At 37.0% G+C, this 72,089-nt stretch overlaps 1 long non-coding RNA gene across 1 annotated transcript; it reads left to right on the top strand.

Annotated features, from left to right (window-relative positions):
- The first annotated feature begins 32,146 nt into the window (after window positions 1-32,146).
- LOC150096388 (uncharacterized) lies at window positions 32,147-66,220 on the top strand. The gene is made up of 3 exons (XR_016549920.1): window positions 32,147-32,238; window positions 44,221-44,340; window positions 64,090-66,220. It is a non-coding gene; the product is annotated as an uncharacterized LOC150096388 (long non-coding RNA).
- Window positions 66,221-72,089: the final 5,869 nt, after the last annotated feature.

The following is a 72,089-nucleotide window of genomic DNA, read 5'->3' as shown; positions in this document are numbered from 1 at the left end:
AACACTGAACTCCTGAACCACATAGAGATCTACCAATTAACCAATGACTAGCAATTCAGATTCTGCCACTCAAGAGCCACAGTCCTTCTAACTTTCGCCATCCAACTCCGTTAAGCAATTGAAAAATTAGAAGAAAGTCACGTAACTACTATCGATATCTCGAAAGCATTTGATCAGATTGGAACAGCGGCCTAATTAGGAAATTTCCGTCCTATTGTCTGTCTTTTACACTGTGCAACTGGATCACTCTCATTGTTCGCTCACTACTTGGCATGGTGGATGCTTTCCTCGTCTCAGATTTCTCCACCAATAGAGTGGTACATCAGGGTACATTCTTTCACCTACTCTCTTCCTCATATATTTATATAAATGACCTGATCTCACGGGCATCCAACCCTATCCATTGCTGTGCCGAAGACAATGCCCTCCATTTCTCCTTTTCATTCGACAAACCATGTAGTGCTCAAGTTTTAGAATCCTTAAGATCCTATATGACCAATGGCTTGAACTCCAGTCTCCTAGCTATAGGGCAAGGACAACCTTGTAGATTTCAATGCAGCCGATACTCAGTCCTCTCTTATTTCTAGCATGAAAGACCCTGCATCCCTCTTCCCTCTCCTTTTTCTTTACTAAAACTCAAGTATCCAAAAAGATCAGATTTTCCTTTTTAGACTGATCTATCTCTCCATCTTTTCCTGGCACAAGCACATTTGAACCATAGCTTTTGCAGCTGCCAAAAAAACTTGGTGTCATTTTTTTTTACATAAGACACTACTTCACACCTGCTAACTCTATACAAATCCCTCCAATCGTGTAATATTGCTCCCATAATTGGGATGGTGCACAAAAATTCAAGATTGCTCAATTCTCTGCAGAAGAGGGCAATCCGTGTAATTAATTATCCCTTTCTCACAAACGTTCGGTTTCTGCCTTTTCTATCGATACTTTCATGGACAGTACTCTGCTGAAATGGCCGATATTATTTCTTTGCTTTCCTCCAAAATCACGAGAACAAGAGCCACTGCTCACCAGAAAACTTTAACAGTCCATCTAGAAACTCATTGAACCGACATCACTGCCACTTCTTTCATTCCATCTGCTACTGTTCTTCGGAAGAACCTCCCCGAAAAAAATAAAAAATAAAGATTCTTCCTTTCTTCTCATCCTCTTTCCAACACATGGCACTGATCTGCACCTATAGTATGCAGGTATATATAAAAGAAAATATTCTGTTGATTTCTCAGTTATCCAACTGTCGTATACGTTCCTCTTCTGTGCGATATCTGATTCGTACTGTACAACCTACCATCTATTGTAAGACCACTTGCGCAACTTATGTTTCTTGCATGCACGCACTTTAGCCAATCCGAAACCTGTAAGAGTGTTACTGTGCGCATGCTCACTTCAAAAATCTAGATTCTAGATTTCTGTTATGAGTGCTGTTTGAACAGCACTCATGAGTTCTCTTGGAATGTGTGAAATTATCTTGTGTTGTGATTCTGTGAATATTTAATAGATGTGCTGAGAGAGTAAGAGTTCAACCTAAAGCTACAGAACTGTATGATGCTAACGAAGAATGGTAAGAACGAAGGAGGTTCGGTTCATAGAATTGAACCAGTTTATGTTCTATGGGTTAATAATTATAATTACTACATTCCTAATTCGTGATGTGGGACTTTTATGGGAAGTGAAAGCATTATTGCCCCGAAATGCTTTTCTTTTTATAAAGCAGATATATGCATACTGCTTCTCCAATGCCCAGGGATATTCTGTCCTCACTACCACAACACATTTTCTTCAGTTCTACAAATTGATTGTATTTGGTGGCATGGTGATAAAACAATGTTTTTTCCTATTTTGTTAATAAATTATCTTTTTGTAATGATTATTAATGCAAATTCAATATTGGTCCCGTTTCATTCAAAGTTTGAGATTACTAAATACGACTGTATATGGCATCATTGTAATCTCCAGATCACCTCTTAACTGCTAAAAAATTTATCCTAACAGCCCAAACTATCGTATTTTATTAGTAATCATTAACAGTTTTCTGTGACTCACCTGGAATGTTTTAATGTCAGTTTGTGTCCAGAATTATAATGAAATCAATTATTTTAATGCAGTCATCTGCTTGTTTTGCGTTAATCCTCATATTTGTTTTTCCGCATACTCCCAACACACCGAGGCGCCAGCGACAAAACCGGTTATGACGTCTATTAATCTCGATACCCGGATGTAAAGGTTACGAGTGCCACTTGTTACATCTTGGGGATGTTCGTTACGTCACTCAGCAGTAACACCGTACCTAAGGCTCTAAATAGAGCCTTAACCGTACCAATACAGTTCTGCGATTCGCTTCTTGCCGTATCTCACGACATGACCATCGATTCAGTAAGAGTTTCGGAGTTTCTTGCTTGCATATCGCGATTTTTTTTTAATTATTATTTATTTGTCTAGCTTGATGACACCTTGTTAAGATACAGTGCTTAGAATTTTATTATTTGATGTTTTTTTTTTTTTTAAGAGCATGTGATCTATACAAGCCTTTCCGGATTTTCTGTTGCGTGCTGTAATACAATAAATATAATCTACAAAGAATTAAAAGGAACTAGATAATACCAACGATTTAATGAACCAGTTAAAATGGAATTATATCACTGAAGTTGCGTACAGAACTTGGTAGAGTATTTCTTTTACGAACAGAATGCATCCTAAAATAACATGGAGAAATTCCAGTAAAGTAATCCTTAATGGACTATATAACAAAGAATGGAGAAATGACATAGCTGCAGAATTAATTGATATTCTAGTACTAACATCAAACAATATTGGAACTGACTATGCTTTACTTATTTGAAAATTAATATTCTGAAAATGAAAAGTTTACTGTTACAAGAGAAAGGAAAAAGAAATTTTGATGAAATCCTGAGTGAAGTATTAAAAAAACTGCGCTTACGAGTAATGGATAGCCAACGGGATGCAAAAAGAATGATCACGTAATTGAAAATCTGAAACCAAATATTAGAAGACCACGAAAACTGATGTAAGTTGGATTGAGAATATACAGGTCGTGACTGAGGCGAATAAAAAAAAAAAAAAAAAGAATTACGAATAGAACAAGGAGAAATTCCTACAATGACAAACACATAAATATAGACCCAGCAAGAGTTACTAAACAAATGCAGAAAGAAGTAGATTAAACATACTGAAAGAAGGGACCAACGGAGACTACTCAAAAAAATTTTACTTCGTATCGGGGGAGGAACGATAAAAGTTTGAGTTGCAGAAATTGCTACTAATTTTAATATTAGTTGCCACCTTCACTGGGGTATAGGTACCAGGATGGATGGAAAGACAGCGTCCTCGCGAGCATATAATTATTAAAGCCTTATCAGTTTCAGATAATGCTATTTTTACATTTCTTTCTTTAATTGGAGCAATCATTACAATGATCGTTCCAAGTTTCTATTTTTAATTCATACTGTTAAAAAAAATAAAAAATTCTAAGCCCACCTACAAACATTTGTAGGTGGCAGAAATACAGGGGCGAATGCTGGTCTTGAAATTCATGGTCGCTCTTGTTATCATTCAGGGAGTGAAAGGTGTGATTGAACTCCGATTAGCGAAATAATGAATTACTGACCATTTAAAACTATATATTTAGAAATTTATGTACATTTAATCATACAAATACGACATTTATTTTACAAATGATGTTCTATCTTTTTCAGCTTAGCTATTTTAATACAAATTCTACCCTACGGTTCTTCTTTATGAACGGGTCAATAACATCGTCATAAAAAGTTGGCTGTAACTTAATTTTCCCAAGTAACACACACACACCTGTTAAGGCTGGCTGAAGCTAACTGGCTAGAGCTACTTTGACTGCGTATGGCATTGTATTTAAGATGAGGTGAAGGGAGCGGAAATGGCTATGCGGGCGCATGAAATCACAGTGCTGCAGCGATGACCTGGAAGCTCCTACAACCGAGCAAGGCATGGTAGCTTTGACTAGACGAGCAAACATCGGCCTTCGATACACAACGCAAAGTTCAATTATTGCCGCGCAAGCTTAAGACGTCTTCTGTCTACAAAAATAAAAGCCGAAATGGAATGCTTATAAATGCATGCATATATTAACAAATAAATATCACTTCTTTCTCAATTAATGAGCTTGCGCAGCAAGCATGAAGAATTCGCCCCTGTAGAATAAATATACATTTCTAGGGATTCCATACTTCCCGGTTTGCCCGGGACAGTCCTGGTTTTATTACTTCTGTCCCGGCGTCCCGATATGTTTAGTTCGGGACGCTAAATGGCCCGGATTTTTTAGAATATAAAAATATTAGCATTTCTAATAAAAATAAGTACAAGTCGTAATATTTTTGGATGCTTTTAAAAATGTATGTTTACAAAATAAAAAGCAGAGACATTTATTTTGTAGTTCGGTGAATTACCAGAATGTTAGAATTTTGGAAAAACGATTTAGTTCCATACATTTCATTCAGCCGGAGAAAAGAATGTCAGAATGAGGGAGACAGTCACCCAACTGTATACTAATCGCAAATTTGGCATCTATTTCGTTCGTTTGGTCGGCCGTAAATTTTTAGCAATCTTTTGTCTCAAGCTTAGTTCGCATAGTGTACAATATCCGACGGTCCGAAATGTTTTTCATTGGTCGACATGTTTTTGAATATTAACGCGCCACGATAGTTCATTTTCTTTCAACCAATGAGAAACATTTCGGACCCGTCAGTTATCGTATGCTATGCAAACTAAGCTTCACGCGTAGAACGCAGAACGATACTGTTTTGATGGGTGAAGTATAAATGCTTTTCATATCCCCCTCCATCTGAAAAGGAAAGTTCTTTGGGTAGAGAATTATTGAGCTTTAAGGTCGCCCTGAAAGGGTAGTGAGATCAACTGTGTTCAGCTGAGCATAGAATTGATTTGGGTTTCTTGTATTTGCAGAAATCTGCTTCATTATAGTCTGAAGCTTGCTTGATCGGTGGGTTCGGATGATCGTCTTGATGAAGAACTTTTCAGGTCATGAAGGAGAGTGTGATGTAGGGAATGTTGACGTCTCTGTGAATTTGGGGGTTTCTGATAAACCACGGAGCATCCAAACTCATTCTCAGACATTTGTTTTGTATTCTCTGCAGCTCTTGAATATTTGTTTTCGAAGTATGACTCCACACAGGAGATGCATAAGTTATGACTGGGCGTATTACCATCTTGTATATGAGCAGTTTGTTCTGAGTATCGAATTTACTTTTTCTGTTGATCACGGGGTAGAGCTGCGCTATCACTTTGGATGTCTTTGAACTTATGTGTTCTATACGGTTGGTGAATTGTAGTTTTTTATCCACAATTACTCCGAGATATTTGACGGTATTCTGCCATGGGATTTTAACACCTAGCAAATGTATATCTTCCTTGATTTGAGGCTTTTTTCTAGTGAACAGTATGACTGAGCTCTTCTGTGGATTGGATTGAATTCTCCAGTCCATCAGTCATCTTTCCAATGTGTGAATGCTGTTTTGGAGTCTCTTGATAGCTAGTTTATGGCTGAGACAGCTTGCTAATAATGCAGTGATTGTCGAGCTTGGGTTTTGAGGGATATCAGCAATATAGATAGAAAACAGCAAGGGGGCCAAGAGTGAGCTCTGTGGCACTCCCGCCAGAACCTTGCGTCTGGTTGATACAGTTTCATTTATTTTGACTTGCATGTATCTGTCTCTGAGTTAAGAGTGAATTATTTTAACTAGATTAGTAGGCATATTGAATGTGATGAGCTTGTAGAGAAGACCCTGATGCCACAACTTTTCAAAAGCCTTTGCAGCATCTAAAGAGACTGCAGCTGTATGAAGGTTCCGGTTGAAGCCGTCGGAGATGCATTCGATCAGACTGTAGATCTGCTGGACGGTGGAGTGGTTTTTTCTGAATTCAAATTGCTCATTTGGGATTATACGCAGTTGGTCCGTTTGTGATTGAAGCCTAGTGTTATATCCCAGTTTTTGTTTTTATCTTTAATAGTCTTTGACTTTACCTTGACTTTAGCATTAGCCTTAAGTTTTGTATCTCTTACTATCAGACTTCGGTTGCCGACAAATTTGTATAGATTTAAGACTGCGCCAGCCGGCAACTAAATTCTGATACACTATCTAAAATACTTAAGGAAAATTGTAGGGATCAAGATATATGCAGTCGTGGTCCCTATTCTCATATCACTATTGGTTTCCCCTTTAAATGCAAGGTACGAAATTTTCCAAACAGTAATTCAAATCCGCAGAAGATATGACAAACTCAATTGATTATGTAAAAAGAAACACATTTATTATTTCACAAAGACAAGTATACGTTATTTAAATTCTTAACCTTAAAAGAGCCTGGGTTCCCCTTACTTAATTAAACACATTTAAACTTCTGCACTATGATCTCTTACTAGACATGAATTCCTCACTTCTGTACATATATCTATCCTCAGACTCTCACAATTAAGTTACCTGATAATATCATACATGAAACATTACATATAAACATTAGACAATTCAAAAAATCTGACATGTAATTCTCTAGGACAATAGTACTTATTTCTACTTAATTCTCTCCCCCAAAATATCTATTAACATTACTTTTCTTAAATCACTTAAACAGTTCGGAGCTCGGCCTCCTGTTCGGCTGGAGCCTAATATGTCTTCTTCTTAACAGTAGACACAAGTATCCAAATTGTAGACTGTTCTTGTGGCACAACACGTAAATAGCATGTGTTCTTAACTTCTGTTTCTTTACTCCACGGATATTTTAATCCTACATTAATATAAGAAAATCTTCGCTTACCATTCTTGCTTTGACTAGGTATTCTGATCTGTTCACTGTACCTCCTCTGATGGCGGGCTTTGTTCCTTTGTTCTACACAAACCGAAAACACTCATGCACAGACCTGTACGCTGACGTGGATTTCATCAGCGGTCTTTCTCCTAATGTGTTTGAACACATTGTAGTTGCAGCTTTGACCGATGTAACATGCATAGCAAGGGGAGATTCTTGCTACACGTGGCGGCAAGCTCTACATAGCTCTCCTACGGGAAACTTGGCGCCGACGAAACTCGGAGACGAGACACAAGCGATCAGAGATAAGAGAGCGATTCTTTGAACTTTGAACTTAATTGGTTGATGGACTGAGTCCTTGACTCTTTATCCCTTCATCTGGATTTTAGATTGTGTGTGATGAGATTATTGTGGGTAATTTACCCACTCATTGTGAGCATTGAGGCTGTATCAGCTTTCTCTTGCGATGGAGGATTTCGGTTTTTTATGTTTGAAACGATCTGAGGGCTTTTAGTCCGCTGCCTGTCGAACTAGCTGATTTGGGTGATTATCCGTGAAGGATGACTGGGGATACCCTTTCTTTAATTACATTATCTGGTTCTATCTCTGCTGTTTTGGGTGTATCTGCCATAGAGGAGATTTTCCTTTTCTTTTTGACTGTTTGGAATTCTGTGTTGGTTTCCAAAAACTGCGGAGTATTATCCAGAGATGCAGCATTCTCTATATTCGTGGAGTGACTTGATTCTGGTTCAGTCAACATACTTCCTTCATTAAAATCATCCATCCTATCTTCTGTGACTGCTGTAGGGGGGAATGTATCTAACAGCTTTACTTTCCCTGGCCAGTTGTCACTCAATAGTTTTCCTAATCTTAGGAATTCTCTGTAAACTTCTTCGAATATGCTTTCATTGAGAGGTTTTGTCATGACTGATAGAAGGCAACAACTCTATTAGAATAAAGTTTGAGAATTGGGTCCTAGAGCCCAATGTAAATATCCCGTAGATCAAATCGATCTTCCAGCATAGGTAGCAAATGTTTCACAAAATGAAGAACACTTACCTCTATATATAAATATCCCGTAGATCAAATCGATCTACTAGCATCAGTAGCAAATATTTTACAAAATAAATTTTTCTTCAGAAAATGAAGAACGCTCATAACAACTATTTAAATCACTGATCACATATATAAACACTTGGCAACCGCCATTACGCACCAGCGCCCAGAGAGCGATTCGAACTCCCGCCGAAACTTTTATACTCCGAAACAGCTCCCTCACTCGGCGGTGTCGTCACGCATACGGCGGCAGCCGATTGGACGCCGTGGCTACGAACTGTCTTCACATGCCTTAAACTTGTACTTAGCTTATACATATTTATTTGTTAATACTACGTGACTTTCTACTTTAATTCATTCACAATTACTATCTTAATAAACTTATGGGCTATCTTAACAAAGTTTGGAATTTACACATCTGGATATTTACATTTTCTCAGGACATTATTACATTATTACTCCCGCGATGAGTCTTCGGACTCCTTGGAGGTATCAGGAATAATAATAATAATAATAATAATAATAATAATAATTATACGGTACACTTCCCATCCGGAGGCATAAGCATGTCCATATCCCTTCCTTCTGAGGTAACGTAACGTTGGGTGGGATGACTCATCACTTTTTCCGACACAACACTAGTAAGGACTACTTTTTTCTGCGATCTTTTCAAGGTTAGGCAGAAGACTGATAGGTCTGTAGCTTTCAGGGAGTTGAGCGTTTTTCCCCATCTTTTTGATTGGTGTGGCATCTTAGCTTCATGCGTCAGGCGCTAAATTGTTTTTATATCGCGACAGGGTATGTGATATAACCTAGTTTTGAACTGTTCATTTCGTATTCTTGCATTGTCGTATTAATTGTGAATATTGTATTTTTTAAATTAATAAAGTTATACCGTTTGTTACAAAATTCCCAAAAGAAAGTGTCATTTCAATGAAAAATTGAAGAATCTTTTTCCTTTCATTTTCATAACAAAAAGCGGTGATTGTGATGATAGGTCAAGAGTGAAATGTAGCGTGAAAGAGGCAGAATAAGAAAGAAAGGAGGTATATATTAAAAATTAATTATATATATTTTTTAATTTTTAAATTAATTAAATTTATTTTTCATATAATTTCAGATATTATGCATCTACACAATACGCATAAGGCTCGTGTTGTTTATATTTTATTGTATTTACATTGTAGTTCCCATTTTATTGACATATTAACATTTTATATCTTTATTCTGTCTTTATATTTCATATACTTATTGTTTGATTTAAGTGTTACGTGTTTAAGTATTGTCTTGTTTAAGTGTTATTAGAAGTCTATTTATTTGATGTATTATTATCTCGGGAAACTCCAAGGAGTCGACAGACTCATCGAGGGAGGCCCTAACATCATGTCAAGAGCAACCATTTGACATTCACACAGTATCTATCATACCTCGCCTTGAACTTATTCACGGTCATAGCACCCACAACAGACTCTGGCAGCTTATTTCACTCATTTACCACTCCCCAAGTAAAAAACCTAGTTCTAACACCCCTGCTAACCACAGTCTTGCCCAGCTTCCATGTATGGCTCCTAGTCCTCCCACCACCAATCCTATTCTCAAAAATATCTTCTGGATTAATCCTATAGAAACCCTTGAGTAATTTGAATGTCTCAATCATACACCCCTTTTCCGCCTATCAACCAATTTTTGCAACACACAAATCTTCAACCTGTTCTCATAAGGTTCATTCCACAGACCTGCTATCATCTTGGTCACTCGTCTCTGGATCCTCTCCACCTCCTCCCCATCGAGAAGAAACCCTGGCTCCCATATCTGGGCACAGAGGAACAATAACTTTTGTCTCTGCTTGTTAAAGTATTTTTCAGCAACTAAGTGATTTGCTGAGTTGTTATGGCCACTTTTGCAATGTGCCCCCTAAACTTCAACTCTCTGTCCACCAACACTCCCAAATCCCTGGCCTCATCAATCTCCTGGAGTAAGGTTCCACCAATGTGATATACTGCTGCTATTCTTTTCACCCCAAAGTGCATAACCTTACACTTTGCCACATTAAACTGACATCCATTTTTCCTAGCCCAGTCCTCCAAACTATCCAAATCATCCTGCAAAATTTTGACATCCTGTGCACTCACAATTGCTGTACCCAACTTTGCATCATCAGCAAACAAGTGAACACTCCCTCTCAGATCCTTTCCTATATCGTTAATGAACAAATTGAAAATTAGTAGTCCAAGACAGAACCCTGCGGCACACCACTAGTCACAAGCCGTCATTTGGACTCCACTCCTGTATGTATAAACATTTATGTTATCTACATTAATAAATCAAATTCAAATAAATATTTATTTATTTTTTATTTTATAATACATAATGTTAACGAATAAAATTTATTTCTCTTAACCCTTAATTCTACAAAATTTATTGTGTCCCGGTTTTTTGTTTTCAAAAAATGGGATCCCTATACATTTCCCACTCAAATAATAACAGCATTCTTTTGTTACAAAATAAAACTTCCCATTGAACTGAACATGAAATGGCAACTTGAAGACGCCTGTAATAATATTCACTTTAGTTGGAATTGTAATAAAAAAAATAAAATAAATAAAAATTTAAATGCATTTATAGAATGCAACGTTGTCACAGCAAGACAAATAATTAAAAAAATTGTCATACGATATGTAAACATAAAGCAAGAAATAATCACGTGACTCTTTAATGGGAGATTCTGGGGGGGGGGGGGGGAACAGAAAATTCTAATCCCACCTACGATATTCTGAAAACACATACATTTGAACGCTTATCAAAAAATAAAAGCATTCCTATGTCTCATACGAAATTCACCTTGAGCAGAAACCGGAAAGTGCTTGTACAAAAAAATTACGTGTCTCGGAATTTAAAAAAAAAAAAAAAAAATTAAGCATGGCAAGACATCGCATCTTGGTTAACTTTAGGAAAAAAAAACAAAAACAAGCGAGAATAAAAAGAAATCATCAAATAACAAAATTCGAAGTACATCTACGTTACTGTGCCTTAAACCGTTACACGACATGCAGACATGAAACAAACTAGAAGGCCTGAAATGCTTGCAGAAATAATCACTTTGACTCCTTTAAAAAAGGGGAGGGAGGGAATTTCTGGGTCTATCGTTTATCACGGCGCTGCGCATGAATGGTTATGCTGAGCGCTCTGTCAGGTATGGCATGACGCAAATTGCAGAATCCGTCGACTGAAACGTCATTAGTGTTGAGTTGTGTCGTGTCAAGCGAGCATTAGGACACGTCATCACTGTCACAGGTTGCACTCATCCACTTGCAGGGTCACAACCTGGTGTCGAGATTAACAAGATATTGCAACCGGTTTTGTTGCTTGTAAAACAAACATGGGGAATTGGCGCTTGACAAGCCAGATAACTACATTAAAAACGATTGATTTCCTTCTAATTCTGGATACAAAATGACATTAAAACAGCACAGGTGAGTCTCGGAAAAGTTCGCTATCGATTTCTAATAAAATTTGGAGATTTGAAAGTGGGATATTTCCTTCCAGACATTATTTTTTCAAGTTTCTCCAGTTGAACTGGAGTAACTTGGAAAAAACCAGGCGCAGTTATGTATTTATTTAAGTTAAGGGATATTACATCCCATATTGTTTCATAGCCGAATAAGAAACTCAAAGAGTTTCATGCCGAATATAGTAAATATATAAATAAAGTTCGGCGAGTCCAAGCGTAAGCAAATACCTGGATAGTGTTACAACTGACCCTTTAGGGGGTGCAACACTGAGGCAACTCATGGTAAGGGTGGAGCTAGCTCCGATCACTATTCTTGATATTTACCCACTCCTAGGAGCTGTATTATTGTTCAACATTATGAGAGAAGGTCACTACCCAGACCGGTTTCAACCTTTATTGAGGTGAGTAGGTAGACCTCTACAGACCGAGGTCTACCTACTCACTGATGAGGCCTCAATAAAGGTTGAAACCGGTCTGGGTAGTGACCTTCTCTCATAATGTTGAACAATAATACAGCTCCTAGGAGTGAAGTTCCCATTATGGGTAAATATCAAGAATAGTGATTGGAGCTTGCTCCACCCTTACCATGAGTTGCCTCAGTGTTGCACTCCCTAAAGGGTCAGTTGTAACACTATCCAGGTATTTGCTTACGCTTGGACTCGCCGAACTTTATTTATATATTTACTATATTCGGCATGAAACTCTTTGAGTTTCTTATTCGGCTATGAAACAATATGGGATGTAATATCCCTTAACTTAAATAAGTTTATGTCGCCGAATTGAAGCCTTTGGCTCTTCATATAATTAATAATTTATTAGGACACCTTCTTGGCAATTCTCATGGTAGGGTATGTAAGTTCTGTTTGCTACAAACTTGGTGTTTCTAGGTCTACCTACTCACTGATGAGATCTCAATAAAGGTTGAAACCGGTCTGGGTAGTTACCTTCTTTCATAATGTTGAACAATAATATATGCTCATAACTGCACCTAAGTAGAATCCCCCGATTGTGTAAGGCATATTTGGTTTTATTTGAAACCGACAGTCAATTGAGCACACACCTGACTTCATGTTGAGCGTATACTCTGAGATCTGATAGCTATACATAAAGACCTATAGCACATTAGTACCATCTGTAGGAAGAGAACTGAGAAACTACAGAATTTGTTCACATAAGATTCTCCCGATTTTATAAAGCATATTTGGTTTTATATGAAACCGACAACTCTGCACACCTGCCTTTATGTTGAGCGTATTCTCTGAGACTTACCTAGAGACCTATAGCACATTAGTACCATCTGTAGGAAGAGAACTGAGAAACGATAGAACTTTTTCACATTGGATTTGAAGGCCTGTGCATTGTATTCCTTAGGAGGGAAAGTTGTTCCACATTACAGAAGTGGGGAGGAGGAGGAAAAGAAACTTGTTATATGAGATAGTTTGATTGTGAAGGGATGTTGGTTGGTAGCTGCACGTGTTTCATTGGATTTGGTAGAAAGAGAGGATGGAATTGATGGTTTTTTTTTTTATGAATATTTACCATGGAAATATTTATAGATCATACATGCAGTAGATACTAGACACCTGTGCGAGAGAGGTTGGAGTGAGTTAAGTGATGAGGTGTCAATCATCCTGACTGCTCTCTTTTGCACTATGTTGAATATTTTTAGGGAGCTCTTAGGGGCACCTCCCCAGATGTGCAAGCAGTACTTGATGGATAAGCAGATTTATACAGGGTTAATAGCTGTTTGGGAGTAAAGTAATGCCTTGAACAAAAGAGGAATCCTAATTTTTTTTGGATGCTGAGAAGGCAATGGTTGTAATGTGTTTATACCAAGAGAGTCTTGATGTCATGGTAATGCCAAGGAGAGAAAGATCTCATAAGACTGGGATAGTTTTTTTTTTTTTTTTCCAGGCTTTGAAATTATTATTATTATTCCTGATACCTCCAAGGAGTCCCAAGACTCACTGCGGGAGGACACCTACAACTGTCTCAACCACTACACAGAACCTCTACTACGAATAGTCTCCATCAACACCATCTACCGCCCATTTCCACCACTACCACCTGAACTGGTATTCTATGTCTGTAAATTGCATGTGTTCTGAAATTGAAAAGGTTATCTCAGCCACATCGAAGAATGGTTTGGAGATCAGAATTTAGGCTTGCAGAGGTTGTTGTTCTGCGAGTTGTGGTCATTTGTTTAGTGCAAGGTTTGTCGAGTGGATTCTGTCACTTGCGATTTGCTAAACTTTTCTATGGTGCTTATCTAGAGGTATGGGACATATTTGAACAGGACTGTTGGTGTTGAATGGTTAAGACATTGACCAAAATCATTTATGCAGGCACTTGGAAAAAAAAAAAAAAAAAAGATCAATAACAGTATATTGGCTTTCTCTGTGGGCAATGATGCAACATTGTCACACTCCTGGGTGCAGGAGTGGTTGCGGCAGTGTTGGACAAAAGTTGTGGCCAAGTGCTTTGGCCAGAGGCTAAAATGCATAGCTGCCATTTGAACACAATCCAAGTGTCTTGCTTTTTGCTGTTTGGAAATTAGTGTTTGATACATTGATGATTGTCTTTCAGCTATTTCAAGTTTTGATGTAAGCAGTGAGAAGGTGGAGTTCTTGGTGATAGCCAGTTGTGGTATGCTTGGTTCTTCATTTGTACAGCTTTGCACATCTTTTTGAAAACTAGGGCTTACTTAGAGGATGGGAATTTAGTGTGGAATGTGTTCCCATTCCAGAGAGCTTGCTTCAATGATGTGTTCGGTGCATATACTTTGGTTGGAAGATCAAAAGCAGTAGTTCAACCAAGGGAATGAGACATCAAAATCTTGGAGATCATCCTGCTTGGTGTTCTTATAATGCCAAACAACTGTTGGTTGAAAATGACTGTGTTGATGTTGCTTGGTGAGGGAAGATATAAGCTTATCTCTTCTCTCACCTGAATTACACAAACTGCACAGTATATTTGGAGGGATCACTAGTATGATCCCTCCAAATATAAACAACAAGGAAATTGTCGTTTATATTTGGAGGGATTGTCTCCAAGTTGGGATTGTGTCTGGTAAGTAATCTGGTTGGCATGTTAACAACTTGTATAAGGCAAATGTCTCGGCATGTCTACTTGAATGTTCTGTGCAGTTTGAGAAGGAAAGCCATTTGATCTTGTGTATGTTGAAATCACCATGGAAGATAACCTCATTGTTAGGAAAGTTTGATTGAGGAACATCAACTTTTAAAGAGAGGAAATCAGAGTTCCGAGTGGGTGGTATTGGGAGAACAATATAGAAAGCATGTGAATTTGATTGAGTGGGGCAGAGATTTTTAGTCAAAGTAGATCGTTGAATGCTCTCTGGCATGGTATGTCAGCAAGCATATGTGCCTTGAGCCGAAAGGAGTCGATGAGCGTTTATTTGAGGAAGATGACTTACAGTTGACTAATGCTTGCAGAGTTGAAATTTGGGTTTCTTTAAGAAACAGGTGATGTTTTGTGGACCTGAGACAGAAGTGGACACTACTGAGGTTGGAGTAGAGGCCACATATGTTTGTAAAAGATCTGGAAGTCTCTATGGGGTTTGTTTTTGACCGAGTGGGTCATGCACATTCCCTATGCAGTACGTGTACTTTGGGTTTCAAGTCAGCTGTTAACACCACTCGTTTTATGCACTAGAATTTCTCTTTTGTAGTCAGTGTAAATTGTTTCCTTGTCGTTTTTTTCTTCCATTTGTTTGTGAAGTCGTCAGCCTTGTTTGCACCTTACTCCATGCATAAGCCTTTTGATAGCGACAAGTAGTTATATAAAATATTAGTACAGTCAGTCCGGAATGATAACAGAATTCCATTTCAACTATCCTAAGTCTTAAATTACCAAATAAACATCTAAGATATGTTAATAGTTCACATGCTTGAATGGTAAAATGTGCAGGCCAGTTTTGTTATATTTTAACTAAGTGTAATCTTTGTTTGAGTGAAATAATACAGAAAATGTCTATCTACAGTACTTAACTGGAATAAATAATGAAGCATGAGTATTTTGTGCACTTACCAGTAAAATAATCAGATGAAAATATATGAAACAAGTCTTAGTATGTACAAGTTTCCTTTTCTTTTCTGCATAAATTTCTCTGTAACAAGTAAATGCAGCTTGTGTCATTCTACTTTGGTAAATTTCTCCATGTTGAGATCCTCTGTTAATTTTTTTACTTCCAACTTTTTTTTTAGGCACTTGGATTCCTCTTGTTCTGCTTTTTTCTCTTCTTATTCTTTGCAGTTTTCTGCTTCTAGCTTCATAAGATCATTGAGATCCCATCTACAAGTTCTAACAAAACTCATCTTCAGCACTATTTTGTCAGCAGCTTCTTTCATACACTATTTATTCAGTGCTATCAATTTTCACTCGTACTGCATCTGTAAGAAAGTTTTTGAGAAGTTTCTCACCTTTAGTAAGAGAAATAGCCTGAACAAGAATATTTCTTAAATAATATGCATTGAAGACAGCAATGCAAGGCAGGGAGAGAGAATACAAGTAGGGGGGAGAGAGAATTTTGGGAGTGTTAGAAGAGGAAAAAAAGGAAACAGTAGAACAGAGGGAATGAGTGAGAGGTATGGGGGTGCTAGCAGACGAGAAGATGGAAACAATAGGAGAGATGGGGGAGAGAGGTATGGGAATGCTAGAAGATGAGAGGATGAAAAAAGTAGGAGAGACAGAATGAGAGAGGGATATGGAAGTGCTAGAAGTGGAGAAAATGGAAACAGTAGGAGAGAGAAGTATGGGAATGCTAGAGGAGAGAGAATGAGAGAGACCTATTGCAATGAAAGAAGAGGAGAGAATGGAAACATTAGGAGAGAGGGTATGGTAAGAAGTATAATGTATGGGGACTCAATGATCTGTGGTGTTCAAGATAGGATGCGTGAGAAGTGTTTGCCAGGTGGAACAATAGAAAGGGTGGCCATGGCAATTAAGATAGGTGAAAGAGTGGATGAGATGATTGTGATGGTAGGAACAAATGACTTGAGTAGTAATGTAAGTCGGGCAGCGAGAGATATGAGATTTTTGCTTGAGGCTGTGTGGAAGAAGACAGAGAGAGGAAAAATAGTGTGCGTGTTGCCTAGGTATGATAATGACGAGCTGAGCAGAAGAGCAGCAATATTGAATGACAATAGCTAGAATGTGTGACAGAGGACAGGTATATGTGGATGCTTGAAGTGCGTTTGAGGAAAGAGAGGAATTGTATGTGAGAGACCGCTTACATTTGAAGGAGGAAGGACGTAGGCATCTGGAGAGATTGCTGCTCTGAACGAGTCAGTGTGTCCCAGTGAGGATGATAGCAGGGGTAGCCTCTTGTGGGAATGGATACTTGGGAGAAGGGAGATGACATCAGGTAACACTGAGCCCAGTGGAGTCTAGAGGGGATAATGCTAGGTAACATGCACACTAATTTTCCTCTCTCTGTCTTCCATACAGCCTCAAGCAAAAATCTCCTATCGCATGTGGTGTGAGGTAGAGGTAGGCAAGACAGGATATTTAGTGGGGTGTTGCTACAGACTCGAGAGCACAGAGGTTGGTGACCAGGAGATGTTTGACAAGTGCAAGAAGAATGATTGTTATGGGAGATTTTAACTACAGCAGTATAAATTGGAGAGAGGAAGATGCATGTAGCAATAGGGGAATGGAATTTCTAGAATTCTTGAGGGACAGATGTCTTAGGCAACATGTAACAGAGGGAACGAGAGTTTTGGATTTGGTTATAGTATCAGAAGAGTTGATAATAACTGAGATGACATCTCTCCCACCAGTTGGAGAGAGTGACCATATGGTTTTGACTTGGAAAATGAATAATGAATAGACATGCAGGAGTATCAAAGAGACGGGAACTTATGTGGAATTATAAAGCAGGTGATTATAAGTCTTAGACATCAACTTCGGGAAGTTTCATTGAGGGAGGAATTGGAAGGCCGGGATATCACCAGTGCGTGGGAAATTGTGAAAGAATATTTGTTAGCAGCAATGGTAAGTTGAATACCACGAGTGAAGATGAGGGCGCAATTTGGAGTAAAGTGGATGACAAACAATATTAAACAGGAATTGCATGCGAAAAAGAGGCTATGGAAGAGATATAAGGAGACAGGTGAAGAGAAGATGCATGAAGAATATAAGACATTGGCCAGGACAGTGACTAGTGTGGTAAGGAAAGCGAAACTGGAATATGAGAGGAGATTGGCCCTAAGATCCAAAGAAAATCCTAGGGAATTTTTTAGCTATGTGGCCAGTAGGAGGAGAAATGACTGTGGAAGAATGATGTGGGATAAAAATGGGAATAGAGTGACTGATGCAGAAGACATAGTGGAATTGTTCAATGAACACTTTATTGGAGTATTTCATTCTAGAGGAGTCAGTTTTAATGCTAGAGGGATAGGGCTGGTTTGAGGTTTAGATGTACAGGAGGAGAGTGTGTGTTTCAGATACCGAGTACTCTGGATGTCAGTAAAGCTTTGGGACCGGATGGTATTTCACCACGAGTTTTGAGAGAATGTGCTAGGGAACTGACAGTGCCTTTAACCTGACTTTTCAATGAAAGTCTGGCTGCGGGAAAGGTGTCCAGGAAACGGAAGGAAGGTAAGATAGTGCCATTGCATAAGGGTGGTAACAGACTGGAAGTGTCTCATTATAGGCCAGTTTGTGTGTCATCAGTAGTTAAGATCGTGGAGAAAGTAGTGAGGGACCGTATTCAGCATTGGGCAGATGAGGGTAATGTTATCTGTGAAAGTCAACATGGATTTGTGAAAGGGTGCTCTTGTTTTAGCAGTATGCTAGCCGTTTATAATAAAGTTACAAGAACTTTAGATGAGGGAAAGGCATATACTGCAATTTTCTTAGACTTAGCGAAGGCATTTGACAGGGTGCCACATGATAAGCTGATATTTAAGTTGCAGCACGTGGGTCTGGATGTCAGATTGGTCAACTGGATTCAGGATTGACTGTCTGATAGGTATCAGAGAGTTGTGTATGGTGGAGCAGTTTCAAGGAGGCAGAGGGTTACAAGTGGGGTCCCACAGGGCTCAGTATTAGGACCTATATTGTTTAACCTTTATATCAATGACATTGCAAGGGGATATTCAGTTGTTTGCGGATGATGCAAAGCTGGGAAGGATTATTAGTAATTGTGCAGATGTGGTAGCCCTGCAAGAGGATTTGAATCAGCTGGATTGATGGGCAAATGAATGGAGGTGTCAGTTTAATGCAGCAAAATGTAAGGTCTTGAGGTTTGGGAAACATCAATGGGATGCTACATACTCTATTGGAGGAGTTATAATGGAGGAAGTATGGGAGACAAGAGATCTGGGGTTGATGATTGATAGAAACCTGAAATTTAGGGGACATATTGCAAAGGTGGTGAAGGTGACACAGAGGGTTGCTGCAATTATGAGAAGGACACTGACCTGCAGAGATAAAAGGGTTATCATTCTGTTGCATAAGTCTCTGATCAGACCACATTTAGACTATTGTTCTCAGATTTGGTCACCAGGATTTGAAGGGAATAAATTAACTGTGGAAAAGGTACAAAGACAGACGACAATGATGGTTTCAGGACTGTACAATTTCGGTTATGAGGATCGGCTGAATGAATGTGGACTGCAGAGTTTGGTGGATACAAGGAGAGGTGATATGATTGAGACTTTTAAACTGTTGAGAGGTGGTTACAGGGTTGACACTAGGGAGTTCTTTTGCTTGGTTGAACAGTGGGAAGGAGTGATGATAAGAGGCCATTCCTGGAAGTTACAAAAGGAAACTGTGAGCAAGAGGGTGAGGAGTGGTTTCTTTGCATGGAGGGTGGTTGAACCGTGGAATGCATTGCCTGATGGAGTGGTGGGAGCAAGAACGGTCAATGAGTTTAAGGAGTGGTGTGATAGACTTTGTGTTTCTTAGGGGGGGATCTTCCCTTGATATGTCTTGACAGACTTTATGTTCTTAGGAAGGACCTCTCACGATGAGTCTTTTGACTCCATGGAAGCCTGAATAATAATAATAATATCTTGTCCATGGTTCACAGGAGTTAAATAGTATTCAGTAAACATTAATGGGATGGTTGTTGTAAGTATGGGTGATCACTCATTTGGTATCTTGTTGGTGATAAACAATCTCACAGTGAAAGTTAAATTTAAGCACTTTAATTAATTTTAGTTTTAAAATTAACCCATAAATTTAGTTAAATTGAACTAAGTTAAATTTAGTTAAATTTATGGGTAGTCAAATTGTGATTACCCATACTTACAGCAGCCATCCCATTAATATGTTCAGTGAATACTACTTAACTCCTGTGAATCATGGACCAGATGTTATTGCTGTCTTTTGCATAAGATAGTTACATTACATTAGGGTGGATTGGATCCAAAGCAGAAGTAGCAAATTATATGCCTGCCAGTATCTCAGGAGTGGTGGTTAAGGTTTTGGGAAAGCTGAGGGCCAAGGTGTTGGCAGCATAGAACAACTACCTACCTCTCATGAGTCAGAAATTGACAAAACCATTTCACATACGGTTTTGTCAAACCATGACTTGCCACTACTGGTAGTATCACCAAACAGCTATGCACATAAGATGTCAAAAAAAAAAAAAAAACCAGTGTAATAACTGCACTAACATGAAGAGGCAAATATTAACACCAGACCTATGCACAAAAACTAAGCAAATAGATTGTTATAAAAGTGCTTACAGAGGCAGGGGGGTGGGATATCAGTATCAATCAGAGCAGCCAGAAAAGGCTAGTATTACAAGCTGCCAAAGAAAATGGCAACCAATAACATTACCTTGAGGATCAAAAATTCACAAAGGACTTTTTCTAACAGTAAAAAAAAAAAAAAAAAAAAAAAGAATTAACATGGTAAGCATAATGCAAACCAAACAGTAGCATCAGTTCTGGTAGCACAATATGTGACATACGTCCTAATTTTGTTTGCATCTGCTGAGGTTGGAGATGAACAGTAGTTGTATACTAAATACCAGGAGGTCTTGTTTTAGAAGTTCATTCTGCTTCTGTAATGGACAATGAAATTGAATAAAGGAAATGGCTACACTCTGACTGAAGCTGTGTAAACTGAAGCAAATGGAAATAGATATGAAGCTAGTGAGATAGATAAGAGGATGTTGACATCAAAGAGTGGTAGAGTAGAAACAGCAGGCAGTGAACTACTGGTATTATGCAAGGCTCTCTTTATTGTTCTACTGCATTTCAAGGAGTAACATCCAGATGTGTGCAGGAATTTACATGATGTTAGGGGAAATTTGAATAATGTCAGTTTATTCTAGGATAACTTTGAATAAACTGGCATTATGAACAAAGGATAATGTGGATGAGATATTGGAGTTATATTGGACAGAGGGCTAAAGTTCAGAATCCATATTGCAAAATAGCTCAGAAGATCACTTGCCTTTTGAAGAATACATTGGCAATTCTTTCTCTTTATAAAGATTTGGTATGTCTTTATTCCTTTGTAGTGCATTGTCTCTATAGCACAATTGGAAGAACAATGGGACATTTCCTCCTCATTGGAAAAGACCAGCTTGATTCTCATCGTGATGAGAGGAATCTTTAAATGAGCTTTTCTTAAATTAAAAGTGAATTAGCCAGTCTCATATAGAGATAGCAGTGTTTTCTCCCTCGAGCATTGTTTTTCATGTTATGTGCAGACAAATCAGCTAAGAGAACACAATTTATAGACAGAAGATATTGGTTAGTGATAGATGGCATAGTGTGTAGATATTTGAGAGATAATGCCATTGTGTTCAGTGGATGCCCTCCCATGATGATACCTTGGAGGTGTCATTTAATAAGAATAATATATGTCCACATCTGGATTATTGTGCTCAGATTTGGTTGCTTGAATTTAGTGGGATGAAGTGCTGTAGAGGATTCTGATGCAAGTGACCAAAGTAGTGCTACGCTTATGCAATACGCCTGTTATTTGTGTATTACAAATAACAGTTGAGACATGCGGGAGAGGGGAGGATATGATAGAAACATAAGTTGCTATAGAATTGATGCAGATGATTCTCAATATATGATGTTAGGGGAAAGAGCAAAGGGAGTTCGGTAAAAGTGTGGTTTAACAAAGATATGAGAACTTGTTGGCCGAGTGGTTAGCGTATCTGCTCTCCAGCCAAAAGGCTGCGTGTTGGAATCCTGCCATGGGCATGGATGTTTATTTGTGAAAATACTAGTGTTGGAGGTATATGGCGTTGGTGTAGATCAGGGTTTCCCAAACTGTGTTCTGCGAGAAGTTCTCCTGGAATTATTTTAGTTTTCTAAGCATTTTTCATGAATAAATATTTTTAGTGGAAATATTCTGAGCAGAATAATATTCATGAATATGTCGAAAAGCTCTCGCCCAGAAAGCCTGTTAACATCTGTGTATCGTTAATTTTCACACATCAAAACCTTTCAACATTTGGGAAAGGGAATGCCTCTGTTTATGACTGGCCATAAAAATTGCCTGCAAGTGGATTATAACAATGGGCAGCATATCCTCTGTTCTCAAAACTGAAGGAAATGACATCTGTGTAGCAAATGTCAGTGACCAAGCGGCATATTTTTAAACATGGAAGTATTCATGAATTATCGTTAATTTTCACACATCAAAATCTTTCAACAATTGGGAAAGAGAATACTGTTGTTTATGACCGATCGTAAAAATTGCCTGCAAGCCGATTACAACAATGGGCGCCGTATCCTCTGTTCTCAAAACTGAAAGAAATAATATCTGTATTGCAAATGTTAGTGACCAATCAACAAGGAAGTATAAAGAAAATTGTTCCACTAAAATTGAAGATCAAGGTAGTCTGTATCTGGTTCTCAAATCTAGTAATACTGAATACTTTCTTCACAAGTTTGTATTGTAGGGTGAAAGTTTCAAAACTGTAGTGCCATGAATTTTTAAAAGTAATAGGCCTGCAGATTTAAATTTTAATATGAACTTTATTATAATTTAGATTTATCTAGACGATTTCAATCGAAGGTGAGTTAGCCGATCTCATACCTCTATATGCAGGGTTTTTTCTCCCAGAAACTAGAGTTTTTCATCCTGCATACAGACAAATCGGCCCTTCAGAACACACGCAATTTACAGACAAAAAATACTAGTTGTGCTGGTGGTGGAGGTGGGTGGTAGATGGCGTTGATGGAGATGATTTGTAGTAGAAATTCAGTGTAATGGTTGAGGCAGTTGTAGGTGTTCTCCTGCGATGAGTCTTCGGACTCCTTGGAGATATCAGGAATAATAATAAGAGACAAGGAACTTTGTTTAATTTTGGTATTAAGAAATCTGTTATTGATGGTTTGCGATGCAACAGATAGTGAGTCATCCACCACCAGCCTACAAAGCGATCTCCAGGCTCTACAAAAGGAAGGGAAAACTACCAGCACACAGGAGAAAAAGTCTGCATTCACTCGTAAGTACTTATAATATTATAAATTTTGGTGATCAGAAATGGATATGTCAATGGAAATCAGCACAAATTAATTTAATGATGTTTGTTTAATCGATGTTTAATTAATTATTAATTAATACATTACAAAATAACCAAGGTGTTCCGTGAAGTGTTTTTCCTTAAAGAAAACGTTTGGAAAATGCTGGTGTAGATGATGAAGGTAGTTGCGGCTGGTGGGGATGGAGAGTTGTAGAGTAGGTACCCTCCCTCGATGAGTCTTTGGACTCCCTGGAGGTGTTATATAATAATAATAAAAACTTCACTTGGAGGATCATTAATGAGTTGAATGAATTGCCAGAAGTGCATGTGAGTGCTTTGTGGGTAAATGAGTTTGAGAGGTATGATTGCTGTTTGAGTTGTGAACTTAAAAATAGAAATTGAATATTGTGAGTCTATTCACTCTACACAGTTAATAATAAACTGGAAACTGTAATATTGTGTGCAACTCATTAATTATGATTTAGCAAAATGAAAGGGCTAAGATTAAGTTTCCATTGCAGTTTTAAGATATATCATTTCTTTTTCAGATTTATCTTTTTGAAAATGTGAATTTACATAAATCTAAGATTTTAAAATTGTATCATTTCTCGTTCTGTTTGTTATTTGTTATATAACAGAAGAAAGAAGGGTGATATGATTGAGACTTACAAACTTCTGAAAGGGTCATACAGCGTTTCAGTAGATGGAATTTTTCCTTTTATAGAGGGTTGGGTAAGGACATGAGGGCATCCATGGAAGTTGAGAATGAATGCTGTCAAGAAGAGGGTTAGGGCTAGATTTTTCTCTTGTAGAGTAGTGCATGTTTAGAATGGATTGCCATTGAATGTGCAAATAGCATGAATGAATTTGCGAACAATGACAACTGGTGTGATTAGTATGGCCTTCCTTGATAAGTTCCTGACTCACTGAAGGTCTGTCTTAATAATAAAAGAAAACATGAATGGTATACATTGCAGGAATATGTTTTAAATACTGAGGGTTTGAATGTCTTTCATTCAGCATTATTTATTCTCAAACTATGCAGGTTTGGTGTTAAGTTAGATCCCCTCCCTTCCCACCATCACCACCAGTCAGAGTGAGTCTTTCTTCTTAAACTCATCTGTCTCTTATGACCAGTAGAGTTCCTTCCCTGATTGGGGAGTCATGACAAATTAATGCAGCCTGCATATCACTCATTTGCTACATCTCATATCTTATGGCTGTAGATCTGCATGTTCATGGGATCAGTTTGCCTGTTCTGAGAGACAAAAAACCTGGACTTTTTTGGAGAAAAATACCCCTCTACCTCAGAATCAAATTAGCTAACTCACCATTTGATTAAAAATAAAAAAAAATAACTTTTTTTTTTTTTTTTGGTTTATAATTCTTGTCAAGTTTTTGTTGAAAGAATTTCAAGGTTGTAGCCCTGCCTATAATACATTTATAGTAATTATAATTGATAATATATATTGAATTATAATATATAATATATAATTCAATTTATTATAATTGATAATAAATTGAAGAGCAAAAAGAAATTGGTTAGCATTGAATTTGAAAACTTGCAGATTATACTTCAGAAATGTGTAAGAGCAGAGACTACTGAAAAGGTGATAGAATTTTTGTTTTTCCTTAAAGATATAAGAAAAGACAATGGTGGTGGATATGGGTGGAAGAATTTTTTAATTAAAATGGACAGGATGCATGGATGGAAAACAAATGGACAAAAAGATCATCCCGTGATTTTATGAAAGATGAATGAATGCCTTCGACTGAGAGAATATGGAAAAGGATAAATTGATTGAGAATGTTGGCACTGAAATACCTTTAACATAGAAAAATAGACAGATTAGCAAGCTTATAATTAAAAAATAGCTGTTTTTAATTATAAGCCATTTTAGACTAACAGGAATGCCATATTGAACGTAGCTAAGAAAAGATGTTTTTTGTAAGGATAAAAGTGTTATATCTTAATTGAGTAAGTAAAGACATACTGATCAACTTGCCAACACTGTTTTCGTATATAAGTAAACAGCACTAACAAACATTGTATATTTAAATACATTTTTTATTTAAATATATTAATTTCAAAACTAAAACAGTATATTTATCATTATATGGAATTGTTTTCGGAAAGTCATCAGTATTTAATACATTCAATAAGTGTATCACAGGACCAGCCTTCTATCTATGCTTTTAAAAGCAGCTAAGAGCCTAATGATTAATGGTTTAATTGAGGTCATAAGCGAACACAGTCATGCTTCTGACTTTGTGCAACAAGGGAATAATTAAATCTTTATTCACCCAGTATTTATCATCTAGTGCTGAACAACAACCAAGTAGAGCAGTATTGCTGCAAGTAAGGAGGGAAAAAACTGGGCACTGTGAAAGATCTCTTGGTAATTTAAGTCACAGTAATGTTCAGAGCCAGTTATTGAGGATCAGATATTCTGTATCACTTGTTCCTCACATGGCAGTTTTTCTATAATAAAGAATAATACATATGGATTGCTTGGTTCTGGTGATCATCAGTTCAATAAGCAGCAGCTTCAGTCACAGGTGCCACTAAAGGGTATCTGGAATGAGTTTGATGTTGGAACAGAGAAGGAAGAATCATCGACACTTGAGCTCAAATCGTTCTTGTGTCTATTCCACTATCCATGTTGAGGAGTTGGGCAACAATTAATTGCTCATCTAGTACTGCTAGAGATGTACTATGCTGATTCTTGATCTTTTATTGAAGATCTGGATTCCTGTAAGAATAGCTTGACACTTTTCCGACCCTATGTCTGAATTTCAAATCCTGTAAATTAAAGATGCTAAAAAATTATATACTTGGTTTAATTCTTTATTCAAGTGTAAGCAAACAACGTTTGCACCTGAAGTATTTTCAGGACTGGGGGAATTCGTATGTAGAAGCTAATGATTTCACAACTAAGGCAAGTGACATGAAGTCACTTGCTTCTATATATGAGTTGCCCCAGTCCCTGAAAATAGTTCGGGCCAAACTTTGTTTGCTTACACTTGGATAAAGAATTAAACCAAGTATATAATTTCTTGGTATCTTTAATTTATACTATAACTAAGTTAATCCTGTAAGGGGAATTGGAGGTACTCAATAATGAGGTGGATGGAATGAAGACTGAATTGAATGCAATCATTAGATATTACTTTAGCTGATTTAACTAGAACAGGATTAGGTGAGAGGGAGAATTTGGCAAACGAGAAAGTATTGAAGAGAATGGAATGTCTCTGGGTGCATTTGTTAAAACTATTTATTTTTTTAATAAGAGAATGTAACTGACAAGAAGTCAAGAGATTGAAAGAACAAGAGGTTAAGAGGAAATGAAAAGATGCTGTTGAGAGTGAGGGAGTAAAAAAAAGAGAGAAAGTCACAAAACCAGGAGTGACGCAGAATAGTATAGAAAAGGAGGAAGTGAGAGATGCAGGTGTGGGTGCGAATGAAGTTATGAGTGATATCAGTATATGGAGATTCAGTATTCAGTGAGTCAGGGTAAGGATAGTAGAATGCCTGAGGAGTGTCTGTCTGTTGGAACTATAGAGAGTGACTTGAGTGATAAAGAAAGGACATGGAGAACAAATGATGTTGGGCACAGTTGATCTGAGAGGTAGTATTAATCAGGTGGCAAAGGATTTAAGAACAAAGTTGGATATCACAAAGCAGAAAATTGTCAAATGGAAGATAGTGAGTGTACTACTTCATTTTGATAACTGAGTTAAGTAGAATAGTGGTAATAATGAATGATATGATTGAAAGAATGTGTAGAAAAAGAGGTCAGAATATGTTGATGTTTGGAGTATCTTTGATGACAAAAGAAAGCTGTATGCAAAAGATGAGTTGCATCTAAACATGGAAGGTCATAAGCATTTGAAGAGGTTGCTGTTCTCTGAACAAGTTGAAGTATTTCGGCAGGAAAACTAGAATTGATAAGGTTGAGAGTAGGAGGAAGAGGCTTATGTAGGGGATGTGTTTCAGGTGATTGTCTGTCATGGAATAATTTGGATAATAGAGCAAATAAAAATTGGTTTGGGCCATTGAGAATACTGAATTTGCTGGAAAGTATAGAAGATATAAAGGTGATATGAGAACTAAAGGGAATCTACATGTTTTTGTATACTACTGCAAGAAGCATTTGAAGAAAAAAAAAAAGGGGGGGGGCATTAAGTTTTTGGCATTAATCAATGCAATCTCACCAAAAGTTATAGGCAATTGTAAAACTTGGCTTACCACAGAAGATGTGGTTACTGGAATTAAATGAGAGGGTATGGTATTTTTAGGGAAGATAGAAAGGGGAGGAATATTTCTCCTGAGGCAATCTGGTATGAAATAGTGGCCAGTGGAACTAAACATACAGTTGGTTACTGTTCTAGCCTATAGGTATAAAGAGTGATGTTGAAGACATGCATCGGCAAATTAGTGCAAGTCTAGTAGTTATTATGGGAGATTTTAACTATGGAGATATCAACTGGAAAGATCATCTGATAAGAGGGAAATGGAATTCACATATCTTCTAAGAGATAATTACTTGAAACAACGTGACTGAAGGGACTAGTGGTGTGAGGGTATTGGATCTGGTCATAGGTATAGAATATCTGAACCTATGAGTAGGTGTGGAACCATTAACTTCAATTGGTGAGAATGACAGGGCCGGTTTTATCATTAGGGGCACTAAGACTTAAGATGTGTAATAATTTTCTTGCTATACACATATTAGGAGTAATCATATATGTACACAAATGTATTAGTTTTGATTAATACATTTTTTAATGTTCATAATGATATTATTTTTTATAAATATCCACATGTAGGGGTGTGTGTGCTTGTGTGAGTATGACAAAAGATATAGAGAGAGACAATGAATAGGGGTGCCTAAATTTTCTTTGCCTAGGGGCATCAGAGACTCTAGGGCCAGCCCTGGAGAGTGATCCTGTGGTATTGACTTGGAAGGTTGCAAAATTTGTGGACTTTTCTTATATGCAGAATTACAGGACAGGTGATAGCTTCAGAGATAGCTTGCAGCCATCCCATAACATAAGAATTTGTGGGCAAAGGATGTTAGCAGTGCGTGGGAGGCAGTCGACAGGTATCTGTAGGAAGCAATATTGGAATGCATTCCTATGGTCAGGAAGATGAATAAGGTAGACTTTTAGATGAATGAGTAACAGTATTAGGTGTTATCTGCAAAAAAAGAAAAAATAAAATAAAATGGAGGATTTATAAGATGGAAGGTGATAAGCAAGCTTGCAAGTAGTACAAAGTTCAGGCTAGAACCTTACCAGCATAGTAAGGAAGGCTTAATCAAATTAAGAGATGATCTTAGGCAAGCAAGTAAAAGGAAGAATAACTTTGGAATGATAACTTTAGTGGGTACTGATGGTAACAAGCTGACTGAGCAGATGTAATGAAAATGTTAATAAGTGACCACTTTTCAAAAGTTTATCACCCAAGTGATGATATTTCTGTATCTTATTTAGCAATAACTGATGCGAGAATTGTCATTAATGAATCAGAGGTACTTAGGATATTGCAGAATTTAAATACAAATACTGCTGTGCATTTCGATTGGGTATCAGCTCAAATATTGTGTGAATGTTTATGGTAATTATCAGTGCCTAAGAGCCTGAGCTCTGGTAAGGTCTCTAGAGAGTGGAAGGTAGGTAAAATAGTTCCTTTGTATAAAGCTGGCTGTAAGGCTGCAGTAGAAAATTACAGGCCAATCACCATCTCACGAGTGGTGCAAAAGAATTGGAAAAATTGGTTAAAGAGAGCATTCAGGAGTGGATAGATAAGAATATGATACTCTATGAAGGTAACATGGTTTTGTTGAAGGTCAGTCCTGCATTAGTAATTAACTTTTGTAACAGAGTGATAGCTGAGTTGGATAAGTGGAATGGCTACACCATGATACTGCTGGATTTTGCTAAGGTGTTTGATAGGATACCCCATGAAATACTGTTTCGCAATTTGGAACTAATGGGAATGGATATTAAACTGGTCATGTGGAAAGCCAGCATTAATCATTTTGGTTAAGTTTGTCAGTTCTGTCTTTTGATGCTTAAAAACATGCATATAATAAATTTTTTTAATATCAAACAAACTAACAAACAAAAAGAAAGCTGTAAATAATTCAAATATCACTATAGAACAGTAGAGAATGAAAATATCACCCTTAATGATATGTGCATTTATTAATGCAAATAATAATAGAAGCAGAATTTTTAGAACTCCAAAATGTTTAGTCATAAAAGAAGAGAATATATATATATATTATTATATGTTTTATTATATATATTAAAATTAAGCTGCAGGTGAGGAATGGTTTCTTTGCATGGAGGGCATTGAACCATGGAATGCATTGCCTGATAAAGTGGCGAGAGCAAGAACGGTCAATGAGTTCAAGGTGTGGTATGATAGACTTTCGTAGGAAGGACCTCCCAGGATGAGTCTTTTGACTCCATGGACGCCTGAATACTACTACTAATAATAATATGAAAAATCTGGAGAAAAATAAATATCAAGCATTAAAGACTGGAACAGAGCAGGAGATGAGGAAATACTTTTTCAGTAGGATAAAACTATTTGCAAAAGTGGCTTTTCACTGCTTTCAAAATAAATTTCCTGCTGGCAGAAATGGTGTGCAAAGAAATGGTGTGCAAAGAAATGGTGAAATTTTTGAGTCTTTCTTTGCAAGTGAATTTTCTTAGAGAAGTAGTTTTCGATCTCTGAGCAACTTCTAGTTTTATTCCTCTTTTATACAATAATGGATACTAGTTACGGGGGTGGGCTGAAAAGTTTCTTGGCCTAACAATGAAAAAACGAATTTATAATTTCAAAAGTAATTTTATTTTTCACAAATATCTCCCTTAAGACTAATATGTTTATTCCAGCGATGCTTCAGCACCATTATCCTGTCCCTGTAGTGGTTCTCACTAAGATCTGCAAAATACCCCTCTGCAGCTGCAATCACCTCTTGATTCGAAGAAAAACACTGATCAGTGAGGAAAAGTTTGTTTTGGAAAGAGAGAGAAGTCAGAGGAAGCCAAATCTGGGGAATAGGGTGGATGTTCCAACAATTGATAGTGCAGATCCCTTAATTGTCCCATTGTCAAAACACTTTCGTGGGCAGATTCATTGTCCTGATAATAGATGATTTTTTTCTTCTGCAAACTGGATCTTTTCTCATGAATATTTTCATCTAATCTGATTAAAAGATCAGAATAATATTTCCCGGTTATTGTTTTACCCTTTTCAAGATAATTAATAAACAAAATGCCTTGAGCATCCCAAAACATCGATACTGTGATCTTTCCTGCTGATGGAACCAACTTTGTCTTCTTTGGCACTGAACAACCAGCTTCTGCCCACTGTTTTGACTGCTGTTTGGATTCTGATGTGTAATGGTGAATCCAGGTCTCATCCATAGTAATAAATCGACACACAAAATCAGTTTTATTCTTGTCAAAATGCTCCAAACGCTGTTCAGAGATTTTCCTACGAGTGCGTTTTTGATCGCTGTGAGCATGTGCAGCACCCATCTTGTGCAAAGCTTTTTCATTTGCAATTCTTCATACAAAATATATCCTACACGTTCTTTTAAATGCCTATAGTCTCAGCAATTTCACGCATTTTGACTCGTCAGTCATCCAATACCATATCATGCACTTGATCAATGATTACTTGTGTTACACTTTTTTGGATTCTTCACGTGGATTATCTTCAAGGCTGGTATGGCTACATTTATTAATGCAAAGGATAAAGCTCTGCAGCCCATTTCTTCATTGTCAAAAACGAAGGAGAAGAGTGCCCATAAACTTTTATGAACTTCAAATGAATTTCTTTTGCCATTAAATCTTCTTTTACAAAGAATTTTATAACCGCACAATACTCAATTTTATCCATTTCAAGGGATACAGAAAACACTTTTGCTTCAAACAGCTGTATAAACAAACTACTTGATAGAATGACTTGCAATTTCACTTGGATGCTTATGACAGTTGTACCAACTTAGAAAAAAAAATCTTGCTGATAGTATTGGCATCTATGGTTGAGGCCGAGAACTTTTTGGATCACCCTCGTAGAATTAGTAATGTAAGAAGTCAGCAATTGTCTGTGTGTGTTCTTATCACTCATAACTATAATTTATCAGTAGCAATGCACTAGACTACTGATAAGGAGTGAATTGCTATATACTGATTTCCTGTTTATTGGAAATATGACTTCTGCATTACTTCAACCTTTCTCTTCTGGGTCTGGCTCTCACTGATAAGACCTCAATAAAGGTTGAAACTAGTATGGGTGGCTGGCCCTTCCCATAATGCATAGCATTATACATGTCCGTAAGGATGTGTCTTGCATTATGGGATATTAAAGCAATTGATGTGAAATCCTTTGCAACCATATACAAGTAGCCCAGTCATGAAGATACTTCCTGTGGCAACTTTGTTTGCTAACATTTGAATAATGGATGAAACCAACAATATAATTTCTTGGCATCTTTAATTTATACTGATTTCCAAGACAACACTGGAAGAATTGCCTGTTTTCCTTTTGAGTGAAAAGGCATTTCAAGGATTTTATTTATACATGCAGTATGAATCGTGCATTTGTAATCAAACAAGGCATGTGTTATGTTGCTTTCTTAGTAGTACTCTTATATAAATGCAAAGTTGTGTCTGTTGTGTTTATTGCAGTTTTGTTTAATTTTATGGCATTGTTTTGAACTTTGTAGATACCTCATGTAAATCTTAAAGATAAATCCTTTCTGAATTTTTAAAAATATCACTTGCTGTGTTACTCAAAAATTAAACATATAATATTAGAGTGAATTATAATTTTCCATTGATAAGTAAAAATTTAATTAGCTGTATTTAACATGTTCAAAGTCTATAATAAATTTAGTTTAATCCTTTACCCAAGTGTAGGCAAACAAAGTTTGGGGCCTGAAGTAGTTCAGGACTGAGGCAACTCGTAGTAAAGATGGACCAAGATCTCATCACTCCTTGTCTCAGTATCTCCCATAATGCAAAGCACATCTCCTTGCAGACATGTATAATGCTATGCATTAAAGGAAGGGCCACCTTCCCTTAATGCTATGCATTAAGGGAAGGTGGTCCTTCTTTGTTTGCCTACACTTGGGTAAAGGATTAAACTAAATCTATTATTGTATGAAGTTACAATTTTTTTTTTTTTTTCAACAGACTTACAATTCCAGATGAGTGCCCTCTGTGAGTGATGTTCTACTTCCTGTGATGCATTCAGAGAATATTTTTGTCATACATTGTAGCTGACTATAGAGAACATTATTGAACATTCCTTAATTATGAGGATGGGTTCAAGGTTATATTGTGAGTGGTTGGTATAGTTTAGTGCTCATGTAAAATTGGTGATTTTTATCTGTTCTGTTGTTTTTTCCTTAGAAAATTAATGTTTTATTATTACACGACACCTCCAGGGAGTCCAAAGACTCGTTGTCTTTGGTACATAATATATCGGAGCTGTCCAAAACATGGTCTGCAGATTGGATGCAGCTCAAAAACCCAGAAGAAACGGAACACTAACAAGAACAGCAAAGTAGTGAACGAGAAGGTTTTACTCGCTAAAGAGGATATTGAAAATAATTTAATCTCCAAAATCGCTAGGTTCATCATCATCAAATTCCTGATATGTACCCTCAAGGGGTGCACAGGATATGATAGTACTACATGAAAAATTACATCATTATTAACTTCCTATCTACAATTTTCCTCCAAATCGGTCTGTTACCTGTCAAGATTCCAACATTATCAGATCTTATATTTCTATCTTCTAAGGCACTTTTTACTGTATCAGTCCACCCATATATCTTGGTCTTCCTCTGGATCTTTTTCCTACCAACCTGGCAGAGAACACTTGTTTTGCTAATCTTTCCTCTTCCATTCTGTTTAAGTGACCATACCACCTGAGATTAGCACTGCTAACTCATTCCTGGATCACTAGGTTAAAGCAGATTATTAGACAGATGATGAGGGAACTATAGAAAGTAAAGCAGCATATTTAGAAGAACATAGGAAGAATAAAAAATTTCAACAGCTAAATGGAAAATGAAGCATGGAATCAGTTAAGTTAGTGCATAATTACAAAAAATCTCATAAGTAAACTTGATTATAAAAAGAAGGGTGTTATTTGGTATGATGGCTCTATCATAAAACATGCTATTGATGAGTGGGTTATAATCAGTGGTGAGCTATAAAGGGCTTGCCTGAGCCCTTTGTTAAATTTTTCTCAAATTTGTGAGCACCTTGTTCTTCTTGTTTACTTTTTTATTTTTTCAAAAAAAAACCTAAAATAAAACAGTTTTTTGACATTTATTAAGCGACAAACTCATACGGTAACCTAACAAAGTCATTTTATTCAATCAAAATATCACCGTCTTCATTTTATACATTCATTCAGAGTCTTTCATAATTAAATGTGTCTACTCAGCGAGTTCCGCAATTCACTGAGGTTGGGAAATAAGACGGATTCCCTACGTTATATGCTCATGGGAGAGCAGCAAGAGTCTTTAGGGCACTCACCTCTTCCCAACTCAAATTGCCCTACGAGAAAGGTCGTGTGCTTGGGTGGAATGGCATTTCCCACATTAAAAGCAGCATGATGACCCGATCTTCTCGGATCTGCAGCCAGGCATACTTCTTTGGGATCCACGAAGGTCACCCGGACCCGGTATAACGAAAGTAGTCACCGGGAATATTTTCCAGCACTGTCAAATGGACTCGCACCACCGTATGATACTGGAAGTGTTCGAGATGATGCCTACTCAAGACATCATTTGAAATCCTGTGCTCTGGCACAGAGTCGGGAGCCAACTCCATTTAAGTGCTGCTCTTAGAGCATACAACTTCAGAACCTCTCTGTGAGGCCAGCCAGACCCAGTGTGGCGTGAGCTGTCTCCGGGAATTCTCCATTGTGCTTTATGTACTCTCCAGGCTCCCTCGATAAATTCCCCCTCTAGAGAATCCATTGAAATTTGGCTAGTTAAACTTATATATTATTTCATATTATCCTATAGAATCTTGAGTTGCTCACCAAATATTTACTCACACTGATTACAACTGATCTACATTCATATTCTTACACTAAACTTATATATCTCTCATCAGTAATCACATGGTGACAACATCTCACAAACAGAAAAAAGGGGTGCTTAAGGGTCAAAGCTGTATAACTGAGTGGAGACCTCCACATAGCCTTTAAAGGAAGGCGGAGAACCGACTAGGGCTTCTAACCTAATGTCCAATCCTCACCTTCTCGTGGTGCACCCTGTTGGGTATCTACCTGGATACTGAACAAACGAGGATGGGCTGGCAATTTGGGATTTAGCCGACCAAATTATATTCTTATTGGTTAAACCAAAATAAAAAATGATGGTATGACATGACAAAATTTCATGCCAGCTGGGGCGTTGCCTGGTTAAACAAGGCCCCTGTTGTTTTCGCCAGAGAACCAGGGCGAACAGCGAAAAGTCGGCTACTGGAACAAATCTGAAAACAAACCCCAACTCAACATCACCAGAGTTAAAGATCATTATCTATATGGATAATGATCTTCATAATCACATTATGAAGGAAAGTGGTATTAAACATGATATCAAAATTGGAGATGTTAATGTCAGCTCTTTGCTTTATGCGAATGATGTTATACTTCTAAATAAATCTGCTACAAGTCTGCAGGATTCTCTGACTAAATTGAATAGCTGTTGTCATAGATATGGTATGAAGGTCAGCAATAAAAAGACAAAGACAATGAAAATAGGCAGAATCATTGAAAATGTCAACTGTGTTGTGAATGGAGAACCTGTGGAACAAGTGAAACATTACATTTCAGCTACTTAGGCACGATTTTTAGTGAAGATGGTAAATTAAATATAGAAATAGACAACAGATTCAGCAAAGCTGGTATGTTAGGTAGTCAATTGAATAAATTCCTATGGAATAAGAAAGAAATTAGTCGGAATCGGAACACTAAATTAGCTGTATACAAGACAGAACCAGTTTTAACTTATGGATCTGAGAGCTGGTTTAGAAGTAAAACACTTGACCAAAGACTAGAGACTGCAGATATGAGAGTCCTGAGAAAGATTATAGGCGTGAACAGATGGCATCAATGGCAATATCATATTAAAAATGAGGATATTAGGAAAGAACTTGACATTGTCTGCATCCAGGTCGTTTTGCTGCCACTAGGTTGGCAGCAAAACGACCCGGAGGAAGACCAAGATATAGGTGGATTGATACGGTACAAAGTGCCTTAGACAATAAAATATAAGATCTGATAATGTTGGAGTCTTGACAAGTAACAGACTGATTTGTAGGAAAATTGTAGATAGGAAGTTAGTAATGATGTAATTTTTTCATGTAGTACTATCATATCCTGTACACCTCTTGAGGGTACATGGCAGGAATTTGATGATGATTACAACTGATCTATGTTGATATTCTTGCACTAAACTTATATATCTCTCATCAGTAATCACATGGTGACAACATCTCACAAACAGCTTTATTTAATTAGACATATTGATTCCAACAATCAGTATCAATTCGCAGGCTCCACCCCTTGGTGGTGGATTTTTGACAATTCATTAAATTTTCAGCTTTGCAACCATACTTCCCTTGGAACCCAAACACTTTGGTTTCCCGGAAGCTGCCCGCCGAGTCATTTGAGGAACTCAGGTGGATGGCTGGTTGGTATCGTTTATGGTTAGAACTAGGGTGGTATCCTGCCTTCAAACCTCTGAATTTCATTCTTGATTAATGAAAACATTCTTGGCAAATGCTTTCACGGTAGTTTGTCTTGCGACGGTCTAAGAATTTCACCTGTAGCGTCGCAATACGCCTGTCTGTTCCTCTTAATCATTACCTCATTTTCCGAAAACCAGCAAAATAGAACCGAAGTCCTATTCCATGCACCATTAGTCTGGCATTACGCCTGCTTTAAGCACTCTTTGCTCAAAGTAAACGTGCTGGTCACCCAAGACACTCGGTGAAGAGAATCGAGGAAAACCGCTGAGATTGTTCAGGTCGTGCAGTAACCACCGGGCAGTGGACAACTCATCTGGAACTAAGATCCAACTATGAGCTTTTTAACAGTAACAACTTTAATATACGCTATTGGAGCTGGAATTACCGTGGCTGCTGGCACCAGACTTGCCCTCCAATAGATCTTCGTTAAAGGATTGAGAGTGTACTCATTCCAATTTCGAGGCCTCAATAGAGTCCCATATTGTTATTTTTGTCACTACCTCCCCATGCCGGGAGTGGTAACTTGCATGCCCGCTGCCTTCCTTGGATGTGGGAGCAGTTTCTCAGGCTGCCTCTCTGGAATCGAACCCTGATTCCCCGTTACGACCATGGTAGGCGCATAACCTACCATCGACAGTTGATAAGGCAGACACTTGAAAAATGTGTCTGCATGAGTAAAGACTAGAACAGAGATCAGCAAGTTGAACTGTGTCGTGCAGACCACAGAAGAGTATTATACAAAAGAGCATGCAACTAATTTATTATGTTTTACATGAATGCTAGAAGTATCAGAAACAAAGCAGTAGTTTGTTGCCTTGGTTAATATATTGGGACCTCTTATTGTAGGCATTAGTGAGACCTGGCTATCAGAAGTAGATGTGCTAACCAGTATTGAGTTCAAAGGGTACAATATTTTTAGGAAGGATAGACAGAAGAGGAGCATATTGCTCATTATATCAGATAACTTGAATTCAGTTAGAGTTGAGACCTACTACTCTGCAATACTAGTAATAGTTTTTCATGTGGCAGTGAGGTGGAGTCTAACAAGATTAAATACATAGTAGGGTGTTGTTACAGACCTGGTGAATCGGTTACTAGTGACAATGAAATGCATCACCAAATAAATACAATGGGTGCATAAAGAGTAATCATAACGGGAGACTTTAATTATCCAAACATTGATTGGGTAGCTATGAAATTATTATTATTCCAGGTATCTCCATGGGGTCCGTAGACTCATCACGGGAGACTCAAATTATCAAAACAATATTTATCATACCTCTTCTTGAATTCATTTACAGACAAAGAACTTACAATGTAGTCAGGCAATGTATTCCACTCCTTCACCACCCTCCAAGCAAAAAATCTAGTTCTCACACCCTTGTTAACCACACTTTTCCTTAATTTCCAGTGATAACCTCTTGTTCTTCCATCACTGTCACACACCTGAAATATTTCTGGCATCAATCTTATATAGTAATATAAATGTTTTTATCATATCCCCTCTTCTTCTCTTATCAACCAACCTCTGATCTGCAAGCTCTCAATGTAGGGAGCATTTTTTACATCACTCTCCTCTGAACCCTCTCCCCAACTTCTCATTTCCAAGGAATCCAGATGACCAGACTTGAGCACAGTAATCCAAATGTGGAAATGTCAATGTCTTATAAAGGGAAATAATAACCTCTTTATCTCTGGATGTTAGTGTGTTCCTCAATAACCAAGTAATCCTATGTACAATCTTGGACACCTTATAAATGTGTCCCATGAACTTCATCTCCCTATCAACCAACACCCCCAAGTCCCTAGCCTCATCAATCTCTTGGAGTACTGTTCCATCAATGTAGTACACAGCTCGTAATCTTTTAATCCCAAAATGCATAACTTTACATTTTTGCACATTGAACTGATATCCATTACCTTTTGCCCATTTTGTCAGCTTATTTAAATCATCCTGCAAACTCTCAACATCAGCTTGATTTTTTATTGCACTACCCAACTTTGCATCATCAGCAAACAACTGAATATCTCCCTTTAAGCCATTTCCTATAATGTACAAATTAAACAATAACGGCCCAAGCAAAGAGCCCTGAGGGACATCACTGGTCACCTGCCTCATCCTGGACTCTACTCCTCCATTCATGGCTTTCTGGTATCTCTCCCTGAGCCATTCTCTTATCCATATCACCAGTTTAATATCCATCCTCATCTGCTCCAATTTGCACAACAGTATTCCATGGGGTATCCTGTTCAAAAGCCTTAGCAAAATCCAGAAGTATCACTGTGTAGCCATTTCCTTTGACCAATTCAGATGTCATTCTGTTATAAAAAGTTAATAAATTGCTAAGGCAGGATCGACCTTTAACAAAACCATGTTGGCCCCTATAAAGTATCATATCCTGATCCACCCATTCTTGAATTTTGTCTTTAACCAACTTTTCCAATTCTTTTTCCACCACTCCTGAGATGGTGATTGCCCTGTAATTAACTACCGCAGTTTTAGAGCCACCTTTATGCATAGGAACTACTTTTCCTTCCTTCCACTCCCTGGAGGCCATACCAGAGTTCAAATTTAAGTTAAATAACCAGGTAAGAGGCATTGACAATTCCTTTGCACATTCACACAACACCCGAGCTTATATTCCATCTAAACCTACAGCAGTGTTTGCATTTAAATTTTGCAATATACTAAGTACCTCTGGTTTATTAACTTCAATATACATTAGCTATTACTACAGGTACAGAGATATCCTCACTTGGATAATAGACTTTTGAAAAGTGATCACTCAGTATATCAGCACCCACTAAAGTTATCCTTCTGAAGTCATTCTTCCTTTTACTTGTCACATAGGGGAAGAACTCTTTGGGATTACCTCTAATGAGCAGCCATTTTGCTAAAAGCTATCAACATGGTATATGCAACATTAAACTCGCTGCTACCTCTTCACTGTATGTGGAAACTCATAGATGAGGTGGAAGTACAAGTGCTGTTGCACAAACTGAATAAGAATTCTGCAATAAGAACTGATGAGATATCAGTATGGATGCTAAAAGAGTGTTCAGCTGAACTGGCTGTTCCCTTGACCAGGCTATATAATTTGAGTCTAAGAACAGTGAAGATTCCACAGAATGGGATAAAAATATATTGTAATCCCATTGCACAAGGGTGGTGCAAAGATTAATGTATCTAGCTATCAACCAAACGGTATCTCAGGGGTGGTGTTGAAGATTTTGGAAAAGTTGGTTTAGGGCTAGCATTCAGAAATGGATTGACAGTGAATCTCTGCTTTGCAATGAACAGCATGGGTTTACTAAAGGAAGGTCATGTTTTTTGCAACTTGCTCACATTCTATAATAATGTTACCACAGTAAAACAAGAGGAATGGATTCACCATGATACTTTTGGAATTTGCTGAGGTTTGTGAGAGAATATAGCATAGAAGACTGTTGCATAAATTGGAGATTTATAGTTATAAATTATAATTGGAGATTAATATGTAATTGGATTATAAACTTATAATCCAATCCCATATTGGCATGGATAAGAGAATGGCTGACTAACAGATATCAAAAAGTAATATATGGGGATGTGAATCTGCAAGATTCAAGGTAGTGGTGTGCCTGAAAGAATCAATCATTGGTCCATTGTTATTCAGTCTGTCTATGAATGATATTGAGAAGTATTTGACATGCAACATACAGCTGTTTGCTGATGATGCAAAGATTGGTAGGGTAATCAGGAGTGCTGCTGATATGCAATACTTCAGAATGATTTGAACAGGCTGGAATTGTCAGCATGTGGAAATGGTTGTCATTTCATTGTTAATAAATGTAAGTCCCTTCCTTCATGCTTACATACTGATTAGAATTCATCATAAAAATTATGTAACCAACTACCGTGTTAGAGTAAAACTTCAGTTTAATATAAACCAAAATAATCACTCGACATTTTGACCTTCACATTAATATATCATCTGAAGTATACACATATATACAAAGAAACAAGCTGCACTACAATTTTCATGAAATGTTAAAGTTACATTGATTTGGTCAACCGTAAATAATGGCTAGAGCAAAAATATTATCAATAAAGTTCTTCATAAAACTTCATCAAAAAATACATTATAATATAGATTACAGTAAAACATAGCTATCCCATACATTAAAGGGTTATCAGAAAAAATTAATAGAATTCTACACCATTATAATCTTAATGCCACTTTTAAACCACCTATAAAATTAAAAAACATATTCAACTCCTCTAAGGATCCCTCCCCTCTCTATTGGCTCACCCTGGAGTTTATTGTATCTATTGTATCATGTAACTATATATCAGTGAAACTGGATGTACAATCCTTATCTCTACAACAAATAACACAAACAAGACATTAAATTTAACGATTTCGGTGAAGCAGGCCTCTTAGATCATGCTCTTAACACTCTACACCAAATTGATTGGAAAAGTGCGTTCTCTACATAATACAAAAGGCTGGTATGAATGGAAATTTAAAGAAACTTGTGAAATTTTGATTCACCATCCTGATCTTAACAATAATGGTGGCATAAAAATCTCAAGAATTTGGATAGCACACATTCAACCCTCTTAGTTCAAGTTTTCCAGCAAACCCTGACTTTAGGACTCTAAACAATTTTTCAGCTTTTATTGGCCACCATCCATACTATTTTGTTTTAATTTATATGTATACTTATGAGTTACTTTTGTTTGAACACGTTGCTCTCTAGTTTAATTTATTTTTGTAACCTCAGGGATGATAATAACAGGACTCTAACTTTGATGTAGTTAGGGTTTTTTTTTCACCAGAGGTCAGGTCAATAGTTTTAATGGTTGACCAAATCGATGTAACTTTAGCATACCATGTAGATTGTAGTGCATCTTGTTTCTTTGTATGTGTGTGTACCCCAGATGACCTTAATGTGAAGTTCGAAACGTCGAGTGATTTTGGTTTATGTTAAACTGAAGTTTTACTCTAGCACAGTAGTTGTCTCCATAATTTTTATGATGAAATAAATGTAAGTTCATGCACTTTCCTGTGATTAGATATCCAATGTTCTATTATATTGGTGGGATTATGCTTGAAGAAACTGATGAGTCTAGGGATATTTGGAGTTTTAGTAGACAAGTTGAAATTCAAGGGTCATTTAGCAAAAATTGTAAATATGATTCAGAGAATAATGGCAATGCTGAAACAAACTTTGACATGTAATGATAAGGAAGTAGTTTTGTCTCTTTACAAGGCCTTGATAAGACCTCACTTGGGCTTTTGCATACAGGTATGGTCTCCTGGTTTAAGGGGGTTAGGGCTAGATTTTTTGTCTCATAGTGGTGCATGATTGGAATGGATTGCTTGTGTGTGTGTGTGCGCGCGCGTGCAAGTAGCGTGAATGGTGATTCTGATACAGCAGAAAGAGTGGTGTCAAAAATGAATATCAGGATTGTGGAATACTGATTATGAAGACATTGAGAATTTGTAGGCAGACACTAGCAAACGGGAAAAAGAGAATTGATATGATTGAGACTTACAAACTTCTGAAAGGGTTATACAGAATTTCAGTAGCTGGAATTTTTCATTTTATGAAGGGTGGGGAAAGGATGAGAGGGCATCCATGGAAGTTTGTCAATAAGGGAGTTGGGTTAGATTTTTTTCTCATAGTGGTGCGTGATTGGAATGGATTGCAGTTGTGCGTGTGTGCGCAAGTACCGTGAATGAATTCAAGAGCAGGTATGACACCTGGTGCGAATGGTATGATCTCCTCTCGATGAGGTCTTCTTGACTCCCCAGAGGTCTCTCATAATAATAATTGATGTAAACTGTGGGAAATAACTGATCACATGCATTACTACAAGATATTCTCCTTTTTGGTCATTTGTTCTTCTCTGCTACATTAATTGTTAATAAGAATGTTATCACTCCTGTTATTACAGAATGCATTTGGTGCTTGACTATTATATGAAGAAATATGCCCCTAAGTCCTCTGACAAAAAGAGTTAATTGTCCCAAATTGAACAATCAACTTGAAGTGCTTGAAATTTTTGAAACCATGCACAAGGTTATAGACTACAGAATAAATTTTTCCTATGGCATTGTACTTTTTTGGTAGAGATATATCCACTGTCGGTGCCAGGTTATTTTGCACCCTAGGCAAAGTTTACAAGTGCGCCCCTTATTTCACAAGTTGAATATTTTTTAAAATGAAATTTTAATTATAAAAAATAAATTATTTTGGCATGCTTTATATACAACGTAATATACAATATGTATAATATATGAAAATCAAATTTTAATTTTCTTGCCTTCAATTTCGCAAAATTTTGAAAGTTTTGCACCCTAGATGGTTGCCTAGTTTGCCTAAATGGCAACGCTGGCCCTGGATATATCTAAGCATAAAAAAGCGCTCAACTTCTTTTTCAGCTGGTTGATATTAAGTATTATCTTTTGCTTGGTGGCACACTGTATAGGAAACCAATTACTGATTTGATTGAAGTGTGTGTATCTCCTGTATTGTAAGCTGGAAATCAGTTTTCTGATACACATCTTCTCATCATTGTCCAATCAGTCAGTTATTCTACAAGTTGTTGTGATATTAGTTATGCGACTTTTATCACTACTGGTGATTAGTAATATTAATCAGTTATATATACTAAAACAGAGCACAGATTATTGCCAAAAATGCTTGCCATGCAAGAAATGAAATTAAAGGTTAATAGGTAGTACTGATTTAGAAAGTTGACATGAGATGGGATGTGATTTGACAAATACAAGCTGAGTTTGGAGGACACATGGTTTCCACACAGTTGTATGGTGCTTCGTTCCTCATGCACAGTAGGACATGATGCAAGCAGTAGTTGGTATTACCAGCCATGATCAACTGTCAAACCAGTTGATCATGGGGCTAGTAATGCCAACTTTCTTTCAGTTTGTTGTAATTGAAAGTTTCAGGAAAGAAAATGTGATCTTGGTCATAATAGGAGTGCAGTGAGTTTTCAGCAGCATTGAAAGAGTTTCACAGAAAGCTTTTTTCATTTTGGTGCCTTGCAGAGATTATCATGCTTCTGTAAATCAAAGTGGATTTTCTTAGGCCTACAATCATATGACTAGAAAGCAGCACCATCAAAAAACAATGGCACGATCTCTTGTAACGCAAGACAAAAAAAAAGAACACTTTTGAAAATTATATTTTTTGAAAATAGTAAATGTAGTATGTATGTTTGGGAAGAGACTGGAGATATTTGCAGAGGATTAGGAGAAATGATAGTTTCAGTTTGTAAGAAGTGGTGTCATAATCCATAAGTAATAATACTTATGGATTATGTGTAATCATTGAATATGAGCAATAGCAAGCAAAATATCATGGATGCAGCCATGGAAGAAAGAGTTGATGGAACGGTGACAGTAAGACAGCGAGTAAAAGTGGCTATGAGTTAACAATGGTGATCAGTAAGGCAGCATGCATAGGTGGCTGTGAGTGATCAGTAAGACAGTGGACTTGCTAGGTAAAATGAGATTTACAAAAAAGCATTGAGAAAGTAATTGAAGAGATGAAATCAGAGTTGATAAAGATAAGGCACGATATTAAATATATGAGGAATGAGCTGAGGATAATTATGGATTTGCATGGGAATAGGATGAAAGATTTGAAAGAAATATCAAATGATTTGAGAGTGGCAGTGGATGGGATTCAGTGATGAGAGGTGTAGTGAGTGAAAATGTGCACAAGGTCTGTTTTCTGGGAGGGAGAATGAGCAGAATGGTTGAAGCAGTGGATAAGAGGAGTATGTGAGTTAAAGATCTGGTAGGTGTCACAAATGATTTCACTTGTAACAAGAAGAATGTAAAGAGAGTGAAAGATCACAGTGTGGTAGGTAAGGTAGTCAGTTTGTTGCCCAGGTATAATAATAGTTGAGAAAGTGAGCGAAGATTATGAATGGTATGCTAACAAGTTGTGTAATGAGAGAGGAGTTCATGTTAATGTATGGATGAATTTGAAGGGTAGATAAAGCTGTATAAAAGATGGGCTATATTTGAATGGATTTGGTGTGAGTCAATTTGAGAAACTTTTGCTGCAGGAGAAAATGACTGAAGTGAATGTAAGACCGGAGGAAACATGTGGAAGAGCAGGAGAGTAAGGGAAGCAAGTTTACGAATGGAGAGGTGAATTGCATGATTGAGAATGAGAGTAAAAGGAACAGGGAGATACTGCATGAGAAGTGTAGATGTGTGAGCGTGCAAGAAAGGATCGAGACAGTCAAGGATGTAAGGGTGATATATTTAGGACTGTGGAGAGGTGTAGTATCAGTGACAATAGACAGGAATCGATAGGAGAGAGTGTACAGTAGTCATGTCCGTGAAGTGTGCAAAGTATGTCTACAATTAGTAGACATACTTTGCAGTATGTTTGAGTGCTGTCAATCTTTTTACCCTAATGGAACCCTTGAAATAATTTTTGTGTAGGGTTTCCTTGATATCTGAAAATTATTTTTATTTATATGATATATATTTATGCATTTTTTCCTCTCAGTTGTTATCTCTTACAGAACCCTAAGGTTTTGCAGAATGCTGATTTTCTTTGAGAATTCCTGCTGTAGAGATAGTGTATCCAGTCCTCTTACTTTATTGGTCATATGCAATTATGACATTTGGTGATAATTGACAAAGTAGGTGTTTATAATAATAACTAGAATTCTATAATATGTAGACCTTCTCTATCATTGATGTAAGTAAAAACAATCGAAATTATGTCATTGGTATTACATAAATAAAAATAACGAACTGAAACTTGACATTTTTTTTTTTTTATTTTATTTGTCAGTTAAAAATCCACTTATTACAGACAAAGACGAGTGCTTTTTCAGTCCCAGATTATGCTAGACATTTCTCATTTTAGGCCTGGCCTGAAATATATATAATTAATTGAGTCTAAAGTCTACTCTAAAATTGTCAAGGTTCATTTACAAACTTCCCAGTGGCTGAAACTAATTTACTTGTTTTATACTAATTATATAATACTTTCTACCCAAGACAACTGCTGTTACACACTGCAACTTTAATTTGACATTGCACCTGAAAATTACTTCAGGTTCAATGCAAATGATAGAGGTGAAATGTCGATTATTTTTGGGTAGGTTAAGTATAGGTTTGTATGATTTACACATTGTAACATGGAGATCATTCACAAGATCTGTCCCTTTGTTTTACTTTCCACATCCTTTCTATACCACGTGCCATCTAGTCTGTTTTTTATCATCTCTCACATTTCTGGTAAACTAGATGGTATTATTCTTTAGTTTTTTATACTTATGTGTTCCTAGTGTATTAGCATAAAGTTGTAAGATGCAATAGGGTCTTTTTTTTTTTGTGTTAATTCCACATGTCAGGTCATCAGAGAACCTTCAAGCACATCAGTACTGTTTGTAAGATAGTGAGGAAGACTGTTCCAGAGGGCAATCAGAATAAAAAAAAAAAAGGAGAAACTGGATTAGTTTGTTTGTGGTTGCAATGAAAAGGGATACTGGGGACAGCTGCTGCTTGCATCTTTACATACTAAGTAGCAAGTGGTAGAATGGTAACTACCAGTTTAGTGGAGCTGTGACGATGGAAGTACATGTGGAACACAGTACCAAAACATTGCATCTGTGAAATAAATCTCTTACAGACTCAATATAATCTCTGAACCTAGTTGCTCTGCTCTTAATATAAAGAATTTTTAGGGAGATTTTAGTTGAACCATCCAAACAAGAGCAGGATTAGAAGGATGGGTAGATTTGTGTAGCTAGTTTGGTGAAAAATAGCCATCTTGAATGGAAGAGCACCTAGTTTTTTATATTATTATTATTATTATTATTATTATTATTATTCAGGCCTCCAAGGAGTCAAAAGACTCATCGAGGGAGGTCCTTCCTAACACATAAATTCTGTAAAGACTCATCGAGGGGAGGTCCCGCCCTGAGAAACATAAAGTTTATCATACCACTCTTTAAACTCACTGACCGTTCTCGCTCCCACCACTCCATCAGGCAATGCATTCCACGGCTCAACCACCCTCCACACAAAGAAACCACTCCTCACCCTCTTGCTCACAGTTTCCTTTCGTAACTTCCAGGGATGGCCTCTTGTCATCACTCCTTCCCGCTGATCAACCAAGCGAAAGAACTCCTAAGTGTCAACCCTGTAACCACCTCTCAACAGTTTAAAAGTTTTAATCATATCACCTCTCCTTCTTCTATCCACCAAACTCTGCAGTCCACATTCTCTCAGCCGATCCTCATAACTATCCTTGTACAGTCCTGAAACCATCTTTGTCATCCGTCTTTGTATCCTTTCCACAGTTAATTTATCCCCTTCAAATCCTGGGGACCAAATCTGAGAACAATAATCCAAGTGTGGTCTGATCAGAGACTTATACAATGGAATGATAACCCTCTTATCTCTGCAGGTCAGTGTCCTTCTCATAATAGCAGCAATCCTCTGTGTTACCTTCACCACCTTTGCAATATGTCCCCTAAACTTCAGGTTTCTATTAATCATCAACCCCAGATCTCTTGTCTCCCCTACTTCCTCCAGTATAACTCCTCCCATAGAGTATGCAGCATCCCATCGATGTTTCCCAAACCTCAAGACCTTACATTTTGCTGCATTAAACTGACACCCCCATTCATTTGCCCATCTATCTAGCTTATTTAAATCCTCTTGCAGGGCTACCACATCTGCACTATTACTAATAATCCTTCCCAGCTTCGCATCATCCGCAAACAACTGAATATCCCCCTGCAATCCACTGGCTATGTCATTGATATAAAGGTTAAACAATATAGGTCCTAGTACTGAGCCCTGTGGGACCCCACTTGTAACCCTCTGCCTCCTGGAAACTGCTCCACCATACACAACTCTCTGATACCTATCAGACAGCCAATCCTGAATCCAGTTGACCAATCTGACATCCAGACCCATGTGCTGCAACTTAAATATCAGCTTATCATGTGGCATCCTGTCAAATGCCTTCACCAAGTCTAAGAAAATTGCAGTATATGCCTTTCCCTCATCTAATGCTCTTGTAACTTTATTATAAAAGGCTAGCATATTGCTAAAACAAGAGCGTCCTTTCACAAATCCATGTTGATTCTCACAGATAACATTACCCTCATCTGCCCAATGCTGTACACGGTCCCTCACTACTTTCTCCAAGATCTTAACAACTACTGATGACACACAGACTGGCCTATAATTAGACACTTCCAGTCTGTTACCACCCTTATGCAATGGCACTATCTTACCTTCCTTCCATTCCCTGGGCACCTTTGCCAAAGCCAGACTTTCATTGAAAAGCCATGTTAAGGGTATTGTCAATTCCCTAGCACATTCTCTCAAAACTCGTGGCGAAATACCATCCAGTCCCAAAGCTTTACTGACATCCAGAGTACTCAGTATCTGAAACACACTCTCCTCCTGTACCTCCGGACCTCGTACCAGTCCTATCCCTCTAGCATTAAAACTGACTCCTCTAGGATGAAATACTCCAATGAAGTGTTCATTGAACAATTCCACTATGTCCGCTGCATCAGTCACTCTATTCCCATTTTTATCCCACAATATCATTCTTCCACAGTCATTTCTCCTCCTACTGGCCACATAGCTAAAAAATTCCCTAGGATTTTCTTTGGATCTTAGGGCCAATCTCCTCTCATATTCCAGTTTCGCTTTCCTTACCACACGAGTCACTCTTCTGGCCTGTGTCTTATATTCCTCATGCATCTCTTCCATAGCCTCTTTTTCGCATGCAATTCCTGTTTAATATTGTTTGTCATCCACTTTACTCCAAATTGCGCCCTCTTCTTCACTCGTGGTATACAACTTACCATTGCTGATAACAAATATTCTTTCACAATTTCCCACGCACTGGTGATATCCCGGCCTTCCAATTTCTCCCTCCATGAAACTTCCCAAAGTTGACGTCTAAGACTATTATAATCACCTGCCTTATAATTCCACATAAGTTCCCATCTCTTTGATACTCCTGCATGTCTATTCATTTTCCAAGTCAACACCATATAGTCACTCTCTCCAACTGGTGGGAGAGACGTCAACTTAGTTATTATCAACTCTTCTGATGCTATAACCAAATCCAAAATTCTTGAACCTCTTGTTCCCTCTGTTACATGTTGCCTAAGACATTTGTCCCTCAAGAATTCTAGAAATTCCATTCCCCTATTGTTACATGCATCTTCCTCTCTCCAATTTATACTACTGAAGTTCTGAAGAAGCAATTGATGTGATGTGCTAAGAGAGGCTGGAGATAAACGTTTGCCTAATGAACAGAGATCTGATCCTGTCTAATGTATCTATTATATAAATCAAGTGGATATTAAATCCAGCATTATTTCAGAGCCGAATGTAGAAACTATGAAAGTTTCATAAAAAAAAAAAAAAAGCTGACCAGAGAGCTTACAGGAATACGCTTGCCAGAATTTACAAGTTCCCCTAGCTGGGACCATATAGAAGACATCATCGCTTTGCCCAGGTATCCATATATTCGCCTTTTATTTATCCACTGGATGCTTGGACAAAGCGATCATGTGTTCTATATAGCCCACACTAGGGCAACTTGTAAATGTTGGCAAGTGTATTCCTGTAGGCTCTCTGGTCAACTTTCATAGTTTTTACATTCAGCTCTGAAATAATGCTGGATTTAATATCCACTTGATTTATACAATTTTGCATCACCAAATTGAAGCCTTTTGGTTCTTTATTTTAGAAATAATGTATCCCTTACTGAAGGTAAGGGTAGGTGAGCTGAGATGCCTTTTGTTGAGAGAAAAGGCAAGACTTTTGGTGACATTTAAGTTGACCAGATAGTTCTCTACCACTGAAAGATGGTATGGAGATCAATATTTAAGAAGAGAAAAAAAATTTACAAATACTAATTTCAAAGAATTATTTTCATTTGTAAGCTTAATTGTTAGTGACATTGAGGATCAGTAGTTAAAAAAAATTATACATATTACAATTCACATATTACTTCTCCACTTCATAGTTGGAAGGGGTGGAGTAGATCAAATTTGAAAAACTTAATGACGTTTAAAAATTGCTTAACAGCATTCACAGACATGACAAATATAGAATAAAATGGGGAAAAAAATGTAATTTTAGCCTTAAAGAAAAGAATCCATAACTACACTTATGGAAAAATGTTTATTTTTTGTAAAGTTAGTGTTATAACTTTCCCTTTTTGAAATTCATAATTTTCATTTAGGATGCCGAATCGAGTCGTTTTCGACTCCTGGTGATTCTACTCTCCTGGCCATATCTTTCAGAATTTCAAGGTCATTCCAGTTGCTTCTTTAACTCCATCCACCCATCTAATTCTAGGTCTTCCTCTTCTCCTGCTTTCATCAACTTTGTTAAGCATCATCATCTTCTCCAGACTGTCATTTGTTTGCATAATATGACAATTTTTGCTTAATGATCATAGCTTCGAGGGAGAAATTGGCTTTATTTGGTCTATCATTATCGGTTTTGCTTTGCAGTCCATGGTATTCTTAGTAAGCATCTCTAAAATCTATAATTCAGATGCATCTATCTTCCTTCTTTCACTCTCTCTTTCAGGGTTCAACTTTCATATCCATACAGTACCACAGGGAATACCATTACTTTCACAATTCTGATTTTTGTTGCGAAGCTAATATCTTTATCTTCAAGGATCTTGCTTAAATTTGTAATTGTTTTCTTTCCAAGTAATAATCTTCTAACTGTTTCAGTACAATAACCATCTTTATCAATTCGGGATCCTTGAAGCACAAAATTCTTAACCACTTCCATTTTCTCCCCTTCTCCTTCAAAATCATTAAGTTCACATGTTGCCATAACTTTTGTCTTTTTGAGGTTAAGTTTAAGGCCATATTTAGCACTTTCTTCTTTAACTTTCATAATAAGTTCCTCCAAATCTTCTTTGCATTCTGTTAGTAAGGTGGTATCATCTGCATACCTCAAATTATTATTTCTTTCACCAATTTTAATTCCAACTGAAGACTTCTCCTGCCCTGCCATTCTTAAAATGTATTCGCTGTACAAGTTAAACAGATATGGAGATAAAATACATCCTTGTCGCATCCCTTTACCTATTTTGAAATACTCAGTTTCTCCAAGATCTGTTCGGGTAGTAGCTTCTTGTTCATAATAAAGATTCCTCAAAAAGGATAGTGAAATGCTTTGGTACTCCCATTGTTCTTAATACATTCCACAGTTTCACATGATCTACAGAGTCAAAAGTCTTACTCTAGTCAAGGAAACAAAGGTAGACATTCTTTTGATATTCCTGTGCTCTTTCTATTATTCATCTCACATTGGCGATCTGATCTCTTGTTCCTCTGCCTTTTCAAAATCCTGCCTGTTCATCTGGCATTTCTCTCTTCATGAATGATTCCAGTCTTTTCTGAATGATCTTAAGACTTTACTTTCATGAGAAATCAATGCTATAGTTCTGTAATTTTTGCACTTTATTGCATTGCCTTTCTTTAATAAAGGTATATAAATGTATTTTTTCCATTCCCTAGGCCATGTAGTTGTGATACAAATTCGCTGACATAGAGCTGTTAAAATTTTAACTGCCTCATCTCCCAGGGCTTTGAGCAGCTCAATAGGTATTCCATCCCCTGCTGGTCCTTTCTTACTGGATAGTCGTTGCATTGTTCACCTCACTTCAGTGGTACTGGCTCCTGTGTATAATCCTACTCTTCAAATTTCTCAGTAATTTTGGTGTCCTTTCTGTAAAGGGCTTCTGTATACTCTTTCCATCTTTCTTTGATGTCTACAGCTTCTGTAAGATATCCTTTGTGTTTACTTTTCAATATTGTCACCTTAGCACTAAACTTTCCTGTCAGTTCCCCGATCTTTGAGTATTTTTCCTTGTCTCTTCTGGCTTGTCATTGAAACTCTGCATTCAAATGCCATACTTCCTGCAAATTTCCTGTGGCCTTCATTTTCCTCCTTTCCTGAGCAGTTTTGATGGCATCTTCTGACAGCCATTTAAACTTCTTACAAACTATTGGAATATTCTTCTTTGCTTCTGTTTTAATTATATCTTTAATCTCTTCCCATAGTTCATCTGGTTCTCTTTCACCCAAATTGAGTGTCTTGAATCTGTTCTGTATACTACTGTTGTATTCAGCTGCTGTTTCCAAATCTGATCGACATTTGTGTTTTCAGTTTTCGTAATTTCACATGTATCGTAGCCACTAATAATTCATGGTCTGTTCCACAGTTTGCACCTGGAAAAGTCTTCACAGACTGAATTCCACTTCTCCATCTTCTTTGTCCAAGTATATAGTCAATTTGATTTCTGTATTGTCCATCAGGTGATATCCATGTGTTACAATCTTCGTTTCTGCTGTTTAAAGCAGGTGTTAGCAACAAACAAAGAATTCTCTGCACAAAACTCAACTAGTCTCTTCCCTGCAGTGTTACTGATACCTAAACCAAAACGACCTGTTATTCCTTGTTCCTCGGTTTCTTCCACTTTTGCATTCCGATCTCTGATAATTAGCCATAAATCTCGCTTTGGTGTTGCATCTGTCACTTCTTGTAATTTGCCATAAAATTCTTCTGTCTTCTTCTGGTGCCTCTGTAGTGGGTGCATAAACCTTATGGTCATATTCATTGGATGTCCACTCATTCTGAGAGAAATGATTCTGTCATGTCACTCATTGGATTATAACCTAATACATACCTAGCCATCTTTGTCCTGAGTAATACACCATGTAGTCTCCTGACTGAAAGTAGACCATTTCTGTCCATCTAAGTTCACTTATTCTCCTATATCCAGCTTACCTTGGTTCATACTTCTAACATTCCGAGTTTCAATCTTGTGGTTTTTTGTGAAACAGGGAGCCTCCATTTTCCAACCAGCAACATCCGTGACCAAGCTTCCTTCCGGGTTTGACCTGGATGCATCATAAAAACTAGTCCTGCTTGTGGAAGCCTCTGTTCTTCCCCAGTTGCATGTTGGATGCCTTCAGGCCTGGGGGTCTTACTGTCCAGTACCATATCATACTTTCTCATTTTTGGCTTGTTCATAGAATGTTCTTGGCAATGTACAGAGGTGGTTTGCCATTGCCTTCTTCTGGAATATTTTTCGACTTTCCAGTCTAGATCCAAAGTTTTCTGTGAAAACGGGGGCACCTCTGGAAGGATGTGACTCTTTGCCACACATTATGGTCTTGATAAAGGAGAGGCTTAGTCTCTGTATTAGAGATGTATTGCACGTATCTTTACCCTTGAATAATTCCTAGTAAAGAAATTATCCCTTACCCCCAGGATTCAGCATAGTGCTGTATAATGATACATGATGGGCTAAAAATGGACAGCCAACCCTCAATTCCTCTGGTATGAGCTGTTTCCACAAAAGGTTCTTTGGAAAACCCAAAAAGTATTCCTGCTGCAAAAAGATACCTTCCTAGTTGAAAGACATGCCATTAGATCCACTATATTGTAAATAACTTTCATTGTCCAGTGAAATACCACCACCCAGCTCATTGAAGGTCTGAGTAACAAATACTATGTTTGTTCTCCAAGTATTCTAACCAGAACCATGGGGTTTTGGTTTCTATTCTGTCTCTTCTGCATGCAGTGCAACTGATATCTTTCAAGGACACATCAAACACATTTACAGACCCTGAATCTCTCACCATTTCCCACCTTATCCTTCTGTTGAACCCTAAATGAATTAATCACACAAACACTGAAAATATGAATAAAATCCTTTCAAAAACCAATTCCTAAATTTTCAAAAATCCAAATGCCATGAATGTTGGTAACCACTCATTCTTTAGCACTAAGGCAACAACTTCCAGAATTTCTAATCTTCCTTTCCACGGTTGACTATTACATCATCATCAAATTCCTGATATTTACCCTCAAGGGGTGTACAGGATACGATAGTACTATATGAAAAATTTACATCATTACTAACTTCCTATCTACAATTTTCCTCTAAATCAGTCTGTTAAATGTCAAGACTCCAATATTATCAGGTCTTATATTTCTGTCTTCTAAGGCACTTTTTACTGTATCAACACCTATATCTTGGTCTTCCTCTGGGTCTTTTTCCTGCCAGCCTGGCAGAGAACACTTGTTTTGCTAATCTTTCCTCTCCCATTCTGCTTAAGTGACTTATACCACCTGAGATTAGCTCTGCTAATGCATTTTTGGATGCTGGCAATATCAAATTTGTTCCTAATATCCTCATTTTTAATATGATATTGCCATTGATACCATCTGTTCATGCCCCTAATCGTTCTCAGAACTCTCATATCTGCAGTCTCTAGTCTTTGGTCAAGTGTTTTACTTTCTAATCCAGCTCTCAGATCCGTAAGTTAAAATTGGTTTAAACATTGTCTTGTATATAGATAATTTAGTGTTTTGGCTAATTTCTCTCTTATTCCATATAAATCTATTCAGTTGAATTTCTACCATACCAGCTTTGTTGATTCTGTTATCTATTTCAATATTTAACTTACCATCTTCACTAAAAATCGTGCCTAAGTAGCTGAAATGTTTCACTTGTTCTATAGGTTCTCCATTCACAATGCAGTTGATATTTTCCACGTTTTTGTCTTTTTTTAATGCTGACCTTCATACCATATCTATTTCAAAAGTTATTCAATTTAGTATTCATACAGGGACTTGATGACATAGATTGCCTTCAAGTGAAGATTTGGTCAGCACAACTGACCCAAACTTTACTTTTAGGCAAGTCTTTGAGAAATCTTGGGAATATGCCATGAATGTCTACACATGTTTTGTGGACTTGGAGAAGGCATATGACCTGGTTCCTCAGGATAAGCTTTGGCAAGTAGTACAGGAGTATGGAGTGGATGGCCAACTGAAATGAAGGGCCGAAACTGAAACATTTGTGGTCTCAAGGTAAGTAACTGGAGTCCCAATGAGGCAGGTGGAGAAGTTTAAATACCTTGTGTCCATATTCACGAATGATGGAAAATGGGACATAGAGCTAGATACTTGAATTGGGTTAGCAAGCTCAATATTGCGGGAGCTTGGCTGTTCGGTAGTATCGAAGTGGCAGTTAAGCCAGAAGACAAGCTGGCCGTCTTCAATAAAATCTATGTCCCCATCCTCACCTATGGTCATGAGAGTTGGGTAATGCTCGAAAGAATGCAGACACGAATCCAAGCAGCTGAAATGAGGTTCCTTCGAGGGATTGCAGGGCTGACAAGACTCGACAGAGTCAGAAGCTCTGCAATTCGGGAAACCCTCAATACTCAACCGCTGCCTCTCCGTGTTGAGAGATCACAGTTACGTTGGTATGGGCACCTGGTCAGAACGCCACAAGAGAGACTCCCTCAGCAGGTCCTCTTTGGCAAGCCAGACGGTGGGAGGCCACGTGGAAGGCCAAGGACTCTCTGGATAGGTTATATCCAAAACCTTGGGTGGACACGTTTGGGAATCCCACCAGAACACCTGAGCTTGGTGGCAGAGGATTGTGACCATTGGAAGTTCCTCTTACAGCTGTTACCCCCACAACCCAATTAGGAAAGGTGGGCCTTGAAGATGTATGTATTCAATTTAGTCAGGGAATCTTGCAGACTTGTAGCGAATTTATTTAGAAGTATAACATCATCTGCATAAAGCAAAGAGCTGACATTAACATCTCCATTTTGATATCAGATTTAATACCACTTTCCTTCGTAATGTAATCCATATAGATAATGAATAAGAGAAGGGATAATGTACATCCTTGTCTGACACCAGATTTAACATTAACCATCTTCCTGTACTTCAATTCTAACTGCTGACTTACAACTAAGTATTAATAAAGACTAAATATTGCTTGGTATAATGCCCCATTAACACCATATAACTGTGGTATTTGGAATAGCTTCTCTCTTGGCACCTTGTCGTATGCCTTTTCCAGATCTGGAAAACTTAAATACAGATCTTTGTTATATTCCCATGATTTCTCAACTATCTGTTGTAAAGTAAAAATCTGATCCAGATAGCCTCTAGTTGACCTGAATCCAGCTTATTCTTCACCAAGCTTCTCTTCCACAAACCTTCTCAACTGTTTCTCAAGTATACTTGTATATATCTTACCAGAACACTCAGTAATGAAATACCTCTGTAATTCTCACATTGTTTTATTTCCCTTTTTATATATGAATACTATGAGAGCTCTACTCCAATCATCTGGAATTAGTCTTTTATTCTCTTTAAAACTTTCTTACATGTTTTTCTTTTCAATATGAAATACAATTTTATCCTGCTCAAGACTAAATGGTGATCACTTCCAAATTTCAAATCGTCTGCACACTCTGGTGTCCTGCACCAGTGGAAAAACATCATTATCAACAATAACATAGTCAATGAGACTTTTCTTATTCCTTGCCTCTTCTCTCCATGTGAATTTGTGCACATTTTTATGTTAGAGCATTGTGTTAGTAATAACCAGTCCATGTCCTGAGCAGAAATCCAACAGATATTTGCCATTATTATTAGCTTTGCTCTTTTCTCCAAATTTTCCCAAAATATTTTTGTATGTCTGACAATCATTTCCTACTCTTTATTTGGATCCCCAACAAGGACCAACTTTTCCTTTTTCATTGTGTCAGTTGCTTTCTCTAAAGTTTCAAAAAATCCTTCCACTTCTACCTTAGTAGAACCTTCTGTGGGACCATAGGCACAAATACGTCTCATTGTCCAGTTCTCCATTCTCATATTTGCCCACATCACTGTACTTGAGACTGCTTGCCATTCAAGAAGATTAGACTCATATTTAGTGTTGAATACTATGGCTAATCCTTCTTTTCCTTGATTGTCATTGCCTGAATATAACATTTTGTATTTATTGGTCAGAAAGATCTCATCGGTTGTCTTTTTTTGTTTAAGTTACCCCTGTTATGTCGATCTGGTACTTATCTAATTCCTCAGCTTGCTCCATTTCTTTGCCATTCAGGCTTATGTTGATAGTACCGATGTTTAACTGTGATGTTGAGTTTGGGTGTGCTTTCAGATATATTCCAGAGCTGACTTTTCGCTGTTTGCCCTGGTTCCCTGGCAAAAACATTGGGGAGCCCTTGTTTAACCGGGGGATGCCCCAGCTGGCATGAAATTTTGTCATGTTGTACCATCATTTGAAATTTTGGTTTAAGCCAATAGGAATACAATTTGGTTTGCTAAATCCGAAATTGTCAGCCCATCCTCGTTCATTCAGTATCCAGGTAGATATTTAACACGGTGCACCACGAGAAGGTGAGGATTGAACATCATTAGGTCAGAAGCCCTAGTCGGTTCTCCACATTCCTTTAAAGGCTATGTGGAGTTCTCCTCTCAGTTATATAGCTTTGATCCTTAAGCACCCTGACTATTACTTTTTCTCTCTTAATTACACATGCCTGCTCTGAGCAGTTAACAGGAATTATCCTCACTGACATGAAGGGCCTAGATTTCCCATTCCACCCAAAATTCTCATTCACTTCCTAGACCTTTTTCAACATAAATGTACCAGAGCAGTTGAAAAACTGCAGATTACCACAGGAGGCTTCAGTGAAGTACACAGCTTTATACTTGGCTTATTCCGAAGTGTGCAATAAATATAAATTTAAAACAGTCATCAAATCTAAAATCTGACTTCACAAAAGGTTAACAACATTAAGTTAGGTTTTTTCAACCTAATTGAGAACAATTAGGTCGATTTACATATATACACATGTATACAGTAGCAAACAAAATAAGCCCAAGTTTAATAGTGTAAACAAGTTGATGTTCATAGTTTTATTCATTTTGTACAGCTATAAAAAGAGGTTTATTCCCTTTCAAAATCATTTATTAGTTAGGAAAAGCAAAATGAATGTAAGATTGTTTGTTGTAGACTTAAGAGACTTGGCAGCTAAGGGGATTAATGTTTCTGACACGAGAGTGTGCTAAAGATTGTTGGAAGCAGGGAGGACTATCCACAGACCAAAAAACGAAACTGTTGAAGAAGGCTGTGCAGAAAAAGATGTTCCATTGGGCAAAAGTGTACAAAGATTGGACTGGTGAGAAGTGGAAGAAGGTAATATTCTCAGATGAGAGCCATTTTCCAAGGAGAGCGAGTACTCTTCATATCAGTGGCTGTGAGAAAGCTTCTCCCACCCACCTTCAAGCTCCTAAACAACCAGCTCAAAGGTGTTTTGCACGTAATGGTCCGTGATCACTTGTGCCTGTTGAACTCACTTTTTGATTACAATACATAAAATATTGGAGAAAACAGTGGTCCTACGGATCAAGAAAGACAAAGAACTCATCTTTCAACAGGATCTCGCTCCATACAAAGATTGGACTGGTGAGAAGTGCAAGAAGGTCATATTTTGAAGTGAGGAACTTGCTTCAAAAACAGAGTTCCTCAAAAAGAACATCTAATTGCTTCAATGGCCAGAAACTCTCCTGACATTAACGCAATAGAAAATTTGGGCCATAGTGATAAAAAGACTTGGAAAATGAAATTGTGATGCAAAGGACAACTTAATACAATCCATTTAAAAGTATAGATTCGAGATGCAGAAATAAGAAAAATGTGTTCTACGAGTGCATGCCTAAAGCGAATTGATGAACTTATTAGGAACAGAGAAGCATATATGAATTATTAGACAGTTGGAGTTTAATTTTTATACTTATTTTCTTGCCAAACTAAATTTTTTTCTTTAAAATGAGTATTCAGATTAATTTGTTCACTACTGTATATGGTTTCTTCAGTTCACACGAAATACATGAAAGAAATACATGAATAATATTTAATCAAAGGCCATATATTTAGGCCTGAAAATTACAAGCCATCATCAGGGGTAAAGGTTAATGCAAAAGATTACATGAACAGTGGATTGATTTGAAACAACCTGTAAGCCACATCGTTTTACATGAAACAATGCAAATGCATAACTGAAGAAACATTAACTGTATTATTAATTAAAACTTTAATTATGTGTAATTAAAAGAAACGGCCTGTGTAGCTCAGGGGAAGTGGTGCTTGCACTCCTCAGTGCTAAACCGCCCGAAGAGCGCACTAGTTCGATTCTAGTCACTGACTAGAACTCTTTCTAAGCCTTTTTTCTACCGGTTCCTGAGTTAGTCGATCTCTGGCACAGGAGCGGGTTTTTCATTTCATAAACTCAAGAAAATTGACCAGAAATCGGACATTAAAAATATCGTGTTAGGGCGTTAAGAGACCATGAGATAGCAGCACTTGAGCCACCCCTTCACTGCAGGCTGCTTAAATTAGTGATAGCTTTGAGCCAGCTATCTCCAATTGGCTGCGGACTGAACTGGCCACTCAGTCTCCTACTCCATTTTTAAGAGAATAAAAGGCAGCTGATTTTTGTATTTATTTCTTTTTTTAATTAAAAGAAGTCATTCCCATATCCTTGATACTGAGAGGCAGTTGTTCCGATTCAAGTTCGAACGATGAAGTAAAGATTTGCCATTTTCTTTAAATAAACGTTCCAATATATAGCGGCAACGATGGAGTAAATGTGTTTCAGACCATAAGATGTTGCCTGTATCTATTCCACATTTTTCAAGATTGGATTTCCTATTACTGACATGACTGGTGTTCTTGTATTCTTTTTTCCTCTGTGCATCCAGTTTGTCCAGAATACGAAAGGTGACAGTAGCAAGGAACTTGGTCCACATCAGACTGCCAAAACACACAAATTAAAGAAAATTGTAAATAACAACGATAATATTGGAAAAATTATATAAAAAGAATATAGGATAATAGATTGTTAAAGAAAATGTCTCAACTATCAACAGGAACGAGGCAGATGAAGCCGTAGGAAAAGATGGCAGGATGGTTTTGAAAAAAAAAAAAGACCTAAATACGAACAACTAGGATTACTGGTGATAGAAGTTATTTTTTACAGGAGAGATCCAGGGAGATATTGTACTTACGTGGATGTTGAGTAAGTCTGGAATTTGGAAGCAAGAAAAATTTTTTCATTGCAAGTGAATTGTGGAGAGATCCTTGCAAAGCAGCGAATGTAGTGATATAATAATTATTAATAAAGTTTTTTACAGAACTTATGTATGAGAGACTAATATCAAAAACATAGAAATTTTGTGTAGTTTTACTCAATACAAAGTTATATACCGAATAGTATGGAATGACAAATATTTTCTTCTCTAGAGCTGACCTATTAAAGACTGAAATCTCGTTGGGGCAGGGAAATGCCATATTTTTCTTCTAGAACAAGATTTCAGAATTAGCTTTTCAGCGATGTCAGTAAAGCATAGTATTTTTATTTAATTTAGATGAAACAAATGAACGTTTTTTTTTTTTTTTGAAATATATCTTTATTGTTCACAGATATTTAATTAACAATCAGTTTTAGTCATACTCATAATATTTCATGCATTTTGTAAAGGCATGTAAATTATTTCAGATTTCAAGAAGAATTTTCGTCAGGATATTTCGGAATCGAAGTTAGTCTTGGAAAAGGGATCGAAATATTGCAAAAGGAACTGCATGGTCACCTCATGGCAAAATAATCATTGCTGTGCGCCCTCTAGGAAAGAAAAAAATCTGAAAGATTTGTATCAGTTTTAAAATGTCCCTCAAATGTGTTCCAAAGTAAAAAAAATACATCAGAACATGTAAAATGGTAGATAATCATGGAGAATCCGAAAAATTACAAGGAAGAAAACAAAACAAAGAAAATGTCTCCTGGAATCAAACTCATGAATAAAACCTACTGAACAATCCACCTTCAAAATTTCCAAAAAGCAACTTTCCAATTCAGGAGACATTAAAAAGTACTTAAATTCACCAAAACAAGAAAGAAAATTCAGGAATTCAATTTGCATAAACTTTTTTAATAATTCATATCTTTCCTAAGATTTTGAATTTTTCATAAAAAATTTAAACGTTAGAAAAAATCATTTGACTATCAGACTCATCGCTATCTGGCTTAGTAACACATCACAGATGGAATCATCAGATTTTACACATTGTCATCAGATCTTTAAGTTTTTGTATGACTTTGGAATATCCATCCATTGATGAGGTCTGCCTGTTTTTCTTTCCATGGTGATGAGCTCAATGAGAGGTTAATCAACTTTGATTTTTATAAAATTAAAGGTTTTTTTTTTTTTTTACATGATGAAGCCAACAAATTTTTCTTATCATAATTTTTAGCATGCTCTTCTGGTCGGCTTTGAAATCCATTAACTCGTGGTGTAGGATAGTGTCCACAAAAGAACAAGGGTGAGTTCTACAGCATCGCATTATTTGTGCACATCACTTAGGTACATAAACCGGGACAAAACTGCAGTTTCTTTTCATTTTGGAGTGCATGGAATCGATTTCAAATTTGGATGATCTTGACACAGTGCTATACACATTGATGCAAGATGCAAAGTAAAATTAAAATTTTTTTTGCTAACCACAGCATCCATCTGATATTGTTCTTACTTGTTCGATGTCTGATTGATTCATTACATAACAGCTAGCTATTTCAACATTTCCACTTTTACCATCTGTTTCATTCCTCATGAAAATTATTTGCCTACCTTTGCTAGATATTCAAAACAGACTGCAGATCAAATTTGTTTGCCAGATTGCTCGAATCTCCCAATGATAACATTTTGTTCTCATCACACGCTTTACAAACCAAGGTTTTCCTCATTAAATGTTTTCCGTGTTTTTCCTTTCCAGTCATGGATTAACCATGAAGCATTTTAGACATTGGTTTATCTTTAGTCCAAGAATGTTCCAAAATGTAAGGATTCACAATAATGAGAAACCTTTCAGCTACTCAGTATGCGACAAGTTTTCAGATCCTTCTGGTTATAAGAAAGCACTGCAGGATGCACACAGGATTGGAACTCTTCGTTTGTTCTGCCAACAAATTTTCTCACAATACAGGTCTGAAGAACACTTAAAGAGTTCATACAAAAAAACCTTTCAATTATCCAATGTGTTTCGTAACTTTCTCCAATTCAGCTATCTTAAAATTCATTTCGTTTCATACCAATGAGAAGCCATTCATCTGTTTAATTTGTGATAAGAATTTTTCTCAGGAATCAAGCCTTAAGGCCCATTTCAAAAGGAACGACAAAGAGAAACCTTACTGATGTGAAATCTGTGGGAAGAAATTTACCACATTATCAGTACTTAAAATCTGTCGAAGTCGCACTAAAGAAAAACCTCATACATGCTCGATTTGCTACAAAAATTTTGCTGTTTTGGGAAATCTTCAACAAGTACATTTTCGCTATTTTCATACTAAAGAAAAAATCCTTTGTGCAATCTTTGGAATGAGATTTTATCAATCTTGCACCCTTAAGAGACATGAGAATTTGTTCTAAAAAAATTATTTAGAAATATAAATTTTTTTTCCCTTGACTGTCATATAAATAATCACATACTTTTAACAACCCTTTTGGCTAATCGTAGTAAGCATTCTTTTTTATTATTAAAAATAGTTTTTAAATAATTTAGCCTTTCATATTCGAGGATATTCATGGAATTTTTCATGAGAACTCGTCAGTCTTAGGAAAGTATCTCACAGTGAGGTATATGACTACATCCCCATCGGATTTTAAATTGTTTGAAAATGTTTTCTGTCTAGTCTCAACAGCAGGGTTTGCAGAGGTAAAATATATACACTCATGAGCCAAAACTTATAACCACCTTTGTAGTAACATGTTCAATCTACTTTGGAGGAGATAACTGCTTGCAGACTATTGTCTTTGCTCCACTAGATCATGGAATGTATCCTAAGTATTGTGGACAGAGTGTGCAGAAGAACGTCATTGAGGTTAGCGAGGTACAGGCTTCAACCATTCAATGATGCGTTCTACATGATGCCATAAATGTTCATTAGGATTCAAATTCGGAAGAATTAGGCAGCTAAGAGAAGATAGATTGTTGCGATATGTTCTTTGGATCATGCACAACTCGAGGTTTCTTTGACGCGAAGGAGATAGAGTAGGATTCATATAACAAGAATCCACTTTCTTCTGGCCATACTGTCACCAGGCAGGGCAATATCAGTTCATAAAAAATTCCTAGTTAAGCCATAGTGATCAAGAAAAGGGTTTGAAATTATCTAGTCACCAAACATTCATGACAATTTCTTCTTTGCCAATATTGTGAGGCATGTGACTACCTCTCCACTGGAGACCTAAATTATTCCATTGGAGAGGCCATGTACACACACAAATGCACATAGTATATTTCTTCAACCTCTTGTGTTTAAGTATCACCAAAAAAAAATGAAATCCTTTTACTAGAGCTTGTATTGCAACATCATCAAATTCTCAGTATATACCCTCAATGGGTGTACAGGATATGATAATACTAAGTAGAATGGTAGGCACTAGTGACCAGATCAAGATAAGATAAGAAATCGTGACGTGATTGGTTGTTCATTTGATGATGTCATGAGTTTGTAATGTTTGGAATTTCCCTGGGGCATATGTGTCAGCGATATCAGTTTTTGTTCAGTTTTGGTTTGCATATGGAATTATGGGTGATGGTAGAGATAAGGATTCGTGTTGTGATTGGTGGGGCACTAGTCACCAGATTAAGATAAGGAATCGTGTCGTGGGTGTGTGTTGTTATCAGATGAAGTTTTCTGTTTAGTTGTCTATAGATGGGTGTACTAATTTTCCAATACATTTTGAGGTATTTCTTTCCTGTTGAAAGGTGGGAATTCTTAGAGTAGAGTCTAGTGGCGGCTGTGTTTCGAGTTTTTCTGAATAATTTAATTATATGCTGGTGTCCACACACACATTAGACATGAAAAGTCGCTAATGTATCCATGTTGATACTCTAATATGTACCCTATGATTATTCTTTTGAAAAAAAAAAATTATGCTAACCAAAACATACGAGCAGTGATTATTGAAATTGCAATTATCAATTATGTTTAAGTTAAAAAAAAAAAATAATTAACTTACATTTCTTTCCAGAATGGGAACATCTTGGTACTATCTAGGTTTTCTGAACATTCCAAATTGTTGATTTTTAACATATATTTACAGCACAGAACACAAACATAAGTCTGAAAATGCAGTTGACTTTTTCATTATAGGTTACTGGGGCTAACATATATTAACCACCTGTCTTTTGCTGACTAATATATCTGCCAGTGATCGGTAATTTCCCATCTCTCAATGCAGATTTTTTTTTTCAAATGATTGGTTATTTTGTATTTTACTTTTAAATTTCAATTAACTACATATTATAACAAGAATAACTGAGTAAAATAAATTGTGTGTGAATTATTTTCCCACACTGTCAATTTTCATTAGACTTGTTTGTAGATAACTAAGTGACTCATATCCAGTCAGTCACCATTTAGAGATTGGGAACATTAGGTAGACATTTGTAAAATAAATAATCATTTCTTTTCATAGACATATCGTGGTTTCTTCAAACATAAAATTTTTCCTAGGGTTGTGTAATACTCATGCTTACTGATGTGACTAAATCTTTACACTAGTGTTCTGTAGCAAAGATTTGCAATTGACCTCATATGATTGATGAGAACTAAGTTATTTGAATCACTTCCTTTTATAGACATATCGTGGTTTCTTCAAAGGTAAATTTTTCTAGGGTTGTGTATTACTCATGCTTTCTGTTGTGACTTGTTTCGAGCTGATACAGGAATTGATTACACTACTGTTGGGTAGCAAAGGTTTGTAATTTGTTCTTGTGTGATCGATGAGAACTAAGTTATTCAATGTCGCATGTTGTCATTATTGGTTTTCCATAGGATCTGCTTTTTTATAAATAGGCTGATTGGCTCACTACTTCCCTTTTGTCTTTCTAGTATTTGTAATATTTGTATGCATTCAGAAGTTCGTAGTTCCAAAATGAGTTTTTCTGGAGAAAATAAGTTAATTTTATCATTTTTATAGCAATGTTATTTGAAAATTTTAACATTCATTGAATTTTTTAGTGACTACATTAGCGAATTTTGTCTATAAAGTTATAAGGTGGTTTTTGCAATGGAAAATTAAAAATCATGTTCCTGATTGTGTTAAGTGAAATCCCATAAGTCATATTTTTTTTTATTGGGAAAAGATAATGTGGTTATTTAGTAATATTGTGTTAGTGAAACCATCACGTAGTGTTGAAATTGCAAAACACATTATGATGAGTAACATTTCATGAAAATCCTTCAAACAGTTTAGTGAAATATCCATAAGGCATTTTTTTTATTTTATTTTATTTTTTTTTGCTTGTTAGGGGTTGGGAAAAATTTTGTGGACTGATGTTTAGTAAAATATTGTTAGTAAAAACATCATGATGTAGTATCGAAATTGCAAAATCACCTTGTGATGATTATGATTTTTTTTTATTTCCTAAACGATATTTCTGAAATCTCAAGTTTTTTTTTTTTTTTTTTTTTAAATAGCGATCATCCGTTATTCGTTTTGTTGATGGAGATGGGAATATTTTTAATCATCAAGGTTGATTTGACATGAGAAAATGCTGGAGAAAATGAACAAAGCACAGGAAGTGTTAATCCTCATGTAACAATCGCTTGTGTGGCTGGAGGAAGTCACGACCCTCCCAAAAAAAATTTATGTAATTTATATTCAGTTTCTGGATGTGAAACTAGTCTCTACTTCTACTGTTGACCCCTCACTCTACAGGGATTTTTATACTCTTTCGGTGGGCCAGTCATGGTTCTCTGTCAGTTATGTGCACCATTGTTACGAGTTGTTCAGTGCAGCACCAAGTGTTCCTTCGTTTTTGCTCACCCTGATAGGAGATGTACTGGAAGGGGTACCTGTACGTCAAGCCTTTATGAACAGAGCATCAGAAGCTGGGAAAACCATTGCTGAAAAGGCTCAGAGTCGATTACTTCAGAGAGGTCAAGGAAGCAAGAAGAATAAAGCGAATACTAAAAAGCGCAAGCGAGATGACGTGTTTTGCTAAGGATATGATGTCAGAGTTAGATCTTTTTTCCCACCCTCGTGTCAACGTGTGTGTGGAAGGAAGTTATGTCACTTACCAACCAATATCCAGTACTGACAGTGGAGATCCTGTGGAATTTTGCATACCAGGTACATCTGAAGAACACTTGGATTTGGGAAAATCATATCTACGTGTTCGTGTGCGCATCACTGACAATAATGGTAAACCCTATCGAAGATTCTTCACTGGGTGTCGTGAATAATTTTTTCCGTTCCCTGTTCAGTCAAATTGACTTTTTTCTCCAAGATAAACTAGTGAATGTGGCATCAGACACCTATCCTTATAGGGCTTATATTGAAAACCTACTAAATTATGACAGATGCTAAAAACAGTCAACTGACAAATGAACTATTTGTTAAAGTTGATGTGGCTAATGTTAGTGATGTGTTTACCAAAAGTGAATGTGGGATGCATAAACGACAAGCTCGAATTAACCAATCGAAAAGTTTCGAGATGCTTGGGCGAATACACGCTGACATCATGCATCAAGACCGGTACTTGATCAACAACATTACTGTTTGTGTTCGTATGCTTTGCGGTTCTCCCAAATTTTCTTTACTGATTGCAAATGCTGATTCTAAGGTTAAAGTGCAAATTGAAGAGGCTATGCTTTTTGTCTGCAAAGTCAAAATAAATCCAAAGATTCAACTGGCTCACCTGTCTGTGCTAGACAAGTCAAACATGGTATATCCCATCAATTGTGTGCAAGTGTCGTATTTTTCGATTCCCAATGGTATGTCATATGTGCCACAAGAATCAATCTGTATCTAGTGAAATACCATCTAGATTAATTATTGGACTGGTCGCTAGTGATGGATTTAATAGCACTTTCAACAGAAATCCATTTAATTTTCATCATTTCAATCTGAATTTTCTTGTGGTGACAGCTGATGGTATTCAGTATCCCTCACAACCTTTGACTCAGAGTTTCAAAGAAAGGCATTACAGCAGATATCACTTTTCACCTCGCTAGGCAAATAGAACAGCGAATGTGGTAATGACATTTCTTATGAGCAGTACGTAAAGGGAAACGTTCTCTATGGATTTGACTTATTGCCAGATCAAAATGCCATTGCCCCCCCCCCCCTTGTCAGCCTGTTAAGAAGAGGAAGTGTGCGACTCGAAGTTAAATTTGCTCAAGCTCTTCCTGAAAACATCACTGGTTCTTTATGCAGAATTTGAGTGTACGTTATGTGTAACAAAGGATCGTTCTGTGTTACTGGACTATGAACACTGAACAATTAGTAAGCATACTAGTTATAACTCACCACAAGAAAAGTGGGTTTAGGAATTTATGCTCGTGATGAATTGCCACAACATCCGATCAGAAAACAACAGTCAATGTTCGTCTTGAACACAGATCCGACTTGGTTGCCAGGACAACATTGGCAAGCTATCTATATTAAAGACTGGCGATTTTTTCGATAGCTTCGGTCGTCCACCTGAAAACGATATTGTTAACTTTCTGAATATCAACACTAATAAATGGCATAATACTGTAGCTGTACAAGATAAGGAATCTGTCGCATGTGGTTTGCACTCTGTATATTTTTTAATATTGAGATGTCATAGTCTTTCTATGCAAAATATTAGCAAATGTCATTCTAAGGATTTGTGGTTAAATGATATTGTAGTAACTTATGCTATTACAGATCATTTACTGAAAATAAAAAAGTAAAAAAAAAATTGTTTTCTTCACTTACCATTTTTTCCACACCAGTTTCTTATCCCCCACGCAGCTTTCTGGTAGATAAAAACACGAATTTGGTACTCTTTCTTCGGGCTCGCTTGCGGCTAGGGAGTGGAGTGGAAGCATTTTCTTTTTAAACATATTCATTTTCTAATAAGTGAACTCAATAAAAGAACAATGATACTGCCTAATAATTGGAACAATGCTCCCCCATGCTGTAAAACCAGTTTACTTCTAGTGATGAAGGGAAGCGATTTGTTACTTAGTGCTCTTATAATTTTTTTTCCTTCGTAGGCGTGACTTCTGTTTATGTTTTAATGGAATATTTCCACATAAAACATTTTTGCAGATTTCACAGAGTGTGGTGATTTGGCTGGAAGTGCAATGTTTTAAAGCATCATTTGCTTGTTTGGGAGATGAATGAGATAAGTACTTGATAAGATATTCATAGCGTTTGAGTATCAGCCTTTCATGGATAAACACTGTATTGGGTTCTCCTGGCAAAATCCGTGACCTTAAGTGTAAAATATTAGGTGTTTCTTGTCTAAAACTAAATATGAGTGGGGTTCCCATGTTGCATCTTTATAAATCTGAACTAACACGTTCGTTTGCCCTGGAAATACTTGGGAAGCTAAATGAAAAAACTAAAGAGTCTCTGGGATTTTTAAAAGCAATAACAATGGCTATTGAGAAATTGTACGAAAATGTGTACCTTTACAGAATAAATCTTGTGTCAGTGGAATGACACAGGTTACGGTGATGTGAACCGTTTATGAAAACATCAGCTATTTCCGTGCTGTCCTTAGCCTGGTGAACCAAATCATCGATTATGAGTAAATTTCTCACATTAGAATCAAATTCAGGTAACTTCAAACCATTCACGAATTCTATGTTGGTAAATTTTTTTTAATTTATCCTGATTTTCACTGTAACAGTAAACAATTCGCTCCGGTGGTGGTTTGATTAGTTGATTACAATGTTCTATGAGAGACAACACGAATGTTGTTTTTCCTGACTGAGTAGCTCCTGAAATGATGTATGAACATATCAAAAATTATAACATAATTAGACTGCGATTATTTTTATATAATCACAGATCATGTAAAAACAAATAGATATCTGTTTTTTAATATCAAAAAATCTCCCCAATCCGTTTTTTTTTTTAATCACAGTCACCATGTAATCATGCCAAGACAAAGTTTTCTTTTTAAATTCTAAGAAAGAAAAAAAAAGCTATTGTGGAATAATAGTAACAATAACGGTGATGTGAAAACTGTACAAGAGAAGGGCGACTGCAAATTATCATGTTGGAAAACAATCATGGATTTTTACCCACCAGGTAGAATCTTGTTTAATTTTCTGTCACATAGATGGCATCTTTTGCTTATGGAGTATGTGAGTGTAAGGAATTATCCTTTAAAATACCCATAGGGAGATGTGCATGTGTCTGTTGACACTATTTGCTTTGCAAACGTATCCAAATCTTTTTGTTATGGAGGTCGTTTTGAGTTGGCACCTCCATTTGTCTCTATGGACAGAAAATGGTACAGGAATTTGGATGTTTTGTGGCTGACCCCTTACTGTTGCTATCATAGATTCCAGATTAATATCGGTGGCTGTGCGAGAATTTAAAGTAATGCCTTTGCATTTGGTCACAATCTTATCCCCCCCACCCATGTTCTGTAGGAATAAAATTTGGGGCCTGTGGTAAAAAACTCAACTATAAAGTCACTGTCGAGTTCGTCGCCTAGCTCCCCAAGGTAGTGAGTGAACAGTAGACGGTGAGTATTCGCCCGGTTTTTCACTGAAAATGACAATAAGTATCTGTGTATAAAAGCTATCTTTGCAAAGGTTCCCTGACCTCATATAACTATCCTACCATAGGCAGCTACAAATGAAGAGATGACAGCATTCTCTTTCCTATTTTCAGGCTCGGTGCCTTCAATAGGAGAGTAGAACTCAGACCCAGGTGATTTCCATAAGAGGAAATCACCTGAGTCTGAGTTCTTAACATTCTCATACCAAGCCTTCCCCATAGGGAATTCAAAGCTTAGCAAGTGAATGTTTACCAAGATTTTTACTAATGTGTTCACTATTTAACATAACACCTTCCCTTAGCAAAAACTCATCCAGATGAGACTGTCAGTTTCGACCTTCAGGCCATCCAGATGCTTCCTGTTTCAGCTTCAGAAAGGTATCAATGTAGTGAGCAAAGAACTTTTCTTCACCTTCAAATTTTTGAGAAAAATGCTACACCATGCAGAGCACTATGAGGTAAAATCCGATCTGGAGTATTAAGAGCAGCAATAAAGTTTTTCAAGGCTGTGTTTTCAGAAATTTCTGTATTAATCTGACATTCCCAAATGGAGATTACATCAAATCCTTTGCTACGAAAATAGTTTTCACGATCCTTTGCTCAAAAAGGGTGATCATGTTTGTATTTGTATTTCTATATGGTTGGTAGGTATTTGCTCTATAGCAATCCTGACATCTATGGTAGAAGCACCATGGATAGCTTCCACATTTCCTATTGACAAAATAAGGTCTGATGTGGACTTCTGCCCCTGCAGAACGTGCATGTTGTATGGTTGTGTTGTTGTTGTCGTCATTTGAGCCAAGACAAAGCATTTAGACTCTGCACGTTTGCCCCTATGTAACCCCGAGCAGGAAGTATTGCCAAAGTGTTAGGTTTCAAAAAGTTTTGGAGAAATACTCTCAAACATACTCCTGCAATTGTAATGTCATGGAGAAAGGGATCAATCTGGGTGAGCTGTTTGAAGAGAGTGCGAAAAGTGTTGCAACTGACATGCAAAGCACGTCATCTTTCGTATAAGCTAATAGTTCCGCTTTCAGGCAGTATTCTGTGTCTAACCGATTTTAGTACCAAGTCTCGAACTCTGTACGAGTTTCTTTGTTCATAAATTCCAGCTGGAAATATGATTTTTCGGGGATGACTGTGATAATCCAGGGAATCAATGTGTGAAACTTATGAGTAAAGAAACCCCTACGAACTTCTGGGAGATCGAACATGGCTGGTAGTTTCCTCAGACCCACACTAATGTAGGAAAAACTATCAAGAAATATGATGTTTAAAGGGTCATAGCAGGTATCTTTGATCTGTCAAACCCTACACAGGGTTGGAAATTTTTTGAAAAAAGATATTCCAAAATAAAATACCCGTCAAAACCACGAAAATTGTGTGTAATCACACGAATATTTTCGTATTTTGGTTTGGCAGTCCAAAGGATCTTACCATCTCGATCCCTTTTCATGATATTCTTAACAGAAAACAACTCGTCTAGGAACTGATGCACACAGTTTTCACCCCAGAACTCGCATTCGTGACTACTGAAAATCAGCTGTACATAAGACTGGTACACAACGATGATTTTTTGCAATAGTTTGTGTCAAACAAAATCATAGAAACCTGTTTATTTGAGACCTCCGATATTTGCACAAAACATTTGTTTTGGGTGAACTAATTTGCAATGGGTGCAGAAATTTTCAGGTGGACAGACATGGCTTTTATCTGTAGAGAAAGTAGCCAAACACTCTGCAACGATGGAATTTTGGACAAATATTATTTGTATGTGCAAATTCAGACAATCACTGCCGTAGAAAAATCTATTGTATGATTCACACAAAAGAAGGTTCTGAACACTATGATTGGTGTTTGTGCGACAGTGGATGCATACATTTTTACAACTATGCATTTGCAATTTGATAGATTGAATGTTTTCAAACAACAAGGGCAATAATAGCTATCCCAAACAGAGCTGCCACTCTATGCACAAAATCATATTGAGAGTTGCTGTATAATCTGTTTACTTGTATTTGATCCCTGAAACACCACAGAAAAATTAGAATCTTCTGAAAAAATTATGATTTGGTATTCCAGAGTCAAATGCTTTTGAAAGATCTGCTTCTGGAATACAGCAAGAAATGAGTGGAACCCCTGCAATTTTGTCGAGACTTAAAGCCTTTGTAACCTTTTACAATCTAAACGCACTTGTCTGTATGTTGCAACATCATCAATGTGTGAAGAAACACCCAGAACAAGTGCTTGGGCCATGCAAAGATTGTCTTTGTTGTTAATTTCCACAACAGCTCTTTTGATTTTCATAAATTCTTCCAGGCTAAGCAGCGCTGTTCTTTTAGCATTGCTTCTTCCACCACCATTGTTACAAATGTTAATCAGTACAACATCGATAATATGATCATTTGCCAAAAGAAACTCGTTTCGATTGGACGACAGCATAAAAACCAACTATCCTTGGGATGGATAGTTCAGAAAGCAACATGAATGGTAAGTTAATGTTGCTTTCTAAACTGGATACACTAACGCCCAAACGAATGTGAGAAAAAGTTCCTAATTTCGATAAACACCGAATGATCTCATTAAGCATATTTCGAAAAACTCTGGTGGGAGGAATTCAAGGTCACGAAATCTAATTTAGTACTCCATTTGATGAGTTTGATATTTGATAGAGAACTGTGACCAGCCCACTGAAACAGCATAAAAATCCCTGAAGGGGTCAATAGTAGAAGTAGAGACCTTAGTTTCACTTCCAGAAACTGAACATAAATTATATAAATTTTGGTGGAGTAGTGACTTCCTCCAGCCACACCATCGATTGTTACATGAGGATTAACACCACATCCTGTGCTTTGTTCATTTTCTCCTGTCAAATCAACCTCTACAAAAATGGGGTGATGATTAAAAATATTCTCATCGCCATCAACAAAACGAATAACGGATGATCGCTATTAAAAAAATAGTTTGAAGTATTTTCATGAAATGTTACTCATAATGTGTTTTGCGATTTCGAACTAGGCGATGGTTTCACTAATACAATATTACTAAATAACCACACTCAACATCTTTTCCCAATCAAAAAAAAAAAAAAAATATATATATATATATATATATATAAAAAATCAGCTAACGCCTTTTTATTCCCGTATATACGGGAGTAGGCGAGGCCATTAAGCCCTATCTAACTTTTGGAGACTGAGTGGGCAGTTCAATCTCCACTGGTACCCAATCAGAGACAGATGGCCCAAAGCTATCACTAATTAAGCGGTACACAGTGAAGAGAGACGGCTCAAATGTGCCGCCCATGGTCTCTAACACAATATATTTAATGTCTGAAATAATGTGGGTTCTACGGTCGATTTTCTTGAGTTTACAGGACGAAAAATCCGAGTTTCTGGGAGGAAAAACCTGCTTGCCCGTGCCAGAGGTCGACTAACTCGGGAACCGGTCGAAAAAAGGCTTAGAAAAATTTCCTCTAGTCGCCGACTAGACTCGAAATGAAGTCTTCCTTCGTGCGGCCAAGCGCGGTGGTGTGCAAACACCACATCCACCGAGCTACACAGGCAAAAAAAAAAAATATATATATATAATGACTTACGGGATTTCACTTAACACAAAACAGATTGAAAATCATGAACATGATTTTTAATTTTCCATTGGAAAATCACCTTATTATACCTTTATAGACAAAATTCGCTAATGTAGTCACTAAAAAATTCAACTAATGTTAAAATTTTCAAATGACATTGCTATAAAAATGATATAAAATTAACTTACATTTTCTCCAGAACTCATTTTGGAACTACGAACTTCTGAATGTATACAAATACTAGAAAGACAAAGGGAAGTAGCGAGCCCATTAGTCTATTTATAAAAAATCAGAACCATCAGAAAACCAATAACGACGACATGTGACATTGAATAACTT

This window comes from Typopeltis vanoorti, chromosome 19 (assembly GCF_054136105.1).
Source record: "Typopeltis vanoorti isolate ZY-2024b chromosome 19, IOZ_Tvanoo_1.0, whole genome shotgun sequence".
Taxonomy (NCBI): domain Eukaryota; kingdom Metazoa; phylum Arthropoda; class Arachnida; order Uropygi; family Thelyphonidae; genus Typopeltis; species Typopeltis vanoorti.
Note: the sequence above shows the minus strand (reverse complement) of the source record. Positions and strands in the feature narration are given on the sequence as shown.